Genomic DNA, 72,089 nt, shown 5'->3' on the forward strand with positions numbered 1-72,089 from the left:
ATTCAGCTAGTGGTCGGGGGCAGTCTTGGATTTCCATCTTGGGCGCCCTTAGGCTGCAGGGTCCTAGCACCTCTCTCCTTCAGGCACATGTGCCGGAGTGCTATGGATTAGAGCTCCTTAGAATGTGCCTGGGTGACATATCGCCCCTACATCTTGCCGCCGTAGGTCCGGCCTTTGTAACCCAAAAATAGCACAAGTGCAGTGAAAAAAGTATATAAAAAAAAAATGAATGTATGTGAAAAAAAGCCTTCTTCAAATTTTCCCTATTTTGCAGAATGGGAAAGATTCGCCCGTCACCAGGGACGTAACTACAGAGGGGGGCCCAGGAGGTGTAGGTGCCCCATAAGGCCCTAATACAAATACAGTTTCAAAAAATATTGGTAAAATTGCTTAACCTCTAGACATGTTGGTGGCCAGCAGATTTTTGCCCCAAAATTGTCTGAAATTGAGGAAAATGCAAGAAAGCTTAAGAAGGATGGGAGAATGGGGTACAGAGCCCAAAGTCTGGTAACTCCTGACGTCTACACATGTCAGTCCCATTGCATGCTGGATATTGTAGTCAGTTGGCAAATTGTTAAACAAAAACTGCATTACCCAACATGCATTGGGAGACGCAGGCTTGGTACAAAGTACAAACCAGCCAAAGGCCCAAAAAGTAGCCCAAATCCATACCTTGGCTAGTTTGTACTTTCAAAGCCTGCCTGGGCTTTACATTAGTAGCCCAATTTGGCTGGAAAACAGACAACCTGGCAACTCTGCTGTTTATACATATATATTAGATGTCATTTTGTTTAGATGTGTAACAGACGTGTTTCACCCTGGGAAACTTTGTGTTTGGGATTGTCATACTGTCCAAACCAAGGCAATGTATGGTTGCTTACTGGTCCCCAATATTTTTAGCTTTCTTCCCTTTTTTCGTAGCATTGGGAAAGATGTTTACCCAGTGGGCCTTTTAATGCTGTGGTATTTTTTGGGTTGAGGGATTAATTATTATTTGTGCAAATTCTTCATGTGGCGGATTGATGATAAAACAGTTTGCCCAGGAACAAAACCAGATGAGCTTGTTTCTGTGTTGGCATCAGACATTATTACCAAAAAGATGACAAGGCACATCCCCTGTGCATTTTATGAACATTACAGTAATCATCTGGTACTGGTAGGCTGAATTATCACATGGGAGGCCAGTGACCTCAGGCTTTTCACTTCAGAGCGACCAACTGCAATCTGATCAGAACTCTGATTATATTTCCAGAATAGCTGACGGTCTATCAATCTAGTCATCTTGGTCTGTGTATGATGCAGACAGATGACCTCCATTGTCATTATAGTCCATTGTTTGTGACTTAAATGAATAGTCTGATGTTTTACAGGGCACTTCATATTCTGAAAATGTGTTATCAGTGTACCACAGATATGCCACCAAAGGGACCTTTGCTGCTGTAACAATCCATTCCAACACGGTGTCACATGGAATCATAGCCACTGCTGGGCCAGGCCGGCCACTTCAGCCCCCACAGCATCAGTGCGCAATGGCACGCAACCGAGGACGCATGTGCGCAATCGTGCGCAACCGAGGACGCATGTGTGCACTCGTGCGCAACCGAGGATGCGTGTGCGCTATTGTGCGCAACCAAGGACGCATGTGCGCAATTGTGCGCAACCGAGGACGCGTGTGCGCAAAGCACTTTGACCAGAGAGCGCATACACTTCTCACTGAGCTAACACTTGCTGGACTAGGGGTAGGCAGCACCCTGTCACTTAGAACAATAGTTGTTAATATTTCTCCCATTAAGTGAAAAGCTGCATATCTTCGAAAGTGCTGTGGTTGCCTTGGTCTAGAAAAGAAGCACAAAACACAATGGTTAGCATATCTGGCCTATGTCTTTGTGAAACGTTCATTCTCTTTTAATGGGATATAGCCTGCTTAGCAGGAACAAAGATAAGAAATGTATCAACTACATGTATCAATTTAGAACAGGTTACAGGGTCGGTGACCCCCCTCCCAGAGCTGCTTTAAAAGGTGAAAAAAGACACTTTGCATGTAGAAAAACAGTGACAAATGGAAAATAGAAAGTAATTGGAACAAGTCTTTATTTCTGGTGCTTGTTTGAAGGAGAACCACCCCTTTAAGCATCAGATATTTTTATCCTTTCTTCTGATATGGAATGTCAGTTATTAATTGCTAAAATAAGAAATTTCTTGGCACTCTACCTTTGAATGGGATCACATTCACTTAGACCTGACTGTTTACAGGCTGCTAATCCAGCAAACCTGGAAAGTCCTCTTGAAATTTGGGAGAGAACGGGGAACTAGGATCGAATAGTGGACATTGAGGGATCCAATTCAAGTCCAACTAGGTAATAAAACACACAGATATTTGCCCCAATAATGAAATGTATATGGAAAAAAATGCATTTAGCGACTCCTGCAGTTGGGACACATGGGGAGGTATTTGACAGGTGGATAAAACACTCTGACTGACTAACTAACACAGTTCTTGAATTACAGCAGTCCCACAGTTGACAGAGGTGGGTATAAATAAATGCACAGTTCTTTTTCATGTCTCTTCCGAGTGCTCTTCCCCTAGGTACCACTACCTTTTCCTAAGTACCTTTGCTTGGAAATGGTAGATGTTCCCATGTATCACTTACAAACACAAGACCTGTCCTCACAGTGAGTGTTTGAGCAAGGCTGGTTGAGTTGTGTCTTGTACACTGACCAAATCATTCTGTATTTTTAATACACAGACCGGATCTCGAAAACACAGGATCTCTCAAACATGGCTGAGGATAAAGTGCTCCTTGCTGCCGTTTCTGTTCTTTCAGCTTGTCAGCTGGGTAAGAGAAATAGAATTTTATTTAAACCGTGTGTGAAGATTTTGTGCCACTCCAGTACAGGAATATGTTAGTCTGCTGAGTGCACTTAGAATCAAGTCAGCATATAGCACTGTATCAGGAACAACAAGGTGTCCTATTCAGCAGCTCTGAAAACCATTTCCTTATTTAAGTTGCATAAATATATTAAGTTATCAGAAGATGTTTCAGGTGTATGCCTTAAAAATGACAAATGGCTTTGTAAAATGTACTTGTTATGGGTAAGGCAGACACCAGGAGGCCCTTGAGGTTGCAATGGGGATCTTTAGGTTACAGCCCTGGTTGGCTCTGAACACCCCAGTCCAATGCTGCAAAGGTTCGATAGGGGACACAAAATGGCGGTAGGAGGTAGCCACTTTAAGGCAACCATACATGGGCCAATCGTGTACAGTATGCCACCAATATGTATATTCCCACCTTTCTTTTACTTCGTTATTTTTTGTGTCAAATGTCGATGCATCATACATTTGTGAATTGTCATGGCTTTTTCAAACCTGTCCAGCTTATGAACTACCAATATCCATGGTACATACAGTACTGTATATGGCACCTTAGCTTTTTGAAAATAAAGATCCTTGAGCATATGGAACTTAAACACAATAGATCACTGCTGCCCAGGCCCGGACTGGCAATATGTGGGTTCTGGCAAATGCCAGAGGGGCTGCTATAAGGTCCCATAGAAAGTCACTATTTAGTAGGCTGTTGGGGGCTGTTTGGGCCTCTGTGTACCTAAAATGGCAGGTCCTATTTTACTTCTCAGTCCAGACCTGCTGCTGCCTCTTAGTGTTAGGGGTGAGTCTGACCAGGGCACATGTACTTGGAAGTTATATGTTCTCTTGGGTGTTCCAGGGTTCTCCCATATTCCAAAAACATTGGGCCAGATTCAGTTTGATGAGAAAAAGCTTTACAACTCTATTGAAGTCTACATTAACAATCTGGAATTGAATTAGTAGAGAAGTTTTCTCTCCTCAAATTGAATCTTGTCACATGATACACCATAGCATTTCTTTGTGGAATTAAATCTGGTCCATTGTTGGTTAACTGATTTCTAGTAAAACTGACGTGTGTGTTAGATTAAAGGGGGGGGTCACCCTCGAGTTAACTTTTAGTATGTTACAGAATGGCTAATTCTAAACAACTTTTCAATTGGTCTTGATTATTTATTTATTTGATAGGTTTTAAATGATTTGCCTTATTCTTTTGACTCTTTCCAGCTTTCAAATAGGGGTCACTGACCCCATCTAAAAAACAAATGCATTGTAAAGATACAAATGTATTGTTATTGCTATTTTTATGACTCATCTTTCTATTCAGACCCTCTTCTATGCATATTCCTGTCTTTATTCAAATCAATGCATGGTTGCTAGGGTAATCTGAACCCAAGCAAACAGATTGCTGAAATTGCAAACTGGAGAGCTGCTGAATAAAAAGCTATGAAACGTGCAAATTCAAATACAATAAAAAAAGGGAAAATATTGCCCAGGTCTGGAGTGTAGACAGTTAGTACAGGCATGACAATTTATGGTTGGTGTTTTTCATAATTTTTGAATTCTGAAAAGACACTGGCAGGAAATAATCAACGCTGGGTACAAATCAGACTTTCAAAAAAACTAAACTCCCCAAAGAGAAAGCCCCCATCCACTATCCTCCATTGGCCCCCTCCCTGCTTCTTCCCCACATAGTCCATTACTTGGAAAAGTGTCCCTGAATGTATCGCTGACAAATACATGCAGAGTAGCGCAGTGGGGCTCATTTCTTCTCTAATGGACCTAGAACACTGCGCATGCATTGGAAAGCTCTGTAAATTGGCAACGAAAGACAGAGAAGTGCATCTTTTCTGAGCAGTGCAACATCAGAACGCTTTTCTTCTGAAGGTATATCTCGGACTGTCTTCCCCCATTCAGGGGAGAGGGGAGTAAAATTAAGAAGGTGCTTGTTAAAGGGGTGGTTCACCTCTATCAAATTAAAACATACAACCCATACAGACTGGACACAAAATATACCATTCAACAAAGCACAACACTATATTACATATCTAGGCATCACATTTGCAAGCCATCACACAGATACCTACCAGCTAAACATAAAACAAGCTATCTCCAACATCCAGAATGACCTCGATAAATGGAAAACAGCAAACATCTCCTTTTTAATCAGAACACATTTAATCAAAATGATATATTTTCCAAAAATACTTTTTAAGATCCAAATGTTACCATATTACCTCAAACGCAAAGACCTAAAACTAATCAATAAAATTTTCAGGAACTTCATTTGGAAAGGCAAAAGGCCCCGAATAGCCCTACTAAAACTACAGCAACAAAAAATGAATGGAGGTATTAACGTTCCAAGTGTTGAAGACTATAATGAAGCTGCCTTGTTGCGTCATGCTGGTGACTGGATATACAATACTAACACATACAGCAACTTAGACCTAGAACAAGAGCTTATGGATACTACATACTTAAATCCCTTACTCCACCTCCCACCTAATGAACTCACACACGACCAAAAAACTAACCCTCTCTTTATGGGCACTTACAAAGCCTGGAGACACGCCCGACATAAAGGAAACACCACACAAGCCCTTTCCCTATATCTACCTTGGACTGGTAATAAACAATTCCCAAATGGTCCATTATCGAATACATTCACTACCTGACATCTACTGCATAAGAGACATACTGACTAGCACACTACATGTCATGACACACGCAGAAGCATCTGCTAAACACCCGATTCTTTGCAGACAACATTTCCACTACTTACAAGCTACCCACTATGCGAGGGACGTATTACGTAAGATGACAGAGCAAGACATATCTAGTCCATTAAACCATATATGGAAGGGAACTAACACACCACGCTCCACATCCTACATTTACAAACTTACAAGAACAAACCTAGACCCATTGGAAAATGACACCTCTTTTGGAAAATGGACTGACATAATTTCAGGATCTTCAACATCAGACATTGTGACAATGCACTCTCACTCAATGCACCTACTACCATCCAGTCAAAATCAGATCATGACCCTGCAAATACTACACCAATCCTACCTGACCCCACTAAGACGGTTCAAAATGGGATTGCTAGCCAGCCCATCGTGTTTAAGATGCTCAACAGCTGATGCCTCCCTAATTCATTGCAGGTGGTCATGCCCAATTATCAAAACCTTCTGGTTGGAGGTATATGAATATTGGCATTCTCTGACCAAAAAACAATTCGAACCTGACATCGAATGGGCTCTATTTAGTAAACTCAAGAACACCCAACAAATTACCAGGGCCAATAAAGCTCTAGCAGAACGGTTAGCCGCAGCTCCTAGGAAAGCTATATTACAGGAATGGTTATCACCCAACCCACCCTCCATGAATTTAGTAAAAAATAAACTGCATTTCCTATTCCACATGGACTGGCTGGAAGCATCCATAAACAAAATATCCCATACTAGCAAATTTTTTGACATATGGACCACTTATATCCTAAGTCTCCCCCCTGACATAAGAAAACTGACAGTCTCTACATTTTACAGAACCACGTGGTACGACCTAGAAAGCCTCCGAGGAACTAACCCTCTTATTCTAGCAATACGGTCTGACTAAAATGGGCTGCCTCCCAGGATTCACAGACACATAGATAAAGGAAAACATATAGATGCCCTTTTAACAAGGGCGAGTAATGGGCATAACTGATCTAAATGTTTTATTTTACGTTGTTGTTTTGTTAATACTTATTAGGATTTGAAAATAGAAGAGGTCTCTCATAGTCACCTGGACTGAAATAGTGGCGATTTTATAAATGTGACGCCACTACCAAGTTTGCTATAATATGTCCATATTCTCTGAAAACGAGCAAACAAAACAGGCTTTACTCAAAATCCTTTTATTATTGTTTAATAAATGTTCCACTTGTAACAATGAGGACATCAATGTATGAATGTACATTTAAATCTGTGACAAGACTTCAATAAAAAAAAACAAATTTAAAAAAAAAAAAAAAAAGGGGTGGTTCACCTTTAAGTTAACTTTTAGTGTGGTATAGAATGGCAAGTGTGAAGCAACTTTTAAGTTCCAGCTTTCAAATGGGGGTCACTGACCCCCATCTAAAAACCAGATGCTCTGTAAGGCTACAAATTTATTGTTGCTACTTTTTATTACTCATCTTTCTATTCAGTGCCTGTCCTATTCATAATCCAGTCTCTGGTTCAAATCAGCGCATGGTGGCTAGAGTAATTTGGACCCTAGCAACTATATTGCTAAAAATGCAAACAGGAGAGCTGCTGAATAACTCAAAAACCACAAATAAAATATGAAAATGAATTGCAAATTTTCTCAGAATTTCACTCTCTACATCATACTAAAAGTTAACTCAAAGGTGAACGATACCTTTAAAGAAATATCACACGTCCTACCAAAATGTCTTCATTTTTGGGCATCCCCTTAATGCATGCCACTTATTTGCTTCACTCTGATTACATTTTGGGCAAATCGTAGTTTTCCATAATTTCAGTTAAAATAGGAGAGTAATATGAAAAAGGTTTCCCAGTATGATACCATGGGAAGTGTTTTGATACAGCCATTCATGTCCAGTTCAGGGAAAAATGAACCATTTTTCTACTCACCTATGTTGTTTAGTTTGAGTGAGAAATACAAACAGTTTCATAGAACCCCAACTCGCCTGAAAGACTATCCAAAAGATTGTTCCAATTCAACTCTGATAAATGTTTTTATTGCCGCTTCATACTGTCCACGAGTTTCACGCAAATATTTTATACAGGATTTTCTTATCTTCAGATGTTCTGACTGCGAGTGCATAGCCTACAAGAAAAAAAGTTATATTGTAGAAAAAAAAAACATTTATATGAAATATTCTCACATAATGAGGACATTATTTTAAGCACATTTCTAATTATTCAGGAGTAGAACTCAATCAAAAACCAGCTTCAACGTGACAGATTTTCATATGCAAAGGTGGCCAGAGACTTAAAGATCCGCTCGTTTGGCGACATCGCCAAACGAGCGGATCTTTCCCCGATATGCCACTAAACTGCGTGGCTATATCGGGGGTAATTCGAGCGTTCGGCCGTATGGCCGAACGATCAAATTACGATGCGCCAATCGGCTCCGACGGGTCGGTCGGGTAAAAATCCAACCTTCCCGATCGATATCGTGGCCAGATATCGATCGGGATGACCCGTCGGAAGCGCCCATACACGGGCAGATAAGCTGTCAAATCGGTCCAAACGACCGATATCGGCAGCTTTATCTGCCCGTGTATGGCCACCTTAACATTGGAACCTCAATTTTACATCCCCTGATTTTAAGTTTTCCCTCATTTTACATTTTTGTTTTGTGGTCCCACCTATTTATTAGGCATAATACATTTCCCTGATTTTACATTTTCCTGGTCCCCTAAAAAACATAAAATTGGGGTTCTACTGTATTTTTTAAATCTGTTAAGGGGCGCATATAAATCTAATCCTAGCTTTATTCACAGAACCCTGACACTCTAGTGCACTGACACAGCTGAGTGGAACAGCATCCCACTCACCAGAGTAAGCTGCATCTTTGTGTGTATAATGTTGTAAGCACAGTTATTATATAGCAGGTCACCAATTCCTCCATTTTCATTGGATTAATAATTCCCCCCTGAGGCAAATTGGACAGGCTTCAAATGGGGTTTTTTGCCTTCCTCTGGATCAACTAGCAGTTAGGCAGGTTAAAATAAAGTTAAGTTGAACGTGATGGACATGTGTCTTTAGTCAACCTAACTATGTCACTATGCTGTCAGATCATAAATGAAGTAAAGGTGGCCATAGACATTACAATTACAATCTTTCCTGGAAAATACACGCATGAAGAGCTGAATTGTCAGATACACAGGTAGAAACAATAGAATTCTACCTGTATCTGACCATTAAGCAGTAACAATGGCTGATGTTCGGGTGCCTTCAAAGGCAGCTATTTAAAATTTTCCAGCCAGCCCAATCGACGAGCCGACTGATATCCAGATCTTCTGGCGTAAGATATTATCAGTGCGTCTATGGCCAGTTCAGTACAGTTCTAATGGCATATCACTGCTCTTTAACAAAGAGAAAGTTACTAGGAACAACACCTGCAGAAAAACACTCCTGGACTGATTTCCCTCTCTTCCTTTCTTTTCTGTTATCCCTTTCTCTAAATACACTCTTTTTCTTCCTATCTGTGCTTCACATTTCACATATTCTGTCCTCTTCCATTCACTTTTCTTATTCTGCTTCTTTTCTCTCTTATTCTCCTCTTCTCATGCTCACTGTTTAAACCCCATTCGTCCCCTTTCTCTTTACAGTAATAACTGGTAGTCAGTGGAGCTGCTGGATACAAGACTGAATGATAGTTGCGAATGACATCTTCCCACATTACAAAACCAAGCTCATTGTTAACAGAAAACCTTGCACAGCAGTCGACTGGCAATGTGCACTCCTCTGAACACAGCGTGACATGATTTAGTAGAGACTGTCCTAAACTAATGCACGCTGAATTCAGAGGAGACCCAAAGTGTTTGATAAGGCAATGCCTGGGTTTGCAGGGAGACTATTCATTGCAGGTATTATCAACGATCATTCTATCCAGCATCCCCACTAACTTCCAGTGATTCACATTAAATTCAAGATAACATTTTTGGGGGGGGGGGGATTCAACTGATCAGATGAGGCCACCCTTTCCACAAGGTGAGACCTTCTGGCCCATATTTATGCCACTGGTATAGTGATACTGACACTAAAAAATGAATTTTAGCATATGAATGTACATTAAATGTTACCTATAGGTCATGGTGATCATTTTTTGCTGAGAGGTTTGTTTTTGTATATAATTGTTAGTTGAAGTTCCTAAGCCTGACTCTCTGACACTCTGACTTTGCCAACCTGACTGTCCCATCTCAGCCTGTTAGTTACAGTTTCTAATGCTAACGGACTCCTGCTGCACAAATATGGCAGCCCCCTCATACAGGAACATGGGCGATCAGACAGGTAATGTAAAAGCATCATGCAAATACTTTATGGCAAAGTTAGAAGTAGCTTGCAAAGCCAATATTATAATAGGTGTAAAAAAAAGTTTAATTTCAGGTGTCAGTATCTCTTTAGTACACAGGCTGAAGACCTCCAGACTAGAACTAATTCTGAGCTTTTTGGATAACTGGTTTCCAGGTAACAGATCCCATACGTGTGTGTGTGTATAGACACACATACACACACACACACAGGTATGGGATCTGTTACCTGAAAACCCGTTATCCAAAAAGCTCCGAATTGCGTAATGGCAATTTCCCATAGACTCCATATCATCCAAATAATCCACATTTTTAAAAAGGATTTTCTTTTTCTCTGTAATAATATAGCCGTACCTTGTACTTGATCCCAACTAAAATACAATTAATCCTAACTGGAAGCAAAACCAGCCTCTTGGGTTTATTTAATACTTACATGATTTTCTAGTAGACTTAAGGGAGGAAAATCTAAATTACAGAAAGATCTGTTATCCAGAAAACCCCAGGTCCCAAACATTCTGGATAAAGGGTCTCATATATGCATAATTAGTTTGAGAACCTAATCCCAGGCATCTGAAGCATTCCTTCTGCTAATGATATCCACAGAAACACCTGGGAGCTAGAAACTGGCAGAGACTACTGTAACGCAAGGCAAAGTCCAGCCATAGCACTCTGAGGCCGACGTCAGCAACATTCTGCATTTAAAAAAATGATGCCTTAGGAAAGTACAGACAAGCTGGTACAAGAATTGTAACAGATAATATTGCACAGCTGGAGCATTTTTGAAGATGCCGCTGGCAATAAGAATATATGCAGCTATAGAACAGGCATCCAACATGGCAGGTCAGACTGGTGATTGCTGTTAATAATGGAAAATTCGAAGCTCAGATTCAGAACACAGTCTAAATAATTTTACCAGCATTCAAGGCTATGAGTAGAAGACAGAAAATTCGCAAATAAATGTGAATGATGCCTAGGCATCAAAATGTGCAGTATGTGCTGAGGAGCTAAAGTGGGCAATTCAGAGCTTTTTCAATAACAGATCCCATATATGGAATATAGTAGACTGGCCAGTCACTAATCACTGAATGTGAATATTAAAAGGTCTAATTACACATAGATTTTTCTCATTTTAACTCAACAAAGAATTTTATCTAGAAACAAATTGAGCATACAACCAAGGCCAGCTAAGAGGGAAGGGTAGAATCAGAAGCCAGTAAAAGTGGAGGGGTGGGTCCAGAGGCTGGAAAAAAAAGGGAGGTATGTCAAATGGGAGGGAAGCTGGTATAAAAGCAAGGGAGTTTAAGAGCTAATAAAGAGCAACGGGCAGATAAAAGGGGCTGTGAAGAGTGATGTTTGTGCCGAGAGGATAGAAAGGAGTTGTAGATGTCTCACAAAGAGGGGGAAACATGAACAACAAGGAATAACAAAACGGAATGGATGTGAGCAGGGCCCTCTCAAGCTAATTTTATTAGTCACTACTTGTTTCTTAAATCCCTATTTGGTATAAATTGATTACGAGATGCATCAATATGCTGGTGTTATATGAATAGATTATGATAATGTAAAGAAAAGAGAGGTCACAACAAAGGGTGTGAAAAGAGGTCTGTCAATTATCTGAAAATACCAACTAATTTAGTAAAAAGTCTAAGTCTACAAACAAGGAAAGATGTGAAGAAACGTCACATAGTTACATGTGTGTGATGCAGTATATCAACAGGTGGGAGCCCAAGTCTGAGAATGAAAATAAATGCAATGGGAAATTTGTGACTCGTTACAGATGTAACAAAACAATTCAGAACTAGGAAAGTGTGAGTGACCAGTGAAAGAGGAGGTCTGGGAACAGAAGCTGGTGTGAGGGGCTGTCTGGAATGAGAATTATGAGAACCAGTTTAAGGATAGTCATAGAAGTCCTGAAACAGAGGAGACTCCGTATAAGGGATACGAATAAAGTCAAGAACAAAGAAAGGTTGAGATACAGTTTCTGTGAGCCAGACAGGTAGAATAAGAAGTTCATAAGGAGACAACAAAATCTGAGCAGTTAGAACAGAGACAGTAGCAGACATGTGGGGATGTCCAGGAACTGAGGCAGGAGAACTGACAGTTGTGTGGGGCAGTCTGGGAATTAGGGATGCACCGATTCATCCCTACTGGGAATAGGTACAGGTTTCACGTGAAGTCAATAACATTGAAAGAGAAATAATCACAGATGTCAGCAGCAGCAGTCTGGGAATAGTGACAGGTGGGAGGAGAGGTCCCAAGACTGTGATAGCTGTGAGAAACAGTGACAGGTGAGAGAAGCAGTCACAGATGTTAAGAACAATAAGAAAAAAGGAGACAGTGAAAGGTGTGTAGTTGACCTGTCTGAGATTATATTATATATTCACCTAGAAATTCACAGGTGAGCAAGAGTAAGTACAGGGACAATGCCATTGTGTAACATCACTGACCAGCACACAATTATCAGGTGTGTGAGGTTTTCTATGTAGACAAGAGGACACACAGATGGTGGCAAGTTTAGGTGCTAAGTTTGTGGAGTGAGCAGACTTTGTGATGGTGGGAGTGAAGAACAGAATAATGACTGCAAGTGTATGGAATGTAGCAGCTGGATGGGCTGGGAGGTGGACAGCTATTTGCTCAGTAAAGCTGGCCATAGACGCAAAGATCCTCAAGCGATCGGATGTCGCCATCTCCCGACCTGCCACTAACCATTCAGATCAAATAAAGTAGTAAAAGAACAGATCAGCCAATGTTCTGCCCCTGAACATAGTTATGTACGATAGTTATGTCCGACCAGAGCTAGTGACAGTCTCCCACTGAAAATCGATCGGCAGCCGACAGAAATTTTCTAACCTGTCCGATCGACCCAACGACCGATCTCCGACGGACGAAAAATGTCGGGACTCTCCACACTTGGATCCTCGATTCGTACGACCGGATCTTTGCGTCTATGGCCAGCTTAAAGCAACAGTAGTGTTAGTCCAAAGAAAGGTGTGTCACACTATAGTACACACTCTGATCCCTTTTACACCATAAACACCCAGGATGCAATGCAGTGGTGTCCAGCCCTTGGCCCTACATCTGTAGTGAAACTATAGTACCCACCAGCACACACCCCCTTTGGTGCAGCAGTAGCATGAGGCTGGACACGTGACTCACAGGCAGCACACACTTATTGAATTATAGGGGGACGTTCTCGTTATTACCTGCTCGGCCACAGCCCTGAATAGACACGAGCCGTCCTTCGCTATCTTCTTCCTGTACAGCCCCTCGGATCTCAGATAGGAGTCCATGGCAGCTTCATCCTTACTGCAGGCAACGGTGCCCTTTTCTCCCTGCCCATCCATGGCTGCCCACCTCCCGCCGGAAAGCAAAGAGTGAAGCTAAAGCGCACACTAGCAGGCTGGCCCTTATCTAGCCCGCATGGCAGAGGGACTGTGTGGCAGGAGGAGAGGGGCTCTATTAGTCTGGGTGTGGAGGGCATGAGACAGAGGGGCACACACGGGTCTCCACGTGCAGCAGCACCTGATGGAAGTGACAGACAGGGCCCCCTGCTAGTGTAGAGCGGCCAGCAAAGCTCTCCCGTTCATGTCTCTCGCCTGCGCTAGTAGCTGCAAACAAAGCAAGCGCAGTGACACAACAGACCTGAAACGAAAGTGCTCCCAGAAACAAAAGTTTTGTTTTCAGTTTAGCAGAGTGAGGGGCAGGGCGCTGAGAGGTCTGTGCGTGCGGGAGGGGGCGGAGCCGGAAGTGCCGGGATCACCTTGGACAGGCGCAGAGTCTCTCTCAGTCAGGACTACATGTCCCAGGCGCACACTGTGTGGAGCGTATTACTTGTCAACGGCGCCATCACAACAACATCGCTAATGTCATATCATATTTCTGTCATAATAAACCATTACCTGTTTGTCACAAGCTGACTCCTTCTTTATACGTCTCCCTGACGCACAACCCACTGCAATGCCTTGTCTGGCTTGAGACAAGGAACGAACCCTCTCATAAAAGACACTCGTGAAGTCATGAAATCACATTCTAAGAAACTTGACTCCAATACACATCGATGACAGTCAATGATTGTAATGTTATCTGTTAGTGTGATTGCGTCTGAAAGTTGGTTCATGTTGAAGTAAAATCCAACTTTTTCACATACCTGAAAATAAAAAGCTACTATGGGAATGGGAGTCTTGCCTGGGACAGCGCCTTCTTAAATGAACTGCATAACATATTGGAAAGTTGTTGAGAATGATGTTTTCATGAGGGAATTAGTCAGTATTTAAAATTGTCCACAATTAAATGCACCTCTGGCCAAGGGACTCCTATGCAGTTTCTGGGCCTCTCATATCAGATGGGCCCTAGGTATGGTAACTATTTTTCTGGAGAAAATACTTTCCTATATTGTTATCTTTATTCCCTATTAATAACATTGGCACTAAACAGAATTGTTACAGGCCCGGCTGGTGAAATATCAGCCACAAATAAATACCAGCCAAGAGGCAACCCTATCCTAGATGAGTGCCTAACAGATAATCCAACTCTGCCCAAAGTACAAAACTTCAGCTGTATTGGTATAAGTATGGGATCCCTTATCCGGAATGCCATTATCCAGAAAGCTCTGAATTACAGGCCGTCTCCCATAGACTCCATTTTATCCAAATTTTTAAAAATGATTTTGTTTTTCTCTGTAATAAAACAGTTCCTGGAACTTGATCCAAACTAACATATAATGAATCCTTATTGGAAGGAAAACCAGCCTATTGGGTTTATTTAATGTTTACATGATTTTCTAGTAACCTTAAGGGATAAAGATCCAAATTACAGAAAGATCCGTTATCCGGCAAACCCCAGGTCCAGAGCATTCTGGATAACAGGTCCCATAACTGTATAAGCAAGAACAAGCTTGCTTTGCCTAGCACTGCCACCAACCAATATAGTGAAAACCCCTGGGTTTTATTTCTTTCTCCTAAAATTACGGTTTGACCTCTATCACTAGAATGGCCTCTTGAATTTGGTGCTCACAAACTGAAAGCAGACTTATTTTACAGCTTCTATTCGGGACTTATTCCCTTTGCTGAAATGTGTTCTACAGGAAGATAATATAAAACTCAACATAACAAACCTTGACAGACCTTAAAGTGTCAGTTCAGCTCAATCTCAATAATAAAAATAATGTAGACAGTGGTGTCCCAAGCCAATATACATTTGATCTTTCAAATGAGTTTTGGAATGTTTTCTGAAACAAAATCTGGCTAGTGGCCTCAACAAAGTCTAAGGGGCACATTTACTTAGCTCGAGTGAAGGAATAGAATAAAAAATACTTTGAATTTTGAATTATTTTTTGGCTACTTTGACCATCGAATTGGCTACTTCGACCAGGACTTCGAATCAAACGATTCGAACTAAAAATCGTTTCACTATTCGACCATTAGAAAAACTTCGACCACCTACTTCGCCACCTAAAACCTACCGAGCATCAATGTTAACCCCATAGGCTTTCCTAGCTTTTTTGGATCGAAGGAAAATCGTTCGATCGATGGATTAAAATCCTCCGAATCTTTCGATTCGAAGGATTTAATTGTTCGATCGAATGATTTTACCTTCGATCATAAGAACGAAGGAAATGCGGTAAATCCTTCGACTTCGATATTCAAAGTCAAAGGATTTTACTTTGACGATCGAATATCGAGGGTTAATTAAACCTCAATTTTCGATCCTAAGTAAATGTGCCCCCTTATCTCAGATTAATTTGAGAGCAGACGTTAGTTTTATTCTTTCTATTCAAGTGTTCTCATTTTCATCTTGTAGCCTGCAATTCATATCACTGCCTGGTTACTAGGGTAAGTGGAACACTAAAAATGGATATCTTAAATTCCTAACTTGAGATCTGCACTAAAAAGGATTATTAAAAAGCCACAGACACAGTTGTTGGTCGCTGTTCTAACCTTAATGGCTATATCTTTTCATAAGACACAGGAATATATGGTAAATTTGGGAAATGTATAATTGCCCCATTGGGTTGGGAAATGTCCAGCAACCACATTTTCCTGTAATGTGCACTGTTTGAAAATGAAAATAAATAATTAAAAGAAAAAAAAGCCAATAAAAAATTAAAGACCAACTGCAAACTGTCTTAGGCTACTCCTGTGTAATACATTGTCATCATGAAACACTGTACTGAGATAGAAGCTACTGCCTATTACAGAGAAAAAGCAAATACATCAAACAATAAAGGACAATTGTTTCTGAGCTTTTTAGGTAATGGTTTTCTAAATAGATAGCACATCTCTAATACCTCTACTTGCAAAGTTTAATTTTTGAAAGATGAGACTCTGGGCAGCATCACTTAGTTGATCTGTACATTAAAGACAACTGGCATGGTATCAGGTTGTTGTATGTGTGGAATTTCCAGGGGGTGAATCTGGCCTTTCCGCTGCCTGAAGCGAAAGCATGGCAATGCGCCCCCCCTGTGCCACGCCCCCTCGCACCATGCCTTTCTCATACAAGATCTTTCTATCCACACCCTCTTCTATGCACATTTCAATCTATTATTCAAATTCATGCATGGTTGCTAGCAACCAGATTGCTGAAATTGCACACCGGAGAGATGCTGAATAAAAAGCTAAATAACTCAAAAATAATAAAAAATGATAAGCAATTGCAAATTGTCTCAGAATACCTCTGCTTCTTGCTAAATGTTAAGTCAAAGGTGCATTTTCACCTGAGGCTAACTCGACTGGAGAGAGGCTTTTTAATTATGGATCAACTAGCAGTTAGGTTTCACTTCATTGACATGGGTAGGACTACATGGACATTTTCGGCGCAATCCGACGCGCTGCAACAAAACGCCGGCGTCAAATCACAAGTGTCGGAAAAAAGGTAAGTAATGAAAATGTCGGATGAAGTGCAGCGTTGCTCCGACGCGTCACGACTGTCAGATGAAGGCACAGCGTCTGTATCCGACTGTCATGTCACGTCAGATTAACGCTGCAACACCATCCGACAATGCATTCACTTACCTTATTTCCGTTGCATGCGATTTGCCGCAGGCATCTTGTTGCAGCGTGTTGGATCGCGCCAAAAACTTCCACGTAGTCCTACCAGGGAGGTTAAACTTCATGGATGGACCTGTGGACGTGTGCGTTTTTATAAACTGAAGCTACTATTATTTATTAATTTTTTTTAATAAATAAAAAAAAAAGCTAGCATTTTATTTTGGTAATCCACAATACATTAGAAGTACTGCATATGTATTTCGACACAATATATGGGCAAGTGATTACTTTTATACTTATTTGGCTTTTGACACACTATAGAAATAACAGGTAGCAAGTATACAATTATTCCCCAACCAGTATCTCTAAAAGATTTATTCTGAAGATTTGGTCGCTGCTAAATAACCCCTGCCACCAGGAGAAAGATTTCAGTGTGACTGAAGATCACCAATGCCCTGGCCAAGAATTCATGCGATTGCTGTGCGGAGCGGCGGGAGCAGATGACGTAAGCAGCGGAGAGCTGCGCAGGTACACACACAGATATGCCAAACAGCTCTCCAATTGGCTCAATCTTCTCTCCCAAGCAGCCAAACAAGCGATCCGGACAAGTGAGGGCGGCAGGAGACCAGTGAAGGCGCATATTTGCAAACATTGGTATCGGACAAGCACTTTCTTTTTATTTCTTTTTCGCAACTGCAAACTTTATTTCAGCGGATATTACAGATGTTCAACTGCCGGCCCTTGTGTTGACCCAAATTTTGCCGCCTAAGGCAAGATTCTCAAGCCGCCTCATTATAGAAGCGCCCCTGCCCTATGCTCCACATAAATAAATAAATATAAACTGTACTTGTTCTGTGCTTATTTTGCTTACTATGATTTTCTGTGTGTACACACTGGGAAAACTTGATTTATAAAACTTTGTTTTATAATTATGTGGTTTATATGTTTGAGCTTTGTGCTGTGTCACCTGTGCCTTTTCTCCTTTTTCTAACAGCTTAAATGGCTGCCCCCAAGGCTACACAGCAGCTTGTTTATATAAACTATAGTAGTCTTTCTGAAGCAAACCACACCAGTTTTATCAGCGCATGCTAACAGTATATTATATTTTAATTAATTTGATACAATTTCAGTGTTACTTTTCCTTTAAAAATTGAGGAGTCAGAGGCACAACAAAATGAGGAGTAGAAGGATTTATGTACTGACTCCACAGCTCTGCACCTACTAGTAAACCCAAATATGGGGGCAAAATATTGACCCAGACCTGTGCTTCACACTCGTATGCGTATGGAGCCTGAGCGTTAAACTTCAATGCATGTACATTACCCACTCCCATGTATATCATAACCATGAACACTATACAGTTGTGTTTTATTTTTTACTGTCAAATTCTACCTTCTCTGAGTGATGTAGAAAGGGTCCCCTTCCAGCTTGCACGTGTGTCACCATTCCGTCACTTTTATACAGCTGGTGACATATGCAAACATAAGGTGTACTACCCTGGTGGATGCCTCAAATACATATTGGATGCATTACAAGTATATGCTGAGAAAGTACACCATTCAAATCCCTGTAACACTACAAAAGAGGCTCAGTGATGAAGCCCCTGAACCCTGTCATAGGGAAGGTCTAGGTCTATTTCTTATGTCAAAGCCTTTATCCTAGAAAATTACCTATACAGGGACCACTGATTTTTTTTTCTGCAATGCAGTTAATGCAGAGAAGACATATTATAACCAGACTGTGTGCAGGACATTTTAGCAACAGTTTATTTGCAATTGTTATGGAGCAAATATTATGCCTTTAAAAAAGTGTAACTAATAACTATCTACCAGTACAGGGTGAGACAACCTTGTCCATCAAATACAGTTTTTTTTAAATGGCCAAATGTATCTGGTTATCTTTTAGATCTCACTCTCTCTCTCGTATCTATGCACTCTTGTTATCTCATAGATCTCTGTTGCAGAATACAGTGCATTGGAAATAAAGCAATTTTGCATATCTGGCATAGGGAAGTTGTACAATATGTGGATGGATTTGTTATTACTTTTGCTCCTGAAATTTAAAACCATATTTCCCCTCATATCCTTTATTTCTACTATTGATGGTCTGGGCTGCTGTGGTGTCATGGCCGCCTTGTATACACACAGAAAGCTGCCATCTTGTGAATGGCAGAAAAGTAACAGTTGGGTGCTACCACTACTGGTCAACTTAGAGCGGTTGATTTTCTTATGAGAGACGCAGTGCATTTTGTTGCTCTTGCAATTTTCGTGAGATTTTAGTGCGATTTTCGTGAGATTTTGCCTTTCAGAGAGATTTATTGTGCTTTCTTTGAATACCCCTTGCTGCGTAGAGGAAAGTGCTTTTAAGCATATTCTCTACTGCAAGCATGGTGTCTGTATCCACGAAAAGACGAAGAGAAGAACAGAAGACTACAGATGAAGAAATGATGACGAAGAAGATCAAACTTGAGGATAACATCAGTATTGCTGCAAATGACCATCATGAGAATACAGAAAGCAGCAGAAAGAGATCAAGGAGCAGTGATGACAGTGCCACTGTAGAAGGTAAGGAAACTGTTTCTAAATAAATGGAATGACATTTCAGATTTAACTATTAATATTTCATAACACAAGTCCATTGTAGCTCAGTTATCAATAAGTTGATTTGTATAGGGTTTCCAAATATGACAAGAGCCCTGTTTACAATACAGACTAAAGGCCAGATATTCTTGTGGAAATATCACAAAAATTAAGTTTCAATGCAACAGGTGTTGTGACTTAAATGGATGCTGTGCCATAATGGTTCATGTGCTGGTTCAACCCAAAAGTCTGTGCTGTATCCAGAAAAGTATCAAGTACCATAAGTCTGGCAGCACAGTGACAGTTAAACTGTATAAATAAAAGTGTAGAAAAACTGGGCATGTAATCCAACTATAGAAAGGAATTACTTGTGGGACTGGTGTTTATTTGTGGAATGGCCTATTAACAAGATTTCTTTATTGACTTAAATGGATGCTGTGTTGTAATGGTCCATATGCTGGTTCAACCCAATAGTCTGTGCTGTATCCAGAAAAGTAGCAGATGCCATTAGTCTGGCAACACAGTGACAGTTAAACTGTATAGTGTAGAGTGTAGAAAAACTGGGCATGTAATCCAACCATAGAATGGAACATCACAGTTGCTTGTGGTACTGGTGATTATTTGGGGAATGGACTACTAACAAGATTTATTTTTTTTTCAGAAGAAAGAAGCACCCAGAAGCGACAGAGTAGTGAAGCTGAACGCTTGCCAGAACACATTATAACCAACTATGCGTTCCACTGGGGTCTCGGCCGAGGCTCATTTGGCAAAGTAAGTTATGTGCTCCCTAGAGAGTATGAGATGGAATTTGGGATTGTAGAAAGCTCATCAGGCCAGCTTGTTACTCCTTACCCTTCTTATATCGTCTGTTCTCTGTTCTCCTCTAACACTTCCAAACAGGAAGAGAAAAACACATTTTTAAACCGTTAAAAAGGGGTGCAATGACGCATTGACCACAAAATTCATACAGACAAATACAAGAGGTCCTCTGCACTCAACATATTATAAATATATTAAGGACAACCGAGACATTTTGTCCATATATTGCAATATATTTAAAGCGGTGGTTAACCTTTACGTTACATTTTAATATGTTATAGAATGGCTAATTCTAAGCAACTTTTCATATGGCCTTAATAAATAATTTTTTATAGTTTTTTAATTATTTGCCTTCTTTTTTAACTATTTGCAGCTTTCAAATGAGGGTCACTCACTCCATCTAATTTCAGTCTCTTATTTAAAACCTGCTTATTTTTGTACAAGCCCATTTGTCTTTATAGGCATGCTCTGCACGGTTGCTAGGGTAATTTGGACCCTATAGACCAGATTGCTGAAATTGCAAACTGAAGAGCTGCTGAATAAAAAGCTAAATAACTCAAAAACCACAAATAATAAAAATTAAAACCAATTACAAACTGTCTCAGAATATCACTCTCTACATCATACTTAAAGTTAATTTAAAGGTGAACAACCCCTTTAAGTTGGCCAGCTACATCAAAGTCATCCTTGGTCTGGCCAGTTCTACACTCACTTTCATCTGATTCAATGAGAATTCTATTGCTTCATTATACATTTAATACAGGGTCTACTGTTACTTGGAACTTGCTTGCTTTCAAGGTTAAAACTCCCCAAATTGGTTGCTGAAAAAAAGCACATATGATTTATAGATTCAGTGCCTTAAATTGACTATATAAGTATTTATATCTGTCCATGAAGTGCTGGGGTTATTAGCATTAGATTATTATTGTACAGCAAACCTATGTATATTTGTACAAACACATTTGTCTTTATGGACATGCTCTGCAGGGAAGTTGCAAAGTTAGTTGCTTATGAGAACAATCGCGGGGCCCGGCTGCGCGTCACGCACCAGGGCCCGTCCCCCTCTAGGTTCGCTACTGACATAACCAATAATTCAAGCTTCTTCTGCCAAATGAGAATTAATCACAGCAGTAGACATCTTTGAAAGAATTGTATAGAAATACATTTTTCTATTTACTTCTCTAGGTGGGCGGTTTATTTGATATGTCAGCGTTTTGCTTCCCTATTTCATCCTATCCTCTCTACAGTGCTAGGTGAAAATTTGCAGCAGGGTGTAATGAGAGTAATTCCATAGGCATCTGTTGCTCAGCACTACCAAGTATATAGGGATAGTTTTGGATTTTGTGCATAAAACCCAAAACAAGCTCACAAATAGCTGCAAGGTGCAACAATAGCAAATGTAATTCCAGCCCGCTTTAGTGCTGCCATGATGGCCATATGTCATTAGACTTTGACCAGTTAGGCCCAGTACCTTTAATTAATTAATTAATTAATTAATTAATTAATTAATTAATTTAACCTTGTATTTTTATTTTGTATTTTTAGGTGTTTTTGGCTTCATTACCAACGAAGAAAGAACAGGTGGCTGTAAAAGTCATCAGGAAGACACGCAGAGAAGATCTGAAGGGCATGATCAAGAAGGAGGCCAGAATCCTGAAAGTTACTTCCGGCAGTCCATTCTTGTGCCATGGCTATGCTGCCTTCCAAACCAATGTATGTTCATTCCAATGCTGCCATACAGTTTGTTTCACTAGTTACCTATCCCTAAAGCTCTCTAATGCAGTTCCTAAAAGTTTCCCTTTATATCCCGTTTCAGCCTCCACCATATTGGTACAGTTTTTACGCTCTAGGCATTCATCTGTATTTGGCTGCTGTACATGGGAAAGTGTACAACAGTTTAGTGTAATTAGAGAAGCCTTTGAAACTGCAGCTTTAAGTCAAAACAGAGACTTTAGTTAAGACAAGGTGGATATAAATCTTATTAGATTATATGGGCAATAAAAGCCATATAAGAGGCCTATTCGTTAGCTGCAATTTTATATCCATTTGATCTAGCTCCTTTTATTACATTCACTCCACTATCACACGAGTCTATGTTCACTATAAGACTAATAAGCCATATTTCCCGATTAGTACATAATGGAACATGCCTGCATTATACTTGATAGTTTTGTGCTTCTTGTTCATGTGATTCACTCTCTTCCCTTTTATCTCTGCACTCAGCAATACGCCTTCCTCGTCATGGAGTATGCAGGGGGAGGCAATCTCAGGAATCTGTTGTCCATCAAGCATCAGCTGAAAAAAAGACACATCATGTAAGTAACTGTCCTAGTGACAGCATCAAAAAGAATTGATGCTACAGATATATAACAATGTGAAAGCCAAAAGGCATCAGATAAACGGAGTTAGGAATACAGCATGTAAGCCGCATGGGGATGCACCATATCCAGAATTGTAGTTGATAAATAAAATTGAGAAATAAAGGGCATAAAATGTTGTATAAGTGACACATGCATGAGGATTCAGTGGACTTAAGGAATGTATAGTTAAAACACAGTGAGGTATGAAACATTTATCAGACACTGGGCCTCATTTACAGTGCAGAGCAGGGTGCAAAGTGCAAAGAAAGAGGTGCATGTGTTTAATAGATTGACAGTGCTGTAGTCATGAGGGGCAGGTTGGGAGAGGAACACAGGCACATTTTCTTTCTAATTAGATGTAGTGTAAAATTAGCATTTTATAGTAAGGATACAATATGAGCATTTAATAATATGCATTTGTTTTTGTTTTAAGCTTTTACTCAGCAGAACTGATTTGTGGACTTCAGTATCTCCATTCTCTAGGCATCATCCATCGGTAAGTATACGCTTGGATTTCTTGTGTCTGCATATTTTATATTGTTCAGTCAATATTTAAGGTAATGATGCAGATTTAATGTTTTGGCATTTTTCTAGTTGAAAACTACCCCTTTTGGCCCTATATTCCTATGGCTATCATCCTTGGAGGTGGGCAGCTGTCTTGTGTGGGCTGGAGTCAGAATGAAGAAAGGACAATATGGAGGGTCAAATTACATTTGTAGGTGCGCCCACAGATTACTGGTACTTCTACCAAGGAGTTCAATACATGCAGATTGGCAATGATTCTCACTTCATATATGGTGAATTTAGGGGATGGAAGATGCTGAGTTTAGAGGAAAGGTTTTTTGGGAAGCAAAAAGGCACAATAGAGTGGGTATATGAAGTAAGTGAAGGGGTACTGCACAATTAGGGAAGGAGAAGGGGAATTAGTGGGTATGAGGCAAGGAAAGTGGGGCTGAATAGGTATAAAATGAGGAAAGGTAGGATGTAGCATTGTGTAAGACAGGAATTATAGACTGGAAACACACTAAAAGGCTATGGAAGAATAATAATTGTGAGTACATGAGATGGTGACTGAGCAGTTAGTTATGGGGCTAAAGAGGATATGACACTATGATAGAAGGGCTGTAGTTTATCATTTACTAATAGCTACAAAATTAATTCATTCTCTCTCTTGCAGTGACCTGAAGCCTGAAAACATCCTGCTTACCTGTGAAGGACACGTAAAGATTGCCGATTTTGGAGTTTCAGCAGAAGGAGTGTTTGACCGCAAAAAAATTGGTGGAGTAATAGGAACAAACTGGTACATGGCCCCAGAGGTAGGAAACTGTTGAATTTGTTTAAAACTTCTATTCACTTCAGAGGCAAACCATGAGATTGCTGAATGGTTATAACCAAATGGAAAAAATATGACTCCAGATGATTAGATTATCAGAAATCCCCCTGCATAATGGACTTTTTTAAACTGTGCACTGATAGTCTACTTATCTACTTCACAAGGACCAAGCATGGAATAGCTTCAATCTCCCTGTTTAGCTCAACAAATAACAAAAACAAGTATTATTTATCCTTAAAACAATAGGCTACAAGTATTCATTTAATTCCAGTTGCCCACAGAGTAGCGTGTATTACATTTTATTGGTCACAATAGCAGAGCCCAGACTCACCCACACTCCCCTCCCAAAGTGCTCCGGAGGGACTGATGAGGACCAGGTGTGCCCAAAATCATGCAGGGCTCCTCAACTGCAGCAATTCAAAACTTGAAATTTTTTTCATAAAAAGTTATCTTGTTCCATTGTTGCTACTGGTGTCCTGATGTTTGACTGAACCTCCTCCTGACCTTGTACCCTGAACCCTGCCCTGAACTTGATCTCTGCTTAACTCTTTTTTACTTTCTTTTGGACTTCTATCTTCTTGGACTATCTTTATTGACTGTTCCAAGTCTTGCCCTTTATCTGTTCCTTAGTACCTGCTTGCTCAGTTCTTACTAAACCTCTCCCTGCAACCACCGGCCCTTACAATAATTTCAGGCCGTCGTGTAGGCTGCCAACCCTTACTATGTATTTGTTTTTTTATTTTTTCTCCTTTATTAATCACTAGTATCATCTTGAATGATGTATAAGAAGAGAATTAGCTAGTGATGCTATAGAAACGTTTTATTTGAGTGCAATGGATGAAGATGTTATAGATTTGAATTTATTTTGTGATTTTATAACATCTTTTCTTTACATTTCAGATGCAAGCTAACAAGAAATACAATGCAGCAATAGACTGGTGGGCATTTGGGATGATACTCAATGAAATGGCCACTGGTAGATCCCCTTTTGACAGCTATCAACAGGATGTGAGAAGTTCCAAGCTCACTGATAAGCCGGTGTTTCCTGAGTGGATGAGTGAAACATTGCAAGATCTCCTGCAGAAGGTGAGTTTGGGCAGTTAATCTATTGGCCACACAACTGCAAGGATTTTCTGTTTGCACAACTCTCAGGGGTCACTCACCATTGGTGTACCACAATAACAACTTGGACAGTTACATATCTTCTGGTGGAACTTGCTGGCACTATGTACAGTCAATAAAAGATAGAAAAAGTTAAAAGCCTCTATTATTTAAAAACAATGGACTAGGGATGCACCGAATCCAGGATTCGGTTCGGGAATTCAGCAGGATTCGGCTGAATCCTTGTGCCTGGCAGAACCAAATCCTAATTTGCATATGTAAATTAGGAGTGGGTAGGGAAAGCAAGTGACTTTTCGTCACAAAAGAAGAATTTTTCCTCTTTTACCTTTCCTGCCCCTAATTTGCATATGCAAATTAGGGTTCAGATTCGGTTCCGTATTCGGCCGAATCTTTCACGAAGGATTCGGCTGAATCCCAAATAGTGGATTTGGTGCATCCCTACAATGGACATAGACCATGTTTTGTAATATTTCGTGCACTCAATGGCCAGTGACAACCCTAAAGATTCCTGTCCATGGTGTGTGCCCATTATTGTACATGTTGTACTTGTTTTTGATTGAACGGTTAGTTTGTGACCCCTGTAACACATGCCACCAAATATATATGAATGTAAATAAGTTGGCAGCTACACCTTAGAGTTTATTTACAATGCTCCATGCAGTGTGCAACGTATAAAATAAGGCCGCAATCAACCCTTGTTCTGCACAGTCCCGGGTACCTGGTCATGTACCCCTGCCCCCTCTCATGTATGCGTGCGAGGGGAAGTAATGAAGGGGAAGGGCAGGAGAGGTGGGGGGGTGACAGAGGGAGGGGAGAGTGATAGAGGGGAGGAGAGAGGAGGGAGGTGAGAGCAGCAGGGGAGAGAACCACCTGGACTTGGGGTAGCCGGAAGACTTTTGAACAGGTAACTGCCCAGTGTCCCAAAATTATCAGAAATTTCGGATTTTGATAAATAATCTCCCCTCATCTTAAAACTCATACCTAGCAACATTTTAAAATTAAAAATGGGGCATTTTGGGTCACAGACTTAATCTACTCTGACCAAAGCTAATCACGGGACAGTTGAGTTGTATACTATGTAAACAACTGTGTAACAACTATTCTTTTCTTTCTTAGCTTCTGAAGAAAAGACCACACAAACGTCTTGGAGTGAATGGAAATATAAGGGAACATCCACTCTATAAGAAAATCAGTTGGGAAGATGTTGAACGTCAAAGGATTCCACCACCAATCCGACTGGAAGATGTGAGTAAATGATTATGGAATGTAATTCTTTCTGTTTAGACTTTATTGGCTTTTCCTTAGCTCTGGTACCCAACAGTTTGTATCAGACAAGTAGCCTCAGTGACTGTTATACAGATGTATGCACCCGTAGGCAAGCTATTAAGGTACATTAATACGAGATGCACCCTCAGAATATAACAGTGCATGTTAGGTACCCAAAGAAGCCATATAGGTTACCAAATGTTACCAGAGGGATGATAACTCTCTTTCAAAACATTTTATAATCTCTGCATATTCATAATTTGGAGAATGGATCATGCAGCCCTAGAAACACTAATGCTTCATATCTTAAATACGCCATTCATTATTTTCTGAAACATTTGAAGTGGGTTGTGGTCATCCAGCATCTATCTATCTATATCTATATATATCTATATATAGATCTATCTATCTATCTATCTATCTATCTATCTATCTATCTATCTATCTATCTATCTATCTATCTATCTATCTATCTATCTATCTATCTATCTACAGATCTATCTATCTATCTATCTATCTACAGATCTATCTATCTACAGATCTATCTATCTATCTATCTACAGATCTATCTATCTATCTATCTACAGATCTATCTATCTATCTATCTATCTATCTATCTATCTAGCTATCTATCTATCTATCTATCTATCTATCTATCTATCTATCTAGCTATCTAGCTATCTAGCTATCTATCTATATACATACACACCACATTCTCCCTGGGATTTAACAGCCTTGTGATCAACTGATGACCAAAGGTGTGGGATTACCTAGCAAATATTGCAAAGAAGTTTCTGCCTGCAGTGTGTTCCGTTATAGCAACAATTGCACTTACAATTTACTTTTTCTTTTTCAGGATCATCCTGATACATATGTCAACCTTCCATTCCTGCAATGCAACACCACTTCAGATTCAGATGATGGCATCCTTGAATGCTTTACATATCTGAATCCCAGCTGGTAGGAGTGAGTAAGTTTGTGCTGTCATGGCTTAGCCATTAACATCCTATGCCAACTTTTTTATCTACTCATTCCTATACCTGCCGACTTGGTACCTGTAAGTCATCCATTGTTATAACTAGCTGCACATACATTTCATCTGCCATTACCATCAAGTTGTCCACCAGCTTGCCACAAATCTACCAACACCTACTCAGACCTAATCTGCAAATGCATTTTATTATGTGTGACCACCATTGTCTACTTCACATAGTTCTACCTGTGCCTACTCTTATAGACCATATCACCATCTGTTTCAACTGAATGGACCATTGCCTGCACTACCTGGCCTTACTGACACCTACTCCACCTGTAGCTACAACCCCATCCTACCCATTACATCAGAAATATCACTGCCTATTTCATCAGACTTTGCCTAGTCCACCTGACTTTACCATCACTGGCCTTACCACCACCAGCAGCAACACTGGGTGTTTATTTTAAAAAAGCACTATGTTTGCTAACATTTAAAAGCTTTGCGTAGTTGTCCCCACTTCTGACGAGAGGCCATGTCCTTGGTAAGGGCAGTGGCCGACGGGGAGATTTGTCGCCTGCGATTATTTATGCACAACTGCGAGTGAAAAAGTTCCTGAAAATGTGTCTCTATTGGAGATAACTGAAATCTCTGGCAGTAAACCAACATATCCCGAAGTTGACCCTGGTGGAAACTTTCAGTGACTTCGCAATATGTTGGCTTTACCACTAGCGATGTCAGTTATTTTTAATGGACACATTTTCAGAAGATCTGTTGCAGTTGTGCATAAAATAATCGCGGGCGACAAATCTCCCTGTAGGCCACTGCCCTAAGCCTATGGGATCAGGGGTAATTTTAAGCAATTAGGGCAAGAATACTAAAACTCCATCTAAATTGGGTGGATCAAGTTCTTTTTCCCCTAACCTGTCTGCATATGGAGAGGTTGGGAGTCAATGCCTTGAAATACCTCACACTTAGGAATTAGGAAAACATATATGCAAGCTTTTATTGTAAAATTACCCCTTATACCAATGGGCATAGGGTAGGGAATGGGTGGGCCAAGGACATGGCCACTTTATCAGAATTGGGTTATGAAGTCCTGTGCAAAGTTTTAAAATGTTAGCACAAACCGCATAAATAATCCATTATCCAGGAAAGTAAAGGCTTTCAGGCAATGGTTTATTTATATGTCCAGGTTATTTATTGATCAAAGTTTTTTGGTGCAGGTGGTGGCATGTCCAGGTAGGTAGACATAGGGTGAATGGAGCAAGCAGGCATATATCAGGTTGCAGACATTGGGTCAGGTGGTGAAAGCTATGGTACTGCAAGTTGAAGCTGGTTTTATTATGGTAAGATTTTTCACACCATCTGCTTTGCTACTTCCTAATTCATCTGGCCATGCCACATTCTGTTTTAGCTGGTATGGAATCTGCCTTTACCTGATCTTCTTACCACCCACTCCATCATGCAGCTCCATCACCTGTTTTAGTTTCCTGCTCTCTGTGGGTGCATTACCACTTACTTTACTATACCACAGTACAAGTGCTTTTAATATTGTACAACTCTATCAAACATCTATTACAGCTGATTTTAACAGTTGCTACTATCCAATACTTTTGGGTATACCACTGCATATTGTACTTCTCCAAACTACTGTCTTAGCCATGAGTATTACATCTAAATAGACACTGATATAACATCTATTGTGCAGTGGCTAAGGAGATCTGCCTCATGGCTACACAAACTTTTCACATGGCCATACCACTGCCTGCTCCTCTATACCATACTGCCACCTGTTCCAACTGATAGGACCACTGCCTGTGCCATCTGGCCTTACTAACACCTACTCCATCTGCATCTAAATGTCATCCTACTAGTTCCATCTAACAATATCGCTGCCCCTTTGTCAGACCTTACCTGTTCCAACTGGGTCTACCATCACTGGCATAACCACCCGCAACAGTTGTCTCCGCTTATGACTGGGGCCATGTCCTTGGTATGCCTATGGGAATCAGGGCAATTTTAAGTGGTTTGCATAAGAATCCCAAGACACCATCTAAATGGGATGGATCAAGTTCTTGACCCTCTTTCCCCTAAAGTAAATTCATATGGGGGAGGTAGGGAAAGGGAGTCAAGGACCTGAAATTCCTCATACTTAGGAATTAAGACAACCTCTATGCAAGCCTCAATTGGTAAAATTACCCCTTATACCATTGGCCATAGGGTAGGGTTTGGGTGGGCCAAGGACATGGCCACTTGATCATATTGTGGTAAGATCAACTTATTAACCACTCCATCAAGCAGCACACCACCACCTATTTTAGTTTCCTGCTCGATGTGGGTGTATTACCACTTGCTCTACTGTACCACAGCACAAAGGCTGTTAATATTGTACAGCTACCTGTTTCCACAGCTCTATCAACATCTATTACATCTGGCTTTAACACTGGCTACTGCCTAATAGTTTTGGGCATACCAACACTTAGTCTTGTCTTCAAACCACTCTAGCCATAGACATTATATCTGAATAGACACTGATATTACCTTAAATAGCCTAGCCACTGACTTTTCTTTTAATATACTAATTTATCCTTTATATTTATAAGCACAATGTTCCAGAAGGAGGAAGGTTGCTATGGGCTAGAAAATTGGGGCAAGGAGGATTGGTACTAGTAGTGGGACTGAGTGGGAGTTTATGGATAGTTTACGGGATGATGTTGTCTGGGGTGTTCCTGGAACTCATAATGACATGAATGAAGTTGGTGAGTATAACTGTGGGAATATGAAGGGGACCTTCACAATGTTATAGCGGATGATGTCATCTGGAGTGTTCCTGAAACTCACAATGACATGGATGAATTTGGTGAGTATAATTTTATGTACATTTATTTATACATTATGGTGTTTGTACTTTAAATTAAACTTATAATAATTGTTTTTTTTTATCGGTGTTGCTGCCCACGAGGGATTACAAGTGCACAGTACAGAGTTGGAACTTACTCCAGAATTATGACAGAAATGTCTCAAGGTATTTATAGATTTTTATATATATATATATATATATATATATATATATATATATATATATATATATATATATATATATATATATATATATATATATATATAGAGGATAATGTAACAGTTTTTGTACAGGGCTACCACTGATACTTGCCGAGTGGCATGGTGCTTTGAATTAATTGTAGCTGCTCAAATTGGCTTCTTATGATTTCTGTGCAAGTAGTGATGCGGCAATGGGTGCATGTGGCTTCAGTTCAGAGTATTTGAGTAGAATGTACAGTGTGGCCTGTGTAGGACCTGTGATTACTAACATCATTTAAAAGGTCTTTAAAAAATGGTCTGAAATGAGGATGTATATTTTCTTACATATTAATAACTATTTTACATTTCCTTAAAAATTACATTGAAAAGTTTAAAAAATATTGTTTGTTTAAATGCAATTAAATATAATTATTTATTCATAAATTATTACAGGATGCAAATGTACAACCTGCAGAGGATGAGGACCAGTTTCATTTGGAGTGAAAGAAGAAAGACACAGAAGCAGCCCAGTGAGCCATTTGGAAGACCTTCAGTATCAGCAGCAAAGAGGAGACATACAGCCGGCAGGGCCATCAAGACAAGCAACTTTAACAAATTTAAATGATCAGATTTTCATTGAAATAAAATACTTTTTTTTTTGAGAAAACGACATATGCGTCCTTAGATATGGAGTACTAGGTGTTTCAAATTATTTCTCAGGATCTTCCATTTCAGTACTTCAGTAAACTTCTCATAGGTGGCCATCAATAAGTTGATCTTTTTTATAGTTAGCTTGCACTAGAGAGGAAAGATGGGCTTCTGATGACTAACTGCAAAGTGTGGGGACCCTGCCATTAATGCTGTGAGGAAAGGTAGCAGTTTAAAAAAAAAACAATGACATTTAATGGCTAAAATCTGATTGGCTGTTGGTGGCTCTGCCCACTTCTAATAACCTTAGTCCCCCCAGTGACTGGAAAGTTTCGGGACACTGGTATTATTATACGTGTGAGAATGGCAGCAGTTTAAATTTCCCTATTAGAAATCAAGGAGATACATCTGATATTTCTACAAACCTTAAATTATTGTCACCTAGTGACTCTGTAAAGTTTGGGACCCTGGCATAAATAGAATGAGATTGGCGGCACTTTACATTTAAACTAATACAATTCAATAGGTGAAATTTGATTGGCTGTTTTGGCCCTCCCACTTTTGGGGCATCCAAAAAATATTGCCTTTTCATTCGGGTTGACCCCATGAATATGTGATTCAAGTTTAGGGAGTGTGGCTTCAAAGCTGTAAGAGTGGCAGCAAAAACACAGATGTGGGATCGCTTAGAAAAGGACAAGCAACCTGCTCCACTATAGGATGAAGAAGTGTGGAGAGTTTGGGTGTTTAGAGGAGCAGCGTTTAGAAAATAGGTGGTGCTAAGAATAAGAAGAAGAAGCTGAAAGTCTGCTTATTGCTCCTATTGGAGGTTATAGCAGCTATTGTGTACAAGGGATCACAGCCTTTTTGGACGTGGGCTCTGACTAGTACTGAAAAAAAGTACAATTGTTTGTGTGTTATTTAAGCAGATTGTTTTAACAAGAACACATTTTTATACAAGTAGATAACCCCAAAATGACTCACGATTTGCAACTGTAGTTCAGAGCAGCAGAGGAATAATTCAATATATGTATGTCTTTATCTATGGTAGATAGAATTTCACTTGGCCGATTACCCAGTTAGGCCAATATTGGGATAACCAGTGCTCTTCTGATGACCTGCCCAAGAGAGAACATGTTATTATATATGGGCAGCTGTACTTCTTTCCTGGTCTGTTCAGCTCATAAAGCATTGCTGCTCCATCTATAAATATTAATCTATATATATTGCTCTTGCCACCTGGCTGGTATTTCACTGGCCTAGCAGATAAAGACAATACACTTGCCCATAAATTAGTAGTAGAAGCCCAGAACATGATTAAGAGGCAGTGGTAGCCCCAGGATTCCCTGTGTTAAATGGTGCAAATGTGAAGGAGGCAGGAGGAACCCAAAAAACCCTTAGTTTATGGGATTTTTCCCCACACAACTGCACAGTGATGTTGTTGCAGCAGGAGATTTTTATCACATAGTGACACATGTTGAAGATCCCAATTTGATGAAGTTCAACCTTTCATCCAAGTCAAACTTGCCTAAAATTCTAGGCAAAGAAAAGCCAATAAACCCCATTCAAAATGGTATCCAATTTCCTGACTCCAAAAGGGCAACTGGAACAGTCCCTGAATCAATCAATAGAGCACACCCGTTTTAGCTGAAAAAACTATAGGAGAACTACAAAGCAAAATATATGGAGTCATACAAGTTAGCGAATCAGATTATGTGAACATTTGATGACATTTCTAGAAAATCCAAACTTTAATTCAAAGAAACATTTAAAGTCGTCCTTCATTTTTCTAATTACAGTTGTGCTTGTACATTTACATTTCCCCCACAGAATTTGAATTAGTTTGCCTGGAAGCTGCACATGGGGAAAAGTCAGTGGCTGCAGCAGAAAAAAGTGAAGGTTCTTGAGTGGCCTGGCCTCAACATCATTGAGCCACTTTGGGGAGATCTCAGTCATGCAGTTCATGCTCCATAACCAAGAATTTATAGGACCTGAAAGCTTATTGACGGGCCTCATTCAAAACCATCACTAAAGACTGCAAGTTGTCATTGATGCTAATGGGGGCAAATTGGGGCAAAAATGGGGGCAGGTTTTTAATGGTAAACGTGCCCTTAATTCTCATGTCTCTCCGGGCATGAGCAAATAAAAATGAAACTCATACCAATACCCTCTGATTGGCTAACACATAGGGGCATATTTAACAAGGATGGAAGTTCGAATTCAAAAAGACCAACCGAATAGAGGTCGAAGGTTTTTGGGGGTCAAAGTGGTCTGTATTCAAATCGTACGATCGAAGGAATAGCGCCTTTGATTCAAAGTTTCCCCCCCAAAAAACTTAGATCTCTCAAACTCCACCAATTGACTCCATATAGTTCTAGGAGGTCCCCCATAGGCTAAAACAGCACTTCGGCAGCTTTTAGGTGGCGAATGGTCGAAGTCAAAGTTTAAAAGCGACAGCACATGATAAATTTCAATATTCGAATTTCAAAGTTTTTTTCAACTTCGAATTGAATTTGGACTATTCGCTAGTCGAAGTACACAAAAAATAGCTAGAAATTCGAAGTTTTTAACTAAATTCACCTGAAAAATCTGCCCCCTAGGAATACTAGGCTAAAATGTCCAAAATCTCAGCTGACACTTTTTTTAATGCAATATAATCCAAGCTTTTACTCAGGGGCGTAACTACAGAAGAAGCAGACCCTGCGGCTGCAGGGGTGCCAGGAGGTATAAGGGGCCCATGAGGTCCTAATTCGTATAGAATTTTAATAAATTTCAATAAATATCAGTAAACAGGTCAATGTCTAGACATTTTGGGGGTCTGAAAAATAGTTTGCTGTGGGGCCCAGTAATGTCTAGTTACACCACTGCTTTTACTCAACTGTATGTACATGTGCACAGTCCAAGGAGGCGCCAGGGAATAGTAACCGGGGGGCGGGGCTTGTGCCAGTCCGGGATCTGAGGTTAACAATTCTATTCACTAACAAATCCAATAATTAACACTTATTTGTCTCTGTAGAACATTAATTGAAATATATCAATAAAGTGGTGGAAACAATGTCAAAGATGATTTTTTAACGACATTTTCTCCACTTTTTGTGGCAATTGAAAATGCTAGAGCAGCACGTGGGAACAAATGCATTCCTTCATTTCATTACAAGCATAGCTTCTCTCAGAGATTTCTCAATTAAAATTTAAATACTGGTATGGGACCTGTTACCCAGAAAGCTTGGGACCTGGGGATTTTCATAATTTGGGCATTCATAACTTAAGTCTACTAGAAAATCATGTAACCATTAAATAAACCCAATAGGCTGTTTTGATTTCAGTAAGGATTAATTATATCTTTGTTTGGATCAAATACATGTTGCTGCTTTAATATTACAGAGAAAAAGGAAACCACTTTTACAAATTTGGATTATTTGGATAAAATTGAGTCTATGGGAGACAGCCTTTCCATAAAAAAAAAATAAAAAAAAATAATATATATATATATATATATATATATATATATATATATATATATATATATATATATATATATATATATATATATATATATATATTGCTACAGGCCTATCTATATTAAGAGTTAATCATAGCTTATTGAAGGAGGCATTGAAAATCAAAGGGTATTTGCACTTGGTCTGGCTGGCCTGGCTGTTAGATTCTGCCTCTCTTCAGCTAAATTCAAAATGCTATCTGGTTGCTATGGACAGTGTCACCCAACAACCAGAGCAGATTCATTTTGAGGCCAGAAGTTTGGTATTTTTACTATTTTCCATACCAGCTCTCCTATTCATCTTCTAAATTACAACATGGAAACCACTGCCTGTTTGCTACGGTAAGGGTAACCCTAGCAACCACAGTTTAAATCCTAGAGTTACAGAATAAAATTGCATGCTTAAATATCACAATATATGACAAATTTCAAGCTGAAAGTCACTTGTGAGGCACATCGCTGTCCAAGCTTTTCCTGTCATGAGGAGAACTACAAACTGACCCACAGGTTTGCATATAAATTAGAATAAGAAGTCTGAGTGTGTTCTTAGCCAGATGTAAGTTGTAGCTTCATATGATTATGAAATGACTATACAACCACCTACCAAAGTTGAGTGGTGTAAACAAACCACACAAATATATTCTGCAGTTATCATAGAAATAAAACCTTCTAATATAGTTAGTTAGGCAAAAATGTAATGTATATAGGCTGGAGTGATGGGATGTCTAAAATAATAGCCAGAACACTACTTCCTGTTTTGCAGCTCTCTTTGTTTCCAATCATTGGTTACCAGTCAGTAACCCATCAGGGGAGGGGGGCACATGGGTCATATCTGGTACTTTTAAATCTGAGCTGAATGCGGAGGATCAATTGCAAACTCACTAAACAATTATGTCCCACATGGCCCCCCTTCAAGTCTCTGACTAACTGTGACTAGATATGACCCATGTGTCCCCCTCCCCTCACTGATGGGTTACTGCCTGGTAACCAATGATTGGAAACAAAGAGAGCTGCAAAGCAGGAAGTAGTGTTTTGGCTATTATGTTAGACATCCAGTCACTCCGGCCTGTATACATTACATTTTTAGAAACATTATATTACTATATTACTATATTAGAAACATTTTTTATTTTGCACAGCCCATCTATTTACTATTTACCCAGATTTTATTTTTACACTGACCTGATCCTTTAAAGTCATGACCCTTTGATAAATATTCCCAAAAAAATCCTATCCCAGTGAAAAAAGCTGTGAAATTGCCCTCTGGTGAACTGTGGGAATTTCAATTATTACTATTTGATACATATGCCCTATACAATGCATACTGAGCAGATTTCAGTTCAGAAACTCAATGGGTTATTTTTGTTGGATTCTATGATGATTATGCTCGGCTTCAGGGTGCACAATGAATGCCTGTGTTTTTGAGGGGTACACTGACCAATTAGTGAAAGAATGTTAACAATAAGAAAACAGCTGCCATTAAACACATACACAGGATAATGCTATCTCTTATGAATTTTACATTATTGCTCCTCAGGCCAAATTTGATTGAATTGTTGAAGCATTAACAGAAGCAAGTGAAACATGATGAATAAATACCTGAGGGTGGGCTCAAGTATTGCACAGAGGAGATTTCATGGATCTCTATGACTGGGCTTTTCTGACCTGGACGAGTTGTAAAGTCTCAAGGTGGAAATATAACCGGGAGATGAAAAACATTTTTTACGAAGATATAAAAAAAAATAGGAAAATCAGAAATATTGCAAAACACACGTGCAATTTTTAGTTTTTAATCCCATTGCAGGTTTGGGATCCCTTACCCAGAAACCATTATACAGATAGTTCTGAATTACAGGAAGGTCATCTCTCATGAAGTCCAATTTCAAGGAACAATAACACCAAAGTAACAAATATAATGTACTGTTCCCGTGCACTAGTACTATTGGTGTGTTTGCTTTAGAATCACTACTATAGTTTATATAAACAAGCTGCTGTGCAGCCATGGGGCAACCATTCAAGGCTCAGGTTATATAGATAACACATGCACACTGTAGAATCCCACTGTATTCTATTACAGAGCTTATCTGTTATCTGCTAAATCTGTTCATTTTCTCCTTTTTCAGTTTGAATGCAGGGCAATAGTATATGATATCTTAATTACTTTAAAATGCTTTAATTTTTTTTTTTTTACTGATTCATTAAGCTAATAATTCTAATATAGAAAAATTTGTTTCTCTGTAAAACACCTGCTGGGGGGGGGGGTGCTTTCTTCTGCCATACCATGATCATTTTTTGATTTTACAGGCTTTCCCTGTACCACCCATTGGGCATGCTCAGGAGCAGTATAGAACTTATTTGCCGATTTCTGTGCAGATCTTGCACCCACCTTATATGCAGGGGAGGCCTGAGAAAGCAGAGAAAAATAGTGGAATAGCTATTTAACCTTTACGGGGATATTTACTAACAAAAGTGCTAAGCACAAATGCAGTTTTCCAGTAACATCCATTCCGATCTTGATATTTATTTTCTTCTAACTTGTAGTTGTTTAAAACTAATTGCTGATTGATTTCTATAGACAACTATGTTTGTGCGGTATGTACAGTATATTCATAAATCAGTTACTTACACTTTTGGCACTTGTAGTGGGTTAAAACGTTTTGAACGTTTAACAGTGGGACCAAACAGAAACACAGAGGATGTACATTTTTCTTTCTCCTTCAAGTAAACACCATATCATGTAGGAATATGATCAGTTCTGCATCCATTCTCACACGGATATGATCAGTGAACTCTGTTACCACACTGCACTCCACCTTCGGTTTGCCGTCTATAGTAAACAAAATCAGTGTAACAATAAAATATGGAAATGCCATTTCCCATTGTGTAAACAAGCAGTAATTGGTTTGTGACTGATTTGCTTTCTATCTGTAAGTAAGAAGAAATAAATCCATGGTGATGGCAACTCAACCTTTGTCTTTTATAAATGTTTTTTAATTACCTTAATGCAGGGGTCCTTTTTTTTACCTGTAAGCCACATTCAGATGTAAAAAGAGTTAGGGAGCAACTCAAGCATAAACAATGTTACTGGGTGGTGCAAAATAGGTGATTGACCATTTGGCAGCCGCATGTGCATTGGCAGCCTACAGGAGCCTCTATTGGGCAGTTCATCTGGTTTTTATACAACCAAAACTCACCTCCAAATCAGGAATTGAAAAACAAGCAACTACTTTGAGACCACTAGGAGCAACATCCAAGGGAATGATGAGCAACATGTTGACACTGCGGCGGCCCTCTGCCTAAATCAAGAGTGGTAGCTAAGGAGAAGCTTTACTTTACTCATTATTGCTCCGAGTACGTGGGTATTACTGCTAAAGGAAGGTTACTAAACGGCCTCTTGCCCCTGTACCTCCCGAGCCCAGATGCCCACTCTCTCCAAACCTCTGTTCTTGTCTCCACTCGTTGTACTGTGTGCACCCCTGAAGCAGAAAGAGAAGCGCATGGAGACAAAAGGGGGAGCATGAAGGCAAGGATCTTCTCCTTAACTACCGCACTTGATTTAGGCAGAGGGCCGCCGCTGTGTTATTATTCCTGTCCCCACTGTAAGATAGCAGGCCGGCAGCGTACCTTCCTCCTGGGAGGAGAATGAAGAAGAGCTGGAGAAGGAGAATGATATGCTGTCAGTGAATAGCCAGGGAGAAGAAATACAAATAAAATATTTTTTAAAATGTATTTACTACACTAAGCATAAAATGCATACTAAACACAATTTGTTTACATCAGAATATATCAATTTAAACATGAAGTATAAAAAGAATTTTTTTTTTTAAAACTGATTAATCAGCAACTGCCCCATTTTATTGCAATCTAGCTAGGCTGTGAAGTGATGCAGAGCAAAAAGAAAAACAAGAACATCACCTGCTAGGTTGCTAGCCCATTTTCTTCTCCAGCTAAACTAAATACAAAACCCAATCTAGGATCAGTTACACTTACAGCAGGCCCGGACTGATAACCTGTCTAAACGGGCAAATGCCCGTGGGGCCGCTCTGTTTTTTATTAAGTGGGCCGCTCCTGATCTTATTGTCGGGGACTTGTAACTCAGCACTTTTAGAAAACCGACCAAGTTCCCTTCCCCCAGCCCTTAGTACTGACTTTGTGGAGCAAAGTTTTCTGCAGCTGTGCTGTCTCCTGTGCGTCTCCTAACAATCGGCTCTCGGCTAGCAGGCTGCAGTACAAACAGCAGACATGATCAGTGGATTGCAGAGTGAGCACCACATTGCACCGTATGCTGTTTGCAGCCTGTCAGCTGAGAGCCGATTGTTAGGAGAAGTACAGGAGACAGCACAGCTGCAGAAATATGTTTTAGTGAGTGGACTATCATGAAATGCAAAGGCCCCTGCCTGTGTCATGTGGTGTTTGTCATTTGTCTGGATGTTGGTAATAGGGCAGTTTCTGGGCAGAAGGAATATGGGGGGTCAGGGAATGAAGTGGGGGGACTGACCTCTTCATGAGAATTACAGGGATTTCAGCTGGAATGTATCATTTGTGTGTTATAGACTGGGCTGAGGATTATTAGTCTGCTTCCATGGCTGCCCTTTTCTGTTTCCTTATTCTACAACTGCCAGTTTAGCTCTGTGTGTGTTTGGGGGGGGGGGTCGCCTGACCCCTTCTCCCCCCCAGCTGTCTTGGGGTTGCTTGTCCTCCCGGGTCACTCACTTGACAGTCACCTGTGCTGTCTAGAGTCACTTGAGATAGGGACAAGTTCATTATAATTGATAAGAAGAAAATTACCGGCACTCAGGACTCCATGCAAGCGGGCCATGCCTTGCGTGTTTATTAAACGTAACATTTCAGGGGCATACCCATTTGTTAGACTGACTAAGGGGTACGCCCCCTGAAACATTCATTTAATAAGCACGCAGTGCCTGGCCCGCTTGCATGGAGTCCTGAGTGCCAGTAATTTTCTTTTTATCACTTATTGCTGAGGGTGCCAATGCCCTTTTTTTTACTGAGCACCGAACCAATTTTGGCATGAGAGGCCAGGGTGTGCTGGTGGGTTTTGGAATTGGGCAGAACTATAGGTTCCATGCAGGATGCTGCCACTTTGCACAGTGATTTGTCTAAACTGGAAAACTGGGCAGCAAACTGGAAAATGAGGTTCAATGTTGATAAATGCAGGTTATGCACTTTGGCAAAAATATATAAATGCAAGTTATACACTAAATGGCAGTGTGTTGGGAGTTTCCTTAAATGAGAAGGATCTAGGGGTCTTTGTAGATAACAAGTTGTCTAATTCTGGGCAGTGCCATTCTGTGGCTACTAAAGCAAATAAAGTTCTGTCTTGTATAAAAAAGAGCATTAACTCAAGGGATGAAAACATAATTATGTCTCTTTATAGGTCCCTGGTGAGGCCTCATCTGGAGTATGGGGGGCAGTTTTGGACTCTAGTCTTTAAAGGATAATTCAACCCATTTGCAAAAAACCCCGTATCCCCCCACCCACGTAGACCTCCCTCCCTCCTCCCCCCAGGCTAACCCCCCCCGGGGAAGGGAAATGTCCCATACTTTATACTTACCCCTCCGGTGCAGATTCTGGCAGCGGACTTCATGGCATCCATCTTTCTGGTCCTCTGTAAGCTGACTGGGAGACCCGCATTTTAGGCCCATGTGCAGTTGGAGCTGTTTGCCGGTTTGGACAACTGCGCATGCGCCAAATTCAACGGAAATTGCCGAATCGCTAGAAGATGGAAGATGGATGCCGTGAAGTCCACTGCCTGAATCTGTGCAGAGGGGTAAGTATAAAGTATTGGGCATTTCCCCGGGGGGGCAATTAGCCTGGAGGGAGGGGGTCTTCGTGGGGTGGGGGGTACGGGGTTTTATAAATGAGCTGGAGAGAGTGCAAAGACTAAGTGCAGCTAAACTGGTTAGAGGAAGGGAAGAGTTAAATTATGAGGGGAGACTGACAAGGTTGGGGTTGTTTTCTCTGGAAAAAAGGCGCTTGCGAGGGGACATGATTAGACTTTACAAGTACATTAGAGGACATTATAGACAAATAGCAGGGGACCTTTTTACCCATAAAGAGGATCACCGTACCAGAGGCCTCCCCTTTAGACTAGAAGAAAAGAACTTTCATTTAAAGGAACAGAGTAGGGGGTTCTTCACAGTCAGGACAGTGAGGTTGGGGAATGCACTGCCGGGTGATGTTTTGATGCTGATTCAGTTAATGACTATAAGAGGGACTTGGATGATTTATTGGACAGACATAATACAAAGGCTATTGTGATACTAAACTCTATAGTTAGTATAGATATGGGTATATATCATTTATGTGACAGTAGGGAGGGGTGTGTGTATGGGGCTGGGTTTTCATTTGGAGGGGTTGGACGTGATGGACTTTGTCTTTTTTCAACCTGATCTAACTCTGTAACAGACCAAAAGGCAGGATGGTACTTCCCTAATTTGCAGATTCCCTTTCTCCCCCCCCCCAACAATCAGTGCAGATGAATGCTGGATACAAATCCCCCTTAATTTCTTACTTTACTATGTTCAGTTCCCCAAAATTCCCTTATCAAAACTGTTGCAAGGATTTGGCTGGCTTTTCCTCTGTTTTCCCACTGTGACACCATTCACCCTTTTCTTCCCTTAAATAGCCATTCTGATTTTTAACTATCAAAAAAATAGGACTGATATACACGGAATTGTTTTTGTGCCATCTTCCTATGAGTTCTGGGGTATTATACTCGGAAATGCCTTTGTGCCATCTGTTATGAGTTTTGGGGTAATTATACATTATATGTGTGGATGAGTACAAAACCATTGTGTGTTTACATGTGGGCTGCTTTGATTTTTTTGCCCGGGCTGCTTTTTACTCCCAGTCCGGCCCTGACTTACAGCCTTTCTTATGTATTTATTAAGACTAATATAACTGATGCTTCTAATATAGTTGCTGGCATGACTGACTTGTAACTATGCATGTATGGTAGATTGTAAGCAGAAAATGTACATGAGAGTTTTCTGGCTGAAATCTGCCTCCAGTTTGCAGTGACAGGTGGATGCTATTCATCCTGGGAAAAATAAAAGATGGGAGTGTAACAACTCCAAAAAACAGGGCTGGTACATTTTTAGTTATTTGTTTTGTTTATAAAGTGTCTCGTCACACTGGCAAATGGGATCACCAAGGCAACACTCACAAACTAGCACTGTCCAAAAACCATGAGCTTTCAATGTACTCTAAAATAAGGGGGGGGGGGAAGAGATCCAAATAGTGGGCCAGTTATTTTATATAAAACATTCTTTTTGATGCCAGATTATGTCAATTATGATGTGGTATAGTGATGAGTGGATCATTAAATTGCAATTTAGAAACCTGCACCAACCCTACCTTGCCCCTTCCCATTCCAAACCCAGTCAAGCACAATGTTCCCTGGCCAAACTGAGAGAGATGGGCCAGGTAATGGTGAATGCATCACCAGATTGGAAAAGGGGTATGGGACCGAAGGGTTGGGACATGCCAGCAATAACAGAGGGAAAGCCCCACCCACACTTTGTCAACCACATCGACGGGTAAGCTTGTATGTTTCGGTCCAGCCTGCACACCACTAACACTAAAGTCAATGGGAACCACATCCTTTAAAATGGGCTGCCCTGTTTTAAAACAGCATCTAGAGTGGTTAAGGAAAAGCAAACAAATCTTAATTACGTTGGGCTATTTTCTTACCAGTTTGTGTTCTTGAAAGGTTTCAGTTGTGCCCCAAGAATTCATAGGTAATGGAGGAGGATTTTCCATTACGTTTAGGCTTTGGTTTTCTGAATCTAGAGAAATTAAAAACACATTTTGCATAAGTACAGATTTTACAAAAGAATACATAGAGTCTGAAATTAAAGGTGCATGGAATTAGACAAAAACATTTCAGTAAAAGTTTACAATGACTAGTATTGGGCATTATTGCATTTATAAATCTGCAAAACATTACAGTTACTCCATAATTATTTCTCAGAACAGTCCACACAAATAATTAGGAGTGCGACACACAGAACTAGTAAATCTCTTTGGGCAACATAAGCCATTAAAGCTCTGCCCATGCCTCAAATCAGGTATAACTATTCACGGCATCTACGGTAACAAAAGGGATCTCTCTGTCTCTGGGTTTATATAAAAGATTATTTCAACAAATATCTTAGTATAAAGGTTCAGACTGGGCTGGCGGGACCCCAGGGAAAAAAGCGCGTGGGCTGTGGCCTCTATGGGCCCCACAGGCCCAGACCAGCCCCCGGGCTGCTCACACCTAAAGGAGGAAAAAGGGGTATAATGTATGAAGTGCAGAGCAGATGGGTAAGGCAGACACCAGGAGGCCCTTGAGGTTGCAATGGGGACCTTTAGGTTACAGCCCTGGTTGGCTCTGGACACCCCAGTCCAATGCTGCAAAGGTTCCATAGGGGACACAAAATGGTAGTAGCCACTTTAAGGCATCCATACATGGGCCAATCGTGTACAGTATGCCACCAATATGTGTATTGCCACCTTTCTTTTACTTTGTTATTTTTTGTGTCAACTGTTGATACATCATACATTTGTGAATTGTCATGCCTTTTTCAAACCTGTCCAGTTTATGAACTACCAATATCCATGGTACATACAGTACTGTATATGGCACCTTAGCTTTTTGAAAAAAACCCTTGGTTTTCCAGGGTTCTCCCATATTCCAAAAGCATTGGGCCAGATTCAGTTTGATGAGAAAAAGCTTGAAAACTCTATTGAAGTCTCCATTAACAAACTGGAATTGAATTAGTAGAGATGTTTTTTTCTCCTCAAATTGAATCTTGTCACATGATACACCATAGCATTTCTTTGTGGAATTAAATCTGGTCCATTGTTGGTTAACTGATTTCTAGTAAAACTGACGTGTGTGTTAGATTAAAGGGGGGGGGGTTCACCCTTGAGTTAACTTTTAGTATGTTACAGAATGGCTAATTCTAAACAACTTTTGTCTATAAAGCACTGCATAATATATCAGTACAAATTATAAAGCATAATAATATGTAAATACATTGTACATACATGTACATATATGTTGTTTCCAATGTGGTCAAAGTTAATTATCCAAAATAATTAATTAATTCAACAACAGTTATTCACTTCTCTTACCAACTCTCTTTATCCCCCTTCAACCGATTTTCTCCTTTCTCTTCACATATGTCAGTTTCTGCTTTACCCATTATCATGCTGTGTCTAACAATATCTTATTTCCCTAGAGACGGTTACCACTGAGACCTTGATGAAGAGAAGATTGCTGTACTGAACAGGGTTTTCCTGTCTATACATTGCCTAGGAGATTATTTTGATCATGACATTGATGATCTTGTATAGTACAGCTCAACTGTTTTCAGTCAATATTGAAAGAGATATACCTTCAGAAGAAAAACAGAAGTGTTCTGATGTTGCTCTGCTCAGGAAGAAAATAGGAAAGGTCATCTTTTCTGAGCAGAGCAACATCAGAACACTTCTGTTTTTCTTCTGAAGGTATATCTCTTTCATAAAGGTGGCCATACATGGGCCGATTTACTGCTGTGTATGGGGCCCTGAGGAACAATATGTGGCAGAAAATTAGGCAGATATTGATCAGGGCAGGTTTAAAAATCCCATCAAGACGGGAACTGAATGGCTTGTTGATGAGGTCTGGTTGCTTGGCCGTCGGGCTAAACAGTCAGGTTAGATCACCTCAAGGTGGATATATGAGGAAAAGGTTCACATGAGTGGATTATTTAGTATAATTCCAATTTAACATTCTGCAATATACAACATTTAAGATATTTTCACAATCTGGGTACATTCCACTATGCTTTTTTGTTGTGGTTCACTATATTCGCCTGTCCTAAATGATCTCTTCTGCTAAAGCTAGTGTTTGTTTTCTAATCATAACTTCTCTACATATCTATTTATGATAGGTATGTGAAAGGGTTTAAGACAGTTCTTAAGTGTAGGGAGTCACAATTTAGGTGAATTTGTAGCTGTGCTTTAATCTCCAAACAGTGCATTATCAGATGGCACTGCCCTGTCAGTGTTAAGTTACTACTGTATGATGCCTCCAGTTATTATAATTATATTGATTACAACAGAAAAGAACATTTAGAAATTGTAGAATGATGGGTTTTCACATACATGGTCAACTAGAATAAACAGTAGTGAAATTTTTATTTAAACCAGGTTCCAAGGGTAACATTTCACATCTTTTAAAATAGATTTCCAATTGTGAAAACACATGTCAGGGTAGGTGTTTAACCTACCTGACCAGTTTCGGTACCTTATTTTTATCCTGTTGAGAGAATCACACACCATTTTTGCTCTCTTAAGCAGTGTTGAAACAGTATTTTTGTTGATAAGAAGATAGTCCACAGAACTAATAAAAGAAAGTGCTTGTTAGTTTTTTTTTTTTAAATGTTTTTATTTATGGAAATTTTCAGAGAAAAAATAGCATTCACAAAACATGACATTTTGTAAGGAATTACATCAATGAAAGTAATACAGAGTTACAATAGTCATGTTAGTTTTTATCACTGAAGTGCAGAGAGAAATATTTACTCCCATAGGATCACTCACATATCCACTACTCTTCATTTTATTTTCAAATGTTTATAGGCCAGATTTTTACTGCGGGTGCCTCATGGCCAGTCTGCCTGCCAGATTTGACAACTGACAAGTCTCAGTTGTAGCAGATTAGGCTCAGGCCTTTGCGGCTTTCTCACAAATCTGGGTCTGACTATTTAAGCACAAAAATAATCTAAGCAAAATAAACTGTACTATGCAAGTCTAGGGGACTGATAAATATAGGAAAGGAGTGATTCCCCATTTCCTGGGTCACAATATTACCCCTAGTTATCCCAACTGTGGGTGCTAGGTGGCGCTGTGTTATAATATAAAGACTGAGCCATGTAGGATCAGGATGATTCTGCCAAAGGCTTTTGCCTAAACCTGTGAATTTGAGCCTCCATCATTAGTCAGGACTAGTAAGGAGTAGCTAGATCCTGTAATAGTCTCTCTAGGAGAGAAAGCCAGATAAGGGCTACCTATATTGAGCAGCTTTTGGCTCCATTGAGGAGCGATAGAAGGGATTAGATCCTAAGGGCATTGTTGCGTAGTTAGGGAACAGGGCATCAGGATTTAGATAGATGCTACCTGGGTTCCATATATGAGGTGTTCCCAAAGGAAACAGGAGAAACTCTGGGTGGACTGATATTCCCCTCTCATCACTATTAGAGGGAAAACTCAACACTTGGTCTGCATTGTGAGTATGTATTGACTATTACACCCTAGTTGTCTTCTGAACTGTTGCTCTATTCTCCCATGTGGATCAGTGTTAATAAATCAGTTCAGTTATTGTTCAAAGAACCACTGGCGCCCCAATTATTGTGCACTGCATACAGTTACAGTTGTACACCCTGCCTCCACACTGTTGCAAGGGTTCACCCCCTGAGAAATATAGGTCCCATCCAGAGCCATTGCTGGGGTAAAGCTACAAGTAGAGTAGCAGTGCTGTTCAATTTACTATAGCCTTACACAAAGAACACTTGATTCCAGATTTAATAATTTCTTGTTTTTACAACATTGTAATTTAAATAATAAACAATACATTTGTTAGTGGCACTAAGAGCTGTTTTTGAGCTCTTTTAAGACCATTTCTCTGCATTCTTAAAAAGGTATATTCCTTTAAATATATCCTAAGCAGCCTACATATTGAATCAGAAAAAACAGAATACGGTAGAATTTTTCATCCCCTGATTTTAAGTTCTACCTGATTTTACATTGTTGTTTTGTGGTCCCACCTATATATTATGCATAATAAATTTTACCGATTTTACAATTTCCTGAATTTTAAACCATTTTTTGTGGTCCCCTGAAAAATGTAAATTGGGGGTTCTACTGTATTCCCAAAAGAGCTTACAATCTATTCATAATCTAATATTCTACATACATACATTTCCTAGAAAATGCACAAGACCTTCTTCTGTTTTAGAACATAATGGTATTAGCAGTGGGCTTTCAAAGGAAATTAAAATATGGGCAGATTTATCAAGGGTCAAAGTGAATTCGAGGGAATTTTCTAAGTAAAAAAATTCGAAATTGTTTTGTATACTTCGACCATCGAATAGGAGACTACAACTTCGAATTTACTTCGACTTCGATGCTAACTAAAAATTGTTCGAATATTCGACCATTCGATAATCAAAGTACTGTCTCTTTAAAAAAACTTTGACTTCAATACTTCCCAAATTAAACCTGCCGAAGTGCTATGTTAGCCTATGGGGACCTTCTAGACCATTTTTCTAAGTCTTGACACATCGAAGTAAAATCGTACGATCGTACGCTAAAATCGTTCGATTCGAACGATTTAAGCGCACGATCAAACGATTTTACTTTGATCGTTCGATGGCCAAATTCGGTGAAAAATACTTCAACTTCGATGACAAAGTATTTCAATTCGATGGTCGAATCTCAAAGTATTTTACACTTCGAAATTCGACCCTTGATAAATTGGCCCCTATGTGTTAAACCTTCTCTGGCATTAATTTTAAAGGATAAGTAAACCTTAAAAAAATATAATTTCAAATTGCTCAGGATTAATTTCTAAGTACTTTTGCGGTTTACATTGGAGGAAAATAGGAAATTGCTTCTGATCTCTTGCCTGAGCAGAGCAACATCAACACTTCTCTGTTCTGAAAGTATATATCTTTTGACTATGAAGATTTTTGAATTACTTATATTCGATATAGCTTTGACTGTACAGTTCCAAGAAATGACCAGCAGGTGGCACTGTTATATTAGCAGTAAAAAATTACCCCGTGCATTCATTCGATTTTTTTCAAGGTTTACTAATCCATGTATCCATGAAAGTTTTTTGCGTAACTAGATGCTGTGACTAAAATGTATGCTTATGTATTGCTAACAAATGGCTCCAAAACTCCCCTCAGACCAGATATGGGTCGACCATGAGTTACATTAACACCCCTAGCATGTAGCAAAGAACAACAGTATATTTGCTTAAGTATTGCATTCTTAATACAGATACATTGGGTGGTAATTATCCTATATATCTTTACTTATTTAACCCTTAAAGTGCCAGACACATTTCACATTTTATTTGCACCAGATGTTTTTTTAAGCATTTTGTACTTGTTCAGTTTAACAATGTTTTTTGGTAGGAAAACCTCCACGAAACTAGGAAATTTATAAAAAAAAAAAAAAAAAAAATGAATTGCAAAATGGGCTTTGACGTACAAATGGAATTTTGTAAACTTTCTGGAGATGGAACGCGCATTTTGGGTTAAATATGTGTAGCACCTATTTGGGCAATCTTGACCACAATTGGTTAAAGTGACCAGCTAACGGTATAAGCATGGGCCACACTGCGACTTACACACAGGGTCAGAGCCTTCGCTAAGTGGAAGCTCTCCCTTTTCGGTGTAGTGGAACTACAACCCACCAGGCTACTGTACACAAAAAGAGAAACTTGGGCACCAGGAGGTTCTTTGGTGCAAACAAACAAACGATTTATTAGTCAGAGACAATGACCACAGGTTTACTCCCGCAGGAGATGAGGTTTTAGCATGACACATACTATACAGCTCACACAGAAACTGATAGACTCACAAAGAGCTTATAGATAGTAACAGCATATGGAGAGGCACACGCACATATATCTAAATCAGAGCTTCAGGTAATAGGTAATTCAGCTGAAGCAGAACTCCATTAGGCATTTGCAGTACATCAGTGCAACCATTCTCTCCAGGGAGTTGTCAGGAAGCAGTTTCTACCCTACAGTCCCTCTTCACTGAGGTCCCTGCACTTGAGGCATTCACACAGAGCCTCTGGGAAGCTACTCCCTGCTGCAAATCCTTGTTGGAGCTTCAGCTGCTCTTTCTCTCTTACCTATCTACCTTTCTCTCCTACAGAGACTATTACAAGTCTGCCCTACTATAGCTGACCTCATTCACGGGGTTGCCTGGTCCCCGACTTCTCTCAAGATCACTTGCTTCTCTGGGCCTCACTGTACCCAGGCTCCCCTGGGCACAACCAGCTGGATCACCATCCAGCAGTCAAAGAGGAAGAGGCCACTCCTTACACACACTATAGTGCAGTGTGGCAGGAAGTTGTCATTACACCTCTTGACCAATAACACTCAGCTACACAGGATTTTGCCTGGTAACTGAGAAAAGGGAGGGGCCTTAAAGTCATAGGGGCAGATTAACCCCTATGGGCCCCTACATATGTAAAAAAGAAATTATTACAATATTTATGTATATTTTGTGTTTTATTTCCATACAAAAGTTAATTTTACACACATTTTTTTGTTGTTTGCAAAAACCCTAATTCTTCCAAGTCCAACAATACCAAATAGGTAGGGTTAACCCACTTTTATTGTCCAGGAGTAACCTCCAAACTAAAGTAGCGTTTTGTAGAATTTTACACCAGAACAAAGTGGATAATCACATGTAACAAATAATGCAGCATTAGATTTAGATCTAAAATATCCCCTCAAGTTTGATATTTTTTAGAAACTACAGACCTTCAGGTTTCTAGGGGTATTGCAGTTTTCACTCAAAAGCCAAATTCTTTTTATCGGTGCATCATAAAATTTAGAGCTTTTTTCTTGTATTTTTAGTTTTTTTCTAAAATGTAAAAACTTAGATGCAGGAAAAAATGTGAAATTTGACAAAAGAACTCTCATGAAATTTTTTAAACCATGGCAAATTTGAAAGACATACTTCTCCTGAATAAAATGATGCCCCATATGTATGAGTGCGCATAGAGACGTGGCCACCAAACACCCCAAAACAGGGGCAATGCATACAGGCAATTATAGTTGAAAATCTGCTGGTTGCGCTCTGTGTACTACTTGCAGTTTTCCGCTCTAAACACAGGTAGGGGACCTGTGAAATAACCCCAACAAACCATATATTTCCTAAAAGTGCACACCTTCAGCTATTCAGAGATGCCATTCTTACATTTCTAGTCAGCTCTTTGGTCTGAAATAAAGGAAAAACAGATTTCGCCCTGGGTTTCCATGGAAAATATCAATCTGCAAATTCCCCTGAATAAAATGATACCCCATATGTATGGGTACATATAGAGACACGGCTAACAAACACCCCAAAAAAGGGGCAATGCATAAGACCAATTACAGTTGAAAATCTGGGGGTCTCTATGTATATATAATTTTTCACTCTAAACACCCCCTACCAATGACATAACGCCAACAAACCATATATTTCCTAAAAGTAACCTCAACAGTGGAGTTATGAGCTCCCAGACAATTTTACCACAGGCAGGCAAATCAAGGAGGATCCAAATTAGAGTCCTTTCCCTCATACAGCAAGATACTGCTCAGCATATACATTTGTATAATGCAACATGTCCTGTAGGAAGGCCTCTGTAATATATAGATTGAAAAAATCTATAATTTCAAAGTTAGTGGTGTCCACCTTAACACCGGGGACTGCAGTAAATAGAGAAATTTCGGGGGGAAATTACAGGGAGGCCCCACGCAGGCTCTCCAACTGCTGCATCACCACTACCCTCACCTTCTTCTCCCTCCATAGGTGCATCCGGTGTACTACCACCAGCCTCTGACTCAGCTGTAAGCGTGCTGCCACTACTAGGCTCTGTGCTAATAGTGCTACTATCACCAAACTCTGAGTAGAGGAGTCAGATGGCACATACTCAGATCAGAATTGCTAAATTTCTCTGAGCTGGAGTGCATGCATACATAGCATACATAGAGCTGTCCATTGTGCCATAGATATACAGACAACTTCAAAACTAGCGATCAATAGGCTAAATCAAATTAAAAAGCAAACAAGACAGCTCCTCCAACACTTGTAATATGAGAAGCTAAAAAAAAAACTCACTGTAACTTTTTTATAAACCCAAGCCAGTAAGAGATGACCAAGAGTAAACCCCTGGCAATACAGTCAGGAGAAAAAAAACTTGAATTTGATCTCCTGAATATTGATGTTTAAAAATTTTCACCAAGTTTGACACCTATATACTCCAATGGGTAAAAAAAATGTTGTGTGTCCAAAACAAATTAGTTGCGCGTCAAAAAAAACAAAAACAGGTCACATTCTCCATAACTACTCTTGAACCCTTCCAGAACTCTACGGAATATATGTACTGCACAGCTTACAATCAGCCTAACCCCTTTGGACCTTTCTGCAACAATCAACTGAATCAAACAGAATAAGATCACTAAAGCGAAATCAAATCAGCCAAAGCAATAAAAGAACAATTATTGCAGTGAAACTGGTGGTTAGCGTTCTAAATTCACTAGTGTCACTACAAAATAATTTTTGGGCACTAAACAAGCAATAAAGAACAGTGCAAAGGAAAAATCCAGGATGAAATCACAAGATGCAATAAAATCACCAATGCAATAAAAGAATTGCAATGGTATTGGTGGTCAGAGTCCTAGATTCACTGCAAAGGGAACTTTTTTAGGGGCACTAAACAAGCAACAAAGAACAATGCAAAGAAAACCTTGCAATAAAACCACCCAAAGCAATAAAAGAACAGTTATAACAGTGAAATCAGTGGTCAAGAGTCCTAGATTCACTAGTGTCACTGCAAATGGAACCTTTTTGGGGAACTAAACAAGTGGTAAAGAACATTGCAAAGGAAAAACGTAATAAAATCAACAAGATACAGTAAAATTAGCTAAAGCAATAAAAAATAACCATTATTGGAGTGAAATTGGTGGTCAGAAATCTAGAACCACAAGTGTCACTGCAAAGGGAAACTGTTCTGGGGAACTAAACAAGCAGTAAAGAACAGTGCAAAGGATAAACGGAATAAAATCAACAAGATGCAATAAAAACACTGAAAGCAAAACCAATAAAATGCAAAAAATACAGTAGAAACCCAAATTGTATCCCTGGATTTAACGGTTTCCTAGTGTTTAGGGGCGTTTTGACGTGGCCATGGGAAATGTTCTACTGTATAATGTTTAAAGGGGGCATGGCTTAAAAATTCCTCCTTACACATTTTCGGGCAATTACCCATGATCCCCACATGTAATGTGTTTTACATGTGGCAAACCCAACTAATGTGAACGGGCTGATATTGTCGGGTGCATCATCGCCCGAGAGAGAGGGGTTTTCCTTTTTTGACAAATCAGTTGGCAAGTCTTATGTCATATGTCACATTTTCTCTGGTGTGTGCCCACTGTCAGTGTATGGAAGCACCTGTGCCACCTCCCTTTGACTTCAATGGAAGTTTCCATCAAAGTCCACAGGACGTTACACAGACAATTTGTGGTATTTCTGTATTAATAGAAAAACCATCACGCATGACATTAGCCTGTGACTTTAAAATTGACTTATCCAGAAACAATGCAGCCTGAAGCATTAGAATGAACATTTATTTAACTACTCGAAAAATTTTAGAAAATGTAGGATTTGGATATCTTAACTAGAAATGCTTACTTTTCATTGGAGCCCTGAGACTAGTTTGCTGGTTCATATGTCACGAGTGGATGATGTCACCTGAAAGAATAATAAAATACCAGTTTAAAATATTCAATTAAAAACAGTACAAACTCCATGCTTTAACAATATGTTTTTAGAGGCAGTATTAGATTTTATTACAAATGAATGTTAATGCAAGAATTACTTATAATGCAGGTCTTTGCTCCCCCAATCAGAATCATTATTAGGACTTTGCAATACACATTCTGTTAATCTATTTTTTCCTTTTGCTAAAGATTAACAAATGCTTGAGGCAGATTGTCGTTACCAGTAATAATTGGTTAAATAATTCCCATTTAGAGAAAAGCAGGAAAATTAAAGGTTGTAGAAGGCAGCTGCAGTGTAAGTTCCAGATGGGTTCCAGAAGTTCTTTTGCCAGGAAAATGCACACCTATTATATAAAGCATGTCACTGTTCCACTGTCTTATCTCTACCAGCTGCAATTACTTTCTTTGTGTTGTCTGCAAGTAGCATTTCATCGGCTGCAACATCTGCTTTGTGAATGATGACTCTTTCTATGTTACTGGCACAGCTGAGTCTCAGAACCTAAAAATGCAAAAGGCTTTTAATCATTATCAAGTTCTTAACTGTGCCTTCGAGCAACTTACTTTTTTCCCAGAGTATAAAATACTTACATTCAGGGCTGGAACTAGGGGTAGGCAGAAGAGGCACGTGCCTAGGCGAAAAGATGGAGAGACGCCAGGCACGGTACCTCTTCTGCCTCCTTCGCCTAGTTGAGACCTTTGTGCCCCCACCAGCAGCAGCAATTCCAATATTCTGGCCACGCGTGCTCCTCAGCTCATGAACACGTACACATTTGTGGCGCCTGCAGGAGGGAGTAACATAGTCGGCCAGGTTGCCTAAAGCGCCCAGCTGACTTGGCCCGGCACTGCTTTAATTTTTTGATGATTTATATTTACAACAATAGCACATATATTATATATTAAATATTAAAAAAGGGTAGGTTGATGTGAAAAAGGCTAGAAAAAAATGCTCCAATGATACAGTAAAATTAGTGGAGATTTGCTAAAACAACAGATGGAGACAAAAATGGCTGATCACACTAAAGCGGATTTAATTGTTTCTGCTTAAAAAATAAAATGTGAACATGTCAATACATAAATATCAGTTCAAGGGGCCCATTTATTAAACCTCGAATTTATGTGGTCGAGGTTTTTAAGGGGAAAGCTCAAATTTTAAGTGGAAAAACATTTTTAGAGATTTATTATACCCCAAAGCTGCTAAAACATCTCAAACCTGTCAATGGCAGATGTCCCTGAATTTGTTTCTCAATCTGCGCTGGATAATCTGTAATCAAGTTTTCGCAGCAAAAATACGAGTTTTCAGATCGTCAATCATACGATACAAATTGATGCTAAATTTTGTTGCAACGTTTTGTCGCTCCTACTTTTTTGAGAAAAAATTTGATAAATGAGTTCAATTAGTGGAAGGGAGTTTGGACTACTTTGTTTTCATAAGAAAATAACCCCCTAAGTGTTATTGGTCTAAACGTAATGTAAACAATTTAATAAATTTTGTAGATACCTATAACACCAACTGAAATTTTGATAGTGACTATTTGGTGATGGCAAAGGCAAGAATAATAGCATAATAGACAGTTGACACACTGGTGAACAAAATCTTGGAGAACCAGTGAGACCAATGTGCCGACTACTAAATCCATATTTGAGTTAACTCTGTGATTTAAGAAACTGGATAGCAGTGTAGATTTTTTTTTAGTTTGTGTTGTTGCAAGTGTTGTTCAAAATGACAATTTTGCAAATGTTTAGTGCTGCTCCCAATGTAAAATCATTCATTGGCGAATATTATATTGCTTAGCAAAGATAAACGTTAACACCTGCTCTGGAATAATTTTTCTCAAAAAACTCTTTGTGATTGCAAAATATTATTATATACACTGTGCATGTTTGTAAAAGCTATTTGTTTTTATAAATTTTGCAAGGAAGTCGGTGAGATCTGAAATTGGTCAAAAATTTCACAAACAATTAAAATGTTGGTAGCACAGTTGTCTTTGTTAACATTTTTTGTGTTAACTAAACATATTACATTACTCCGTTAAGTATTATAATAATTGGAAAATAATTTACAAAATATGATTTAAAACAACAACATCTTACAGTTTTAAAGGGGTAACCAACAGACTATAATGTTAGGGAAACAAACAATATTAAGTAGAATTTTCATTTTAACGCTTGTAACAGAACTGGTCGACAGAACCTAGTACCTTATGCTATATTTATTTCTCATAATAATGGGGTTTATTTGTACGGTAAATAGCTGAATGTTTAGAGCTATTGGGCTCTCCGTACCTATATTCTTTTTTTAAAAGAGCATTTTGTGGTACATTACAGTCAGATTTTCCTATCAGACCACCAAGTGCAACATTTTTCAGATCATTAAAGAATCCACAAAGAACTCAAACATTTTTTTTTTCTTCCAGATGATTTTTTTTCCATTTACTAAACCTGGGATGTATTTTTTAGGCTTGCTGAAAGATATGAAAATTGTTATGTCTCCTGTAGCCACAGGTATTTCTGGCATGTAGCATCTCTGACAAGCACACTGAAACATTTCGATAAGAGGAATAAGGCACTTTGGATGTTTCCTGTTTTTTTCTGGTAACATGAAACAGCAGTTTTACTGTCTGAAACAACTTAAACTCAAGCATTATTTGCCCACTGTTTAAAGCAATTACAAAAATAATATATTAATATATTATTTGTCAAACCCAAGAATTATCATTGCATTATTGTTTATTATAAATGGTTAGGTGGTAGGTAACAGTATATTCTTGCAACCCTGCACTTAAGATTAATGTATAGGAGTAAATAGGATAAACAATCAAGAGTTTAACAAGTTCAAAGCAAACAACCGCATGCAAATGTGTTCACAAAGGTTTTTGTGCTTATACAAACACCTTGCAATGAGTGCCTATGCCTGCTTTGACAAATTGTTTGCCCTTATACATGCAACCGACGTGCACCAAAAGGTCATTTTATAAACACTGGGCAATTTTGACAATGGGTAGTAACCCATCAGCTGCAGGCTGAACAATGAAAGCAAATATTTCATTGGTTGCCATGGGTTACTGCCCAGGTGCAAATTTGCCCAAATGCGCTCTAGTGTCTCTTGTATACATTGGCTAGCCAGAAGTGAGCCAATGTGCGTAGGAGACACAGCTGCTACAAAATAGCACTTCAGACACTGACAGTGGAGGGAGAAATTATGTATTGTGAGTAAAAAAACATAGCAATTTGCACCAATATGTTGCACTTGCACTGCCCTTATGAAAAACCACTTTGGTTTTTTTTTTCCTGTGTTGTTCTGTCATCTAGTCTCCTCCAAATTCTGCTTCAGATAAAGCCAGACTGAAATGGGAAAAGAAGATTGAATAACATAATGTTTGCTTAGTTAATTGTGCTGATGATGTCACTTCCAACTCATCGATAATAGCATTAGCACTCAATTCTATAAGTGCAAGTCGATTGCTTGAGTTGGCCCAACACAGCTAGAAAAACCTGAAAGTAACATCTCTGCAAGACAGGTGTAAATTCCAAGGCTCACTTGCATTAATGGACACAATAAAAAAAACGTTTTGGCGTTTAGCCACATAAGCAGAAAGTCTCACCAGTTGACACGCGGGGCTCAAGATGTAGAATTTATATAAAGAAACAGTATATTGCAGTACCCATCTTTCTTCCTCCTGTGATTAAACTTCAGGAAACGGAAATTAAGCCTGCAGGAAATGGAGTACTTAATTAATCATGGTGAGCTGAAGGATAATAGGGAAAGGAAGGTGTGGTCACAAAGAAATAATTACATGAAAAGGGGAATAATATTTATCTGCATCCTCTCACTTTTTGCCAGTCTTGACCTGAAAGTTCGAAATCAGTAAAGGCCATTTACAGCTGCATTGTTACTTAGAAGAATAGTATATATAGAAAATCCAGGACTGCTTTCAGGCACTGCTGGGCCCATGCAGCCATTCAGGAAGTACTTCACTCAAGCAGGTGAACTTGAACTTGGTACTGTTTTTCATGTTATAAAGAATCCAGGGAGTGGTTGGACAAGCCTCTTATCTGTCCAATATTGAAAGTGTTATCAATTATCAATATTTTTTGCAACAAGGCCTGGGAAAGTTACATTAGGGTATATGATCTGGGTATAATTTAAATCCATTTCCAACATTGTGTCATTATCAAAGCTTGCAGCTTTTCTACTGCCAGGTTGGGCAGTCTCATTGCTATATAGGGGGAATAGTTATCAGCATGCAATATGAACTAACCAAAGCTTTATTTGTGTCAGGAAACAATTATAAAGACATTTTAACAAAGGTAGAAGTACGTTTTCCTTCATTTTGAGATATTTGGTTTCAAATGTCCCATTTTTCATCAAACGGCTCAGGCCACATTCCTTTCAACACTCGTCCCCTCATGTCCTCATGCAGTTGAGGTATACTTAGATCATTTTGAGTAGTCGTGATGGGGAAATAGTGTGAAGGAGCAGGGTGATGGCAGAAGGAGGACACATCTGTGACTACATCTGAGGAATTGAACAGGTAAGTTAAATGTCAATGCTGACTACATCTGAGGAATTGAACAGGTAAGTTAAATGTCAATGCTTTTTAAAGGGGACCCGTCACCCAAAAAAATTATTCCAAATCCTATTTTATCAGATTAGTCAAGGAAAATGAACTTTAATTACACTATATAAATTATTTGAATCTTGTTTCCTTCAGTCTGGGATTTCAAAATTATAGCAAGCAGGCAGCAGCCATTTTGTGGACACTGTTATTAAGACAAGCCTTGCATCATCTCAGAATTTTGTTTGTGCACCAGAATGGGGGACCCGATGTCCATCCCCATGCCCTGGCCACACAGTTATATGGTAAAGAGAATGGGGGAATGTGTGGAGAGCTGTGACATCTAAGAAGTGCTGAATTGAAAGTGAAAGTAATTGTCTGCCCCGCCTCTATGCCACGGGCATAGAGGAGGGGCAGACAATATTTGATTGGCAGCTGAGATTTTTAAATGAGCTTACAACTGCTATGAATGCTTAAATAAAAAATAAAAATTGGATTACATGTTTAATTTGAAAAGGACTTTTATTATACAGATTTTTGTGTCTGGGTGACAGGTCCACTTTAAGCTTTTGTTAAAGGAGAACTTAAGTACTAAAGTAGTAAACTAAAGAAGTAGGTTAGAAATGTTGTACATTATGCTTTGGGCTTCTGCACCAGCCCAAGGCAACCACAACCCTTTAGCAGTAAAGATCTGTGTCTCCAAAGATGCCCCAGTAGCTCCCCACCTTCTTTTCTGCTGATTCGCTGCACATGCTCTGTGCTGCTGTCATTTACTGAGCTTAGGGACTGACTCAAAATATACAGTACACATAGAAAACAAATGTTGTGATATAAGGCTGATTAGTAAATAATACTGATAAATACTAGTGATTCCGGCGTCCGTTTTTGGATGCTGGTGTCCGGTTTTTTGATGCCGGCAAATTTTGTGAAGCAGTTTCGCAAATTTATTTGCCGGCAAATTTGCGCCTGGCAAATAAATTCGCCCATCACTAATAATTACTACATGGCAGCACAGAAACCAGTGCAACTAGCAACTAGTTGTGATTAGGGCCTCAAGCTGCACCACACTGTCACATAATTAGCACAGTGGCATAACTACAGGGGGGGTAGTGATCACACCTGTCCCTGCAACCCCTTGGGGCCCTCTGGAGCCGTGCTGAGTTTTATCATTGGAGGCAGGGCAGGGGTAGATTTTTGACATGCCACAGAGTCATGAAATGCTGGGGAACTCTCACTGTGACTGTCATGAAATGCATGTGCCACAGTATTTAATGGAATGCTTAGGGCCACAATATAAAATGAAATTTTGGGGGCCACCGTGTCTGCCTTAAAACTGTAGTGCACTTTGTGCATCTGATGCTGCTATTTTAACCAAAAAGGTCTTCTTGAAATGGTATTTGGTGGGGTAGCCACAAAGTGGGTTTGACCAAAAAATCCAGCTGCATGCAGAAAACCTTTTTGTTATCCCTCTTTTTCAAATGTTGGGAAGTATGACATTGCATATGAGCAAAAGAAATCAAAGTGGACTTTGAGGCTGAATAGTCTAAACATATTCAGAAGAAAAGATAGTTCATAATACCAAAGAGTAGCCTATTGATCATTTAGCATCTACATCCAAAGTGAACCACCATAAAGTTTGCTATTTGTGGTTATTCCTCTAACTTGGAGCTAATAAATGGAGTTGTAAGCTACATAGTTTGTATATTATGACTTTTGCAATGATGTACAACTTCTGCCATGAGAAGTGCCCTGCTGCAAGCATTCTTGGCAATATGTGGCTTGTTGATAACAGAAGACCTTTCACTAGCTCTTGTGTATACAGTTGACAGTTATTTGAATACCTTACATAACCATATTCCACTATGCAGATATCCCTCATACCAGAAATCATACCTGATTATCAGTGAAATGGGAAGAAGAGCCATTAAGCCCACAATGCCTACAGCAATTCATTCATATGAGAGGGGTGAGCTGAAATAGTAGTTCAGAAGAGAAGACAAAAACACTTCTTATAGGACTCTACAGAGAATAATAGCAGAAGAGGAAGGACAGGTTCAGCAAAAAGAAGGATTTTGTGGATAAGAGGATTCAAAAGGGAGACATGTACATAAATTGGCTACAGTTTGGGTCCCCCTTGGCTGCATGATCAGGGCTCCCATTTCTCCTTGTTCCGCTCTTTTGAGTCCAGCTTGTTGCAATAAAAGTTGCAAGGAATTGAAAAAGTATTACAGCAAACAGTAATGCTGTACATCTGTAATTATACCTCTTACTTACTAAACTCCCTTCCTGACTTATTTTGTATTAAACAATGTCCTGCCAATGAATACACTGGAAAATGGTGACTACTTTTTAATTTCCTTTTCTACTTGTTCCTTCTAATTTTCTACTCCATTAATTTTACCTTTTCCTGCATATATTTCTTCAAAGCAAGAAATAAAGTCATGTTGCTTGTAAGGAGCCTTGTGGAAATAAGATTATGCATCAGAACACTTCTTCATTAGGCTTTGCCAAGAAAGTGCTGAGTTCCAATGTTTAATAAACATTAAATGCGGAAAATTGGTTTTGTCCCAGTAAACAGACTGAGAGCAAAATAAAGTAGTTGATTCTTATATATGCTTTTTCTTCAAATGATATTGCAAACCAAACGTATTAAAGAACAGTTATAGGTCAGGCGATATTAATTGGGATAATATTATAATCATTTTTGGGAAATTTTTGGGGACATTTTTTATGGGATCTCAGAAAATCTGAAAAAAATTAATTGGACTGGGTCAAAGCAGCATAAAGTAAAATAGGGATGTATAGTAAGAACACGGCTTTTAAACTGTTTATTGGTTTGTAGAATATGTTTAAAAAAATAGTAATTACGTTTTTTAAAAAAAATGTATTAACAAAGTAGGCAGTTCAGTTATGGTCATTGAGAGCAAGAGAAGGAAGTGCACATAAAATGGGGTTGGTAGGGATAGGAATTAACTAAAATAGCTTAGTGGTGCAGTGAATAGCACAGTGGCCCTGCGGTACTGTGTTTTGAACCAGCTAAAGCACATTACATACATTTGCCTGTATATAGGCATATAGCTTAAAGCTTAAGTTCAGGTCTTAAATGTACATTGACTCAATGGATATTCATGTACCAAAAAGTGGGGGAGGAAGGAGTTTGCTGTATGGAGAGGTTGAAGAGTGAGAGGTGGTTGGCTGGTCTATTTCCTTACATGTTCATTAGAATTTTACACTCATCAGAGTGTTTGAAGAGAGCCTAGAATATCAATTTGGCTGTAAATTGTGTGACCTGTATAGGTGATGTTGTGGAGAGCTCCTCAAATCTGTATACCTCATTTATTTTGTTTATCCAGTCTTGGATCCTGTGGGGTTGAATCTGTTTCCATTGTGCAGGAATCAGCAATTTGGCTGAGTTTAGTAGGTGCAGCTATATGGTTAATAGCAAATGGGATATTGGTTTGTTCAGGTTAAATAGTAGGGAATATGCTGGATCGTCTGGTATTATAGATATGGTTACCTGTTCTGAGAGATTCCTGACCTGTTGCCAGAATGGTTGGATTTTGGGGCAGTCCCAGAATATGTGGAGTAAGGTCCCGTCTGCTTGGTGGCACCTCCAGCACTGGTCTGTTGTTGACTGCCATATTTTGTGAAGTCTGGCACACTATAATTTAGTTACCACTGAATATGCAAGGCTAATGTCAATAGTACTGTTCCTGACAAAGGTTTGTTATACAGGAATGTATGCTACACCTATATATTATTTACTTACTTTAGTTGTTTCCCTCTTGTACTCTTGCATCAACAAGAAAAATGCTCTGTCCAAGACCTGGAACAATTAGAGCAATTAGAGGTCATTTTAAGATAGTATATTGGCCATGGGTCAATAAGGTCATGTGTGCAACATCTGTAGTTCAGCTGTCAGGAGACAGTGAGACATGAATAGTATTATTGCTTACTATTTTACATAATTCCTAGGTCTGGATGATCTGCCTCTTCATGCTCTGCCCATAAAGCAGAATGAAATGCCCCTGATGGTTAGTTGCATTTTACCCACATATCCCATATATTAGATAAAAATCTTGAGAACATCATCCACCAGGCAAGTTAGTTTTCTCTGTGTCATTATAATATCAGAGCTTTGTAGTAGATTCAGCATAAAGGCTGATTTGGATAAAATGTTTATGACATACTAGGCTTTTTGACCACCCGCATTGTAATCCCTTTACATAAAATAAAATCTTCCATTAGCATACTCCAAAAAATCCATGGTCTGAATAGAATAAGAAATGATAATATTAAATAAGAGCCATGGACTCATAGGACATCATGGGAAGTATTGTCTAAAGTAGTGTGTGGAAGTTTTGTAGATGCTTTTACTGTAGTGCAGAATAGTTGAACCACTAGTAGTAATAGTAGTGTCTACACTGGGTCATATAAGTTGGGCCACATTTATCCTAGCAATGTCCAACAATTCTTCAGATGTAGATGGACTTCTTTTGCATTCCTGTAACTAAATGTTGCGTTTCCCCAGGAAGACCCACACCAAGTTCACCTCTGCATGCCAATTTTATGCCTTTTAATAATTTGCTTGTTTAGGAGTTTTCTTATGTTTGAGCATGCTACAGAGAGGACGTTTCCACAAAATAAGTAGACTTGCTTCACGGTTACTTGAAAAATTCTGGAAGGCAAAAGTATTGTCCCAAGGCTAAATAGCTTGTGCCCTTCAAAATTACTGCTGTGAAATGACAGTGGCCTTGATAAATAGGCTGCTAAATCTCTGAAATGTATGTAAAGTACTTGCATACATAGCACAGGTAATTCATTATCTGCCTATTTGCTTGGGGGACAGCTTGGGGGGTGGTTAGATTAGAGAGCAACCCTCCACACACAGCCTCCGCAATGTATTAACATTTCAACAGGGATTCACTGTTATTTGTACAGGGATTTAGGTATCATTTAAATGATATCTAGCTCTCTGTAAAAACAGAGACACATCCCCCACTTGTACCCATCCTTATTTTCTTGAGACCTTTAAAACGGATGGGGGTGGTCTCATTTATTAAGATATTTGCAGTGTCCAAAGCAATTGTATGACTTCCTTCATTAGGTTCTTTTCTATACTAAACTTGTTTTTCATAGTTAGAGTACTACACCTTTGTTACAGCCCTGTGGGATTTGGTAATTACAGAATTTACCATGTTGTGGGTGTTGCAGGTATAGATCTGGTCTTATACTTTATGAAAATGGCACACCCTTGTTGTGCAGGGCAAGCCCAGGTAGCTCTTATATTATTCCTCTGATTTTGCAGCAGGGCAAACAGTGCACAAGGACTGTAAGCTGCACATTCACATGTAAAATACCTTTTCCCTTATATACAGTAAACCACTTGATCATAATCTGGGCACACTGCTTAGTGCACACACCATTGGGCACATAACTTTTTGCATATATGAGCCCATATGTCACAACTGAACACAGACTTAGAAGTAAGATACAGAGCTGGACATGATGAGCACAAGCACAGTAAAATATAGTAAATAAGAATTATGTAAAAAAACTCAGGTAATGCTGCACTGGGGGAGGATGATTCTTGGAAAAAAAAAACTAATAACGCTTATTTGTTGGTGATACTAACTTAGCTGCTCTTATTGATTGGAGCATTCTAATATTACTTATAAGCAACTGCTTAAAAACTGTTGGACTGCCCCTCCATGGAGGGCAAAGGAGTTGCTCAGGGGCCCAGCTTGAGGACAAGAGTAAACTTTGGGAAAAATGTATATGCCCTCTTCTAAATACGCCTGAAATCCTTTGTTTTCATATATCTGCAATTTTAAGCATACAAAAATAAATTCTAAAAAAAACTTTGTATAAAGCAACCTGGAATGTTCTTCTACAGCAGCAGCCAGATGGGCAAGTGTCACTTGAGACATTCATTCAGGGACACTACAGACAGTGTTTACTGAGCAAAACTGGCTAGTCACTTGAGAAACTCTATATCTGCATATATACCTGCAGCCTAGTGGTATATCTAGATGTTAGAGGGCTCAAAAGCAAATTCATTTTAGGGTCCATTGCACCAAATTATTTTCAACAAATGCCTATCGCATAGAGAAATGTTGTCATTTATCAATATTAATGCTTGTTTTCTTTCCCTAACAACAAAGGTAGAAATCATTATTTGCACCTTGGTAAATGATGTCTGCAGATCATAATTAGATTCATACATGCAACAGACAGAAAAATGTCAGGAAACTCCATATTTTATCCGCCCCATTAAATTTAAATTGAGTATATATGGTGCCTGATACAGCTCTTTTAAAGCCAATGGAGGGCGATTTCTGCCTGGCATGAACGTCATAAGATGTGCAAAGTATGAATGCTAGGAATTCAAACCAACAAAAGCGGAGACGAGAAAATATGCAGGATAATGTGCACGCTAACTTTAAGGTATGCACATAAATAATTTCATTTTTTATTATAACATACAAACAATAGTTAAGTATGAAACAACCTCATACACCTCATTAAAACACAAAAATTAGCACATGAATGTTATACAGGTACGGAACCTGTTATCCAAAATGCTCGGGACCTGGGGTTTTCCAGATAAGGGATCTTTCTGTAATTTGGTTCACCATGCCTTAAATCTGCTAAAAATCATTTAAACATCAAATACACCCAACAGGTTTGGGCTGCCTCCAAAAAGATTAATTATATCTTAGTTGGGGGTGAAGTACAAGGTAAAGTCTTATTTTTATAGAGACAAAAAAAATTATTTTTAAAAATGTGAATTATTCAATGAAAATGGAGTCTATGGGCCTTACAGTAATTTGGAGCTTTCTGGATCATGGGTTTCCGGATAACGGATCCCATACCTGTGCAACCAATTGGAGTGACTATTGCTAATGTAATAATAAGAGCAAAATATATAATTAGATTATATAATTAACAATTGAAATTACCTTGGTAATATACAAGATAGCTAATTTTCCAAGAGGGTGAGTTTCATGCAACCCATTGTCTGGAGCTATTATGCAAAATTCTTAGGTTCACCCCCTAAGTGCACTTCAATCACTTGTCTTTTTTCTTGTGTGTTATACACTATAAAGGATTTATTTGGACCTTTGTGCATGCAATGGAGTATGATGTGATCATTCATCAGTCAAGGCACTTTATTCGCTTATTTATCAGTCAGGCCTACTGTTTGGATCACAGCATACACAGGCATTCTTATATGTGCCCATTTGTTAATAAACTCCATGAGGGTAATGTAATATTGATCGCTAACACAAAAAACATTCGCAATTCGTTCACAATGTGAATAAATGTTTGCAAATTTAAAAATGTTGCCTTTGCAAACACTTTGCCCCATCCAACAGTAGGATAGCGATTGCAAATTTTATAGTTTGCGCACTGCATATAATAACATTTCGCAATGGCAAACCATTTTTTGCAACAAAATTTTTAACTGAACTCCAGAGCAGGTGTTCAAGGTTCTCAATGTGCAATTAAGATTTCGCAATGCAATAAAAGCCCAATAAAGAATATTACATTGCGACATGCAAAGGTTCTTTCCCTGGAGTGTTATACAGTTGGCCCACAACAGCTGTATTATTACTTGCTGGTACAGATATAGGATTCAGAAACCCATTATCCAGAAAGCACTTAATTACGGGATGGACATGACCCATAGACTCCATTTTAATTCAATCATTCCAAATGTTTCAATTATTTTCTTTTTCTCTGTAATAATAAAACAATACCTTGAACTTCATCCCAACTAAGATACAATTAATATTGGACACAAAACAATCCTATCGGGTTTAATTATTTTTAAATATTGTTTAAATGATTTTTAGAAACGTATGACATGGAAATTACGGAAAGACCTATTATACCGAAAAACCCCAGGTCCCAAGCATTCTGGATAACAGGTCCCATACCTGTACTTCTGGTATATATTGAATATGTATTATTTGTTATTGTGGGAAGCATGTACAATTGTTGTCACATTTATAAAGGATGTGTTTTGGCAGCTATTACCTTTTCTGAGTCTACACCCATGGTCAAAGTAGAGGTGACTACTATGTGCCCCCCAACAGATATAGGTAAAAGGTAAGAGATAGGGTACTAGTAGGGCATAATGAGATGGTGACGGTAAGATAAGATGGGGGTAGTGACATTTTTATAAGCCGTTTGTGAGTTGTATCTCAACAACAGGTTAGAGACAATACTTTACACAATCCTATTTTGCATAAATAATAGGTATGCACCAAATGCCAAATTCAGTTTGCGGTTTGGCCAAATCCTAGCGTTTTTTCAACAGGTTTTGGTGCCTGACCAAAACCAAATCTACACCCTTAAAATCACATGACGTTAGTTCACACAAGAAAGTTGTGTTTTTTTTCCAGCACAGTAATATGCATATGCAAATTAGGGCCCTGCATTGGTTCAGGATTTGGCCAAATCATTTGGGAAAGCTTTGGCATTCCCCCGAATTCCAAAAAAGTAGATTTGTGGTATCCATAGAAAATAATAGGGCTTTGCTTACAAAATAGTATGCTAATTCTCCAAATAAATGTCCTGTCCTGACCTCTTAAAGCCCTGTAGTACATAGCTCCTGATACATTTATATATGTATTTTTTACAAAGGAATGTATTGTGTGCCCATTCATATACTGTAAATTCTATTGGATTGTTGAACATTCCTAGACAAGTGTAACAGTATTCCTACCATATAATAGCAAGAAGCGGCAATAATCCTTTTTCCAGGGTGTTTCAAGCCTGCTTCTACACATGTTTCTTCTGCACATTTGCAGACATAACATTGCATGCAATAAAATAATTTAAATCCAAAGAACTGTAAAAACAGTGTGTTTTGTTGAATAACTAGTTTGCTTATTCAGGCTTCACAAATATGGTGTGAGAAGGCTTTTACTGCAAAAGAAAGGAGACAGACCCTTTAAATTATTTAGCAAGAATGGCAAGCTATTAAATCAGTCAAAAAGAGTAAAAACAAAAAATCTAAGCGATATAGTTGATTTTAAGGAGTTTTTAGAGGGACTATATTTATAAAAATGTACTAAAGTATTTATTTGTAAAAATGTGGGAGAGATTTGGGAGTTACTTTTATAGTAAATAAATTAGTTGGGTTTCATGTGCTCCCACCCTAACCCAAGTGCCAAACTCATGGCAAACTGTTTGGTTTTGTAATTTTTAGTATGGTGGGATACAGAAGAACAAATCTCTAGATAAAGTCTGCTTGATGTGTATGATTATTAATATTTTAATCCTTTCAAAGTCAAAGGAACATCAGGGATTCTATGATGTGCCTCATATTTAATTAGGAAAATAATCCACTTAAAATATGGAAGACAATATATTGGCTCCCAATCCTCCATCAATCCTCCATCAAGGATGTGGCCACCATTTACAAGGGCAAACAAGATTTTGAGCTGTGAGTGAAAGGAGTATAGATTCACAAGAGGTGAGAGTCATAATTCCCTTTTTCAAAGCACCGGTACGGCCAGTGCAGTTTTGGTCTCCAGTGTAAATGGGATATTATTGAATTAAAAAAGGGCAACTAAGCTGGTAAAGGGTATGGAAAATCTAATTTATGAAGAACTGTTGACAAAGCTGGTATTGTTTATGCTGGAAAAGAGGAGATTAAGGTAAGATAGTACTATGATATGATAACTATGCATAAATATATAAATGGGCCCTATATTAAACTCTTTGATGCTCTTGATGCTCTACTAGGTCCTAGGAAGTATTTCCTTGAATCAGCTGTACTGGCAGATACATTAGATAGCTTCAAGAAAGGGTTGGATGGCTTTTTAGCAAATAAGAAAATACAGGCTTATGGAAATTTGCTTTTAGCACAAAGTTGATCCAGGAACTGACCCCATTGCCATCTTGGAGTCAGAAAGGCATTTTTCCCCCTCTGAGGCAATTTGGAAAGGCTTTAGTTGGGGAAGACAGGAGACAGGTGGGCCTTAAGTTAGGGAGCCAAAACGTACAAATTTGAAATGATAGAGCAAGGCCCAAGTAAGGGTTTCAACCTCTTGATAAAGCTACAATACGTATAAAACGGATGTAGAGGCTTTTTGCTGCTGCTGCGTGGAGGTGGAGCCCGTTTTCATTTCAGTCATGACTGTTTTTTAACATTAAATATACTATTAAAAGAGTCGACAATATTCCTCACACACAATGCTGTAGTCAATAGAACCTTACATAACATATATTCTTAAAATGCCTCTAAAATGTCACAATCAGCACCCTAAATCCAGAACAAGTGCTAGGCTCCCTGGTCTCGGCTCTGCTTCCGCCTGTAGCAGCCGCCTATCACTTCGGGAGGAGCCCTCTGCTAATTGGATGCCGCCGTCTTAATAAGAGAGGAGCCTAGCAAGAGTTCTGGATGAGCACAATTGTTTACCATGGATTTTAGAGGAAGGCCACACAACTCAGGAGGAACCAAACGGAACAGCGTGGTCAGACAGGCCAGGTCGGTACAGGCAGAGTTCAAGTAAGGTCAGACAGACTAGGATCAGGATTGGAGAGTTCAGAATAGTCAGGCAGGCAAGGATCAGGATCGGAGAGTTTAGAATAGTCAGGCAGGCATGGGTCAGAATAACAGAGTTCAGAGTAGATAACAGAGTTCAGGGCAGGCAGGCAAGGGTCAATACCAGGATACACAAAGGATTCACATAGAATAACACCCAGGAACTAAAGAAGTTAGACCTAACAACAGGCAACTACTAATAATCCAAAATCCCTTTATATACTTTTGAATTTTGCACCAAAGCACAATGACGTCATCAGCACATAAAACCAGGAATGCCATTCGTGCCATAGGAGAACCAGCGCTGGAGGAGCAGACAACCATGCGGCGGGCATCTCCGCTGGCCACTAGACGACCAGGGTGAGTGGATATTACATAAAGTTTCTGTAAAACTTGGTCTATACTGCTGCCTGTGTGCTGAAGGTGTTAGTAATAGACACGTACTGGCACGTAGTGACGCACCAATCTCGCATACTTATTTAGGGTTGAAGGTGCAATAGAAGTACTGACTAACCAATACAGTAAACTAAAGAAGTATGCGAGAGCGGTGCGTCACTACGTGCCATTATGTGTCTATTACTAACACCTTCAGCACACAGGCAGCTGTATAGACCAAGTGGCAGGTCATTTCACTAATCATGTGATGAGGCGTGGAGAATAAGTCCAAACAGACTCCACTTCTCCACTTCCTAAACGCCGTGTACACGTCCATCTCCAGTAGTGGATGATCCTGATCACAAGCTAGCTACCTCGGAATGGCTGAATGGTCGGCCCCCACACATTTTCATGTCACCAAATCTGGCCTTCCTTGCAATATTTCAGGGTACAACTGCACCAGAGGAAGGACCCTAGAGGTCCGAAACATGTAGTGCTTATGCATCTTCAATAAAACATAACACTGCATTGTAACCAGCTCTCCAGTGGAATCATTATTTGTACCCTGAAGTTTATGTGGATCTGGCGAACCCCACCACTGTATGATTGAGCAATTGACACCACTACACCAAGGGGATATCCAATTTGTGTTTGAACCTTCCTTGCAAAAAGTTTGGACACCCCAGGTATAGTCCATCATCTTCCTGTTGAGAATACAAAGACATATCCTTCATGAAAAAGTCACCAAACAAATCTATTTTACAGTTTAACTCAGCTTTAATACGTTTATGAAAAATGGGAAAGCTGAATTTATAAAAGCATCAGTTTTATACCTATTTAAAGTTAGCATCCACGTGTACTTATATTAGGCATGTTTAGTACATAGGGGTGCCTCTATATAAGGGCTTCCTGCACAGGGCAGCACATTACTGTTTAAGTGCCTGGAGGCACCTGAGCAATTCCACTTCCAGACAAAGCTTTGATGCACAACTGCTGGACTTAACCCTGTAATCACCAGTAAGTTTTTAAGGGCATTACAGGTTCCCCTCAGCAGAGTTATGCTAATAGCTCTGTTAAAAGTAGACAACCTGAATTTAAAACTGTACCAGTTGTCATGGAGTCATCCATACGTAATAAAAGTTATGCATGTTATAAGACACATGTAATCATATAAACATGTATGTGGTAAAGATCTTTAAGCACAGCATGATAAATCCCCTTTAAAGTTGTATTTTTATTTTCCATTTAAACAAAAAAACGTTTACCTAAAGAAACGTATTCAAAGATGTTTAATAGAAACACAAGTTATGGACCTATTTATGTAGCCTCAATTTTTTCTGGTCGTAAACATTTGGAATTTTTCTAATTTCTAGAGATTTATTATACCCCAAAGCTGCTAAAAATCCAAAAATACTCCAAATAAAACCCGTCAAGGTCATGTAAAATTCAATGGCAGCTCTCCCTTTTACAATTTGACAATGTTTCTTGACTTTTTCCCACACTGACTTTTTCGAGCTGATTATTTGATAAATGAGTTAAATTTGTAGATGGGAGTTAGGTCGACTTTGTTTTAATAAAAAAAATGGGATAAATTTGAGTTTTAGTAAATACCCCCCTAAATGTTGCTGAGGTTGACTTCTGGTTGATCTTTTGAACACTGAGAGGTCCATTTATCATTCTCATTTTGGTGGTTTTAGAGGCTTTTGAAACCACACATAAAATCATTTTCTCTAAAACCATAAATGCCATGTAATTTATTATTCCCCCTGCCTTCTGCTTGCTAAAATGAAAAAACGCCTGCGGCTATGCACTCGCGGTGCTTCGATTTCCGAAGTCGTCCGAAATTTCCTCGTGAGGCAACTTCGGGCGACTTTGGAAATCGAAGCGCTGCGAGTGCATTGCCGCAGGCGTTTTTTCATTTTAGCAGGTGTAAGGCAGTTCGGGGAGATTGTCACCCCGAAGAAGAGGCGATTAGTCGCCAGGCGACTAAATCTCCCTGAATCGGCCCGTATGCTAAAGCCCTAAGGCTGTATACTGGGGCAATCGCATTTTAGCACAGTTTTCTTTATCTCCATGTAAACTTACATCAATAAAGGAACATGTGATAATTGTAGTTTGCATATTAGAAAACATAAGGGGGAGGCTTTACATATACATGATTAATGATGTTCATTCATAAAGAGTTTTCATTCTTCTTTTTGCCTGGGAAGGAGTACGACTTCTTTCTAAAACTCATACATTGAAAGAGAAGGTATAAAATTAAAACACCCTCATCAAATATTTACTTTTCCTAGCAAACACCGCCTTGTTTACTCATAATTAGAACCCAGATGGTCACTAGTATTTGCAAATATGATGGCTAACAAGGGAAGTAATAACAGGGAATAACACCACTATTAGCTCATTCAATTAGAATGGTTTGGACAACAGTTTGAAAAGTGAGGATTAAGTCATTTCAAAGTCTCTACTTATCTAATTTCATAAATTAAAGGGGCACTTTTCTGCTGAATTGCACTTTGCACAAGGCAATAGCGTTAAGACGTTGTACGTTTACAAAACATTTTGGTTAATCACATCCCCTGTGACAACTGATCATGATGTCTTGGTATGTAGAACATGGTAACTGGCTTCCTTTTATGAGTATTATTACACTTGAGGAAGGCAATGTGAAGAGATAAGGTAGTCACTATGTACTGGGATCCCGAGTAAGGTTAAGTGACACCTAAAAGCTATAAAAAATATAGCAATAGCAAAACATCAGGCAAAGCACATTGGCATATAATGAAATTAACTTGACTTTTACTAATTTGCACTGCAAGTTTGATCAAACAGGATAGAATTTTGTATGCTGCCTTGGGTTTCTACCTTATTTTTTTTGGAAGTAAACACCTATAATATCCTCATTCTGCAGAAATGATTATATATCAGCTGTTCTAATGCGATCTTTGATATCACTGGCTATTAAGCAGCCATGCATTGAACTGGTACAGGTATGGGATCCGTTATCCAGAAACCCCTTATCCAGAACGCTACCAATTTTAGGAAGGCTGTCGGCTATAGATTCAATTTTAATCAAATAATTCAAATTTTAAAAAAACTGTTTCCCTTTTCTCTGTAATAATAAAACTGTACCTTGTACTTGATTCCAACTAAGATATAATTAATCCTTATTAGAAGCAAAACCAGCCTGTTGGGTTTATTTAATGTTTAAATGAGTTTAAGACTTATCAAGAGTCGAAGTGAATTCGAGGGAATTTTCGAAGTAAAAAAAAAATAATTTAATTTAAAGTAATTTTTTGGATACTTCGACCATCGAATAGGATACTACGATACTAGGATACTGTCTTTAAAAAACTTCGACTTCAATACTTCGCCAAATTAAACCTGCCGAAGTGCTATGTTAGCCTATGGGGACCTTCTAGAGCATTTTTCTAAGCTTTTGGAAGTCGAAGTAAAATCGTTTGATCAATCGTTGAAATCCTTCCAATCGTTCGATTCGAAGGATTTAATCAATTGATCGAACGATTTTACTTTGACCGCAGGATACCAAATTCGATGTAAAAAACTTTGACTTCGATATTCGAAGTCAAAGTATTTCAATTCAATGGTTGAATTTCAAAGTATTTTTAACTTCGAAATTCGACCCTTGATAAATCTGCCCCCTAAAATATGGAGATCCAAATTACAAAAAGATCACTTATCCAGATAAGCCCAGGTCAAAAACTCAAATTTTTAAGATTTATTACACCCCAAAGCTGCTAAAAGTCTGAATCTAAAAATCCACCATCTCGAACTTGTCGAGGTCGTGTAGAAGTCAATGGCAGATGTCTCTATTTGAAGATATAATGATTTGCCTTGGGTTTTGTCCCATAATCTGAAAAATTTGGGGTTTCTTGGCAATATCCTGAAAAAAATCAACCGATTTGGGCGTCAAATCCGAAAAACTTACACAATTCCATTTTATCGAGTCTTTTTCCGAATCGACTTTTTCGAGTTATTTTATTGTCTTTTTCTGACTCTACTTTTTCGAGTAATTTTATTGATAAATATGATAAAATCGTGGATGGGAGTTTGAGCGAGCTCGTTTAATAAAAACATGAGATAAATTTGAGTTTTAGTAAATAACCTCCTAATAGTCCCAGACTTATACAGAAACTAACAAAAGGCTGTTTGCTCTTTCAAGCAAACCTTCCACTGCCGACATATAACTACAAGCATGATGTTAGCCCACCTCAAATATGGCCCAGACATCTGTTTTTTCAGCTTGTCTCCACTTTTGCCACAAAATATCCTCACTCCTACTGCAGGTAACACAGATTTACAAACAATGATTGTTGCTGTTCACTCACATGTCAAATCCTGGGGATTTACATTCCAGCACAGAATTCCTTATTAAGGATGGTTTTATCAGATATTATTTTTGCAAACCTCAATATAATTCTCTAAGATCAGTGTTGTAATAAAAGGTGTCTTGCTTTTGCCTCTGCATGCTTGCACAGAGTGTA

General features: G+C 39.2%; 2 protein-coding genes and 1 long non-coding RNA gene across 4 annotated transcripts; 1 reads left to right on the forward strand and 2 right to left on the reverse strand.

The window, feature by feature from the left end:
- Positions 1-651: 651 nt before the first annotated feature.
- On the reverse strand, positions 652-14,054 carry LOC121402882 (OTU domain-containing protein 4-like). Of its 2 annotated transcripts, XR_005966837.1 has the most exons (3): positions 13,112-14,054; positions 7,501-7,696; positions 652-1,835 (listed from the first exon to the last, which is right to left on the reverse strand). XR_005966837.1 is itself a non-coding variant. In XM_041589618.1 (2 exons), the coding sequence occupies exons 1-2, from the start codon at positions 13,250-13,252 to the stop codon at positions 7,565-7,567; spliced, it is 273 nt and encodes a 90-aa protein (XP_041445552.1). In that variant the 5' UTR covers positions 13,253-13,722; the 3' UTR covers positions 7,501-7,564. The 2 variants fall into 2 exon arrangements, 1 of the variants encoding a protein (XP_041445552.1); XM_041589618.1 differs by lacking the exon at positions 652-1,835 and having other exon boundaries at positions 13,112-13,722.
- Positions 14,055-19,280: 5,226 nt separating this feature from the next.
- On the forward strand, positions 19,281-27,480 carry LOC108710142 (protein kinase C delta type-like). Its single transcript, XM_041583909.1, has 9 exons — positions 19,281-19,458; positions 20,135-20,244; positions 21,838-22,005; positions 22,516-22,607; positions 23,086-23,148; positions 23,830-23,968; positions 24,886-25,071; positions 26,224-26,352; positions 27,230-27,480. Exons 1-9 carry the CDS (start codon positions 19,281-19,283, stop codon positions 27,335-27,337), a joined length of 1,173 nt encoding a protein of 390 aa, XP_041439843.1. The 3' UTR covers positions 27,338-27,480.
- Positions 27,481-35,846: 8,366 nt separating this feature from the next.
- LOC121402883 lies at positions 35,847-44,929 on the reverse strand. Its single transcript, XR_005966838.1, has 4 exons — positions 44,830-44,929; positions 42,246-42,340; positions 37,159-38,185; positions 35,847-36,215 (listed from the first exon to the last, which is right to left on the reverse strand). It is a non-coding gene; the product is annotated as an uncharacterized LOC121402883 (long non-coding RNA).
- Between the last annotated feature and the right edge of the window lie 27,160 nt (positions 44,930-72,089).

This window comes from Xenopus laevis, chromosome 1L (genome assembly GCF_017654675.1).
Source record: "Xenopus laevis strain J_2021 chromosome 1L, Xenopus_laevis_v10.1, whole genome shotgun sequence".
NCBI lineage: Eukaryota > Metazoa > Chordata > Amphibia > Anura > Pipidae > Xenopus > Xenopus laevis.

Coding starts and splice junctions, on each gene's coding strand:
- LOC108710142 (XM_041583909.1), top strand. CDS start 19,281: ATGGTGTCTGTATCCACGAAAAGACGAAGAGAAGAACAGAAGACTACA. Junction 22,006..22,515: donor ATGCTGCCTTCCAAACCAAT/GTATGTTCATTC, acceptor CTCTGCACTCAG/CAATACGCCTTCCTCGTCAT. Junction 22,608..23,085: donor CTGAAAAAAAGACACATCAT/GTAAGTAACTGT, acceptor TTTTGTTTTAAG/CTTTTACTCAGCAGAACTGA.
- LOC121402882 (XM_041589618.1), bottom strand. CDS start 13,252: ATGGATGGGCAGGGAGAAAAGGGCACCGTTGCCTGCAGTAAGGATGAA. Junction 7,697..13,111: donor TCAGGGCTGTGGCCGAGCAG/GTAATAACGAGA, acceptor TTTTTCTTGTAG/GCTATGCACTCGCAGTCAGA.